The sequence below is a fragment of the Cydia splendana genome, chromosome Z (assembly GCF_910591565.1).
Source record: "Cydia splendana chromosome Z, ilCydSple1.2, whole genome shotgun sequence".
In the NCBI taxonomy this organism is placed as follows: Eukaryota; Metazoa; Arthropoda; class Insecta; order Lepidoptera; family Tortricidae; genus Cydia; species Cydia splendana.
The window spans coordinates 22,031,804-22,085,384 of NC_085987.1; the positions used below are offsets into that span (position 1 = coordinate 22,031,804).

At 37.4% G+C, this 53,581-nt stretch overlaps 1 protein-coding gene across 1 annotated transcript; it reads left to right on the forward strand.

The window, feature by feature from the left end:
* Positions 1-1,778: 1,778 nt before the first annotated feature.
* LOC134804917 (beta-alanine transporter-like) lies at positions 1,779-53,079 on the forward strand. The gene is made up of 12 exons (XM_063778238.1): positions 1,779-1,992; positions 32,333-32,565; positions 35,785-35,971; positions 41,186-41,315; positions 41,418-41,546; positions 41,650-41,842; positions 41,921-42,026; positions 42,384-42,616; positions 44,083-44,162; positions 44,951-45,126; positions 45,886-46,040; positions 47,628-53,079. The coding sequence occupies exons 1-12, from the start codon at positions 1,978-1,980 to the stop codon at positions 47,692-47,694; spliced, it is 1,704 nt and encodes a 567-aa protein (XP_063634308.1). The 5' UTR covers positions 1,779-1,977; the 3' UTR covers positions 47,695-53,079.
* Positions 53,080-53,581: the final 502 nt, after the last annotated feature.

The window sequence follows — 53,581 nt, forward strand, 5'->3', positions numbered from 1 at the left end:
TATATACTTGAACGATCACTTTCAACTTTCTTCCATCGTGTGGCTGAATGCTGGATGGGTAGTCTGTGCCTTCGATGCCTAACCTGTCTTAAAAATGACTTCATAACTATACATATAAATTTATAAATACGCAAAATTTTATATTAAACCTTTATAGTATGGGACTATGGGATGTGTATGGGATTCACAAGTCAATTGTATTAGTACTTCAAAACAACCTAGGTATAAGAACTGTCAATAATGTAGAGTCCGTTCGGAAAAAGAAGAGTCGTGGAATGTATTGGGCCCCATACATTCCACGACTATTCTCTTTCCAAACAGACTCTATTAGGTAGTACATAATCTGTGCTGTTCTCAACTAAAAGGGGCGGGTTCGCCCACACATGGAATACTGCTCTAGTCTATGGGCAGGGGCACCCCAATACCAGCTTCTCCCTCTGGACCGCATCCAACGAAAGAGCGACTCGAATTGTCGACTGCCAGCGTCTTTCGGAACGCTTGACTTCTTGGCGCTGCGTAGAGATGTGGCCTCGCTCTGCATTTTCTATCGCATGTATATAACGGGGAGTGCTCCGAGGAATTGTTCGGATTAATCCCTGCCGCTTCTTTTCGCCATCGCCCTACGCGACAACATTACCATCTTCACCACTTGGCTGGTTGGCAGTCCTCAACTGTGCGTTTCTCCAGAAACTTCCTGCCTCGCACAGCCAAACTGTGGAATGAACTGCCGCCTGCGGTATTTCCGGACCGATACGACCTTCAAACCATCAAGAAAAGAGCGTACTCCCATCTTAAAGGCCGGCAACGCGCTTGCAACCCTTCTGGTGTTGCGGGTGTCCATGGGCGGCGGTAATCGCTTACCATCAGATGATCCGTCTGCTCGTTAGCCCATCATAAAAAAAAAATTATTGTCGGTTGTCAATAAGGCGCTATTTCCATATACATACCTTGTATTTGAAATCAACCTTATTGACAACCGACAAAATGGTACCTTTTGGTTAAAATCGTCACAATTTTAGTGTTAACTTGCCAAATTTGTAAGGAAAGGTTTTATTTACCGTTATGATTTTTTCTGTGTTATTCTTACTGCAAATGCTTTTTTCTAACAAGATTTTAATTGCTATTGCTATATATTGAAAACTTTGACTTTACAATTAGAACAACTACTATGTTTAGGTAAATATGTACTGTAAGTAACAAGCTAGTTACTATTAACTATAGGTATTTATTTTAGGGGTGAAGCTGCGTTTTACTCTAGACGCGTCATTATTTTTTTGTGCATTAATTGTATAATAAACCGAGTAAGGAACAAACTTCTTTACTACACCCTACTTATTATGCTGATATAATCTTTTTATTTATATACCTTCATGAATACTTTGTATTGTGTTAATTGCAAATTGCGTTTTATTGCAAAAAAATAAATTGAACAAAGTTGCATAAAGCAATTTTGTCCTTGAATGTGGCGATTGGTCGATAACTTGGCGAGCTCAACTCCCATTGGCTGATTTGCCGCCGTTTTGCCGCACTGCGCTGTGTTCAGGAGCTGGGCACGGCAAACTGAAACTGTAACCCGACCGGCTACGCAAACTACTAGGTAGTACTGCAACCCCACTAGTGTTATAACACTACTCGGTATAAGTACCTTGATAAATGATTTGTGACAGACTATCTTGAAATAGAAACTTAAAATAGTTATTTTTAAAGTATTGTTTAAGTAATGTAACAACCAGAAGCATGGTAGGTAGAAGCATAAGTATGAACATTTGTCGCAACGTCCGGCAGTAGACTCGGCCGATAGCATCGGGCGGTCGCGTCGTCCACACTGAAGTTTTAATTTTGGGATGTGCTCTACACATGTGCATACATTTGAAATATCAAACGAAGTGTTTACATAGAGTTATTTTGTGTGTTTTTACGCCCGTTTAATAAATAGTGTATCAGTAAGTTTTTTTATGAACTGGACGAGACATAACGATGACGATGAATATGGTAAGTCGTTTGTACCTACATTTTGTGAAGTTACTTGACACCGTGCCAAATGCCAAACGCATTCGTATTATGTACCTGCCACGTGAATAAAAATTATTTCGAATACAAAAAAATAAACTATCTACTTACCTACGCTATCTACTAAAATTGTTGAAAACCTTTTTTGCATTCTTAGCCAAAGTGTGCTAAGAAATGTTCTATAAATAAAACCGGCCAAATTCGTACCAGACCACGAGGGTTGCGTGTGTACCTTTACCTTCATACGATGCGATAAAGAAATAAAGCGTACAAGCAGAAGGGCGTAATATCTTCTCGTAACTTACGTCCTTTTTTTAAGAAGGGGTGTTTTTGGAAGTAAACTCAAAAACTGCCTATTTTTACTATAGTCTTCATGATATATAAAAGCAAAAGGTATATTGTAATAGAGAGGTAGTTCATGAAATAATTTTGCAGCTGAACCAGATGGCGCTGTTCTGTGGTCACTGATTTGCCAAACGTCTTTTGTTGACCAGAGTTACAGAGCCGTACAGCGCCATCTATCAAATTTGAGGCACGAATTTGTTTTAGATCGCCACACAGACCAACGGCGGTATTCTGTGGATCACCAACACTAGCACAACTAAGTCAAGTAGAGTCCGTCTAAGTCTAAAAATTGCCGGTGAAAGTTAATTTGAACAGAACAAAGTGAGGGAGTGTCATTATAAACGTCATATTTTCATAAAATTAATGATGACATAGTTACACTTTGTCATTGCAAATGCCATGATGCAGAGGTAGCTTGGTCCAAATTATTGAATCTTTGCAAACTTGATATTTTCAGTTTAGGGGACATTTTACCTTTATATTAGAGATAGGTATATATGTCTTTGGTTTTTCGATATTCGAAGTGGTTATAATTAATTCCCTAAAAACTCACTTAAGTTCTTAAATAAAAGTATTTTCGAACGAGCGAGCGAAGCGAACGAAGTTCTTACATTCGACTTGGGACACGCGGCTGGCTATAGACGCTATAGTTCGTTTTTTTAAGCATTAGAAATAAGGTAAACAATCTTGATGTGTCTTTTAATTGAAAAACACATTTTAAAAATAAGTTACGGCAAATATGTAACAATTATGAATCTAATAAGATCATTTATATTCTTCTACTTTCATAAGTAATAGTTACTGATTTTTAAAAAGCGTTTTTCAATTAAATGACTTGTCAAAATCGCTTACCTTCTTCCAAGTTCTTTCTAATGCTAAAAAAAACGAACTATAGGGGCACGTCCCGGCATTTCGATGTTTTTAAGCTGAACTATCAGAGGATAGTTTGATACTCAAGAACTTAAGTAAATTGGTTCTAATTTAAATTAAATTGGGTACTGTAGTTGAGGGCATTATATCATTAAATTATAAGGAGGCTCGATCAAGGGGTTATTGAGATAGAAGAGCTTAGAAGGCCAAAAATCTATTTGCGATGAGGGGTCTTGCTATTCTGGTCATCTTTTTGCATAAAAGTATGGTCGAGTTTGGTATCAAATGAAAGTGCTCGGCTTGCACTTTTATAATATCGTTTATAAATTTACCATTTTGAAATAATTAGCAAGATAAAAATAAACATAATATAGGTATTTCACATTTGACAGGAAATATTTCTGCTTACCACAGATACAGTATCAGTTAAGGGCTCCACAGACCTTGTAATATATCCACGCGATTTTTGATCCCATTGCCGCCTATATAGTAGGAGATCCCACATATGGTCGACCTTCACCAGTCTGTCTGACGGATGAAACTATGAAATTATGAAAGAAAATATGTTCCAGAACATAAATAAATAGGGTTGCCTAAATAAATATGGTCAAGGCTATTATTATTAGAAAAAAAAATTTTTTCGCGAAATTTCACCGATTTGTCTGACGAACGAAATAAGTTTCAATGGAAAGTATACAACTTGTACAACATAAATCAACTAGGTTGCCTATCTTTTTCCGGTCACTATTATGTGGTTGCCGTGTTAAAAAAGGGGATATTTTATCGCGATAATTGCACTCATCTGTCTGACGCTTAAATTATACATCAAAATGATGGTAATTTGATTGCAAATGCAATGGCATAGGGTTGCCTGCGATAATCCGGTCACAAATAAGGGTTGCCAGGCTTTTAATTAAAATAAGAAGGGAAGACTTTTAGCGTTAACTCATAAACGGCTTAACCGATCAAGTTTGTTTTAATTTTATTTGATTGAGTTTTTTAAGCACTATTTTTATGATTTTTTCCATATGTTTTGGACAGATGGTTCAAAAGTTAGAAGGAAATACCTTTTTTTTTTCTTTCTAAGCGATTATTTCCGAAATGATTCACTTTATCAAGAAAAATTGTTTAAAGACCCCTATTAATTTTGAAAGGCCTATCCAACGACACCCCACACCATAGGAACAAAAAAAAAACCTCACGTACATTTTGTTTCTTTCGAGGCGATTATTTCCTAAAATATTCACTTTGTCAAAAAATGTTTTTTTGAAGAACCCTATTTATTTTAAAACTCATATCAAATGACATCTTACAACATAGGTATCAAACGAAAAAAAAGAAAAAAAAATGTATGTGACCATTGTTTTCGCTTCAACCCTAGAGTTTGACATGTCTTTTCAAATAAATATGGTTTTTTAGAAAATATTTTTTGATAAAGTGAATATTTTAGGAAATAATCGCATCGAAAGAAACAAAATGTACGTGAGGATTTTTTTTTTCGTGCAACCCTATGGTGTGGGATGTTGTTGGAAAGGTCTTTCAAAATGAATAGGGGTTTTAAAAGAACATTTTTTGATAAAGTGAATATTTTCGGAAATAATCGCTTTGAAAGAAACAAAATGTGTGTGACAATTTTTTTATCGTTTCAACCTTATAGTGTGGGGTGTCGTTAGATAGGCCTTTCAAAATAAATAGGGGTCTTCAAACAAGATTTCTTGATACAGTGAATCATTTCGGAAATAATCGTTTAGAAAAATAAAGGTTTTTCCTTCTAACTTTTGAACCATCTATCCAAAACATATGGAAAAAATCATAAAAATAGTGCTTAAAAAACTCAATTAAATAAAATTAAAACAAACTTGATCAGTTAAGCTGTTTATGAGTTATCGCTAAAAGTCTTCCCTTCTTATTTTAATTAAAAGCCTGGCAACCCTTACTTGTGACCGGATTTTCGCAGGCAACCCTATGCCATTGTATTTGCAATAAAATTACCATCATTTTGATGTATAATTCAAGCGTCAGACAGATGGGTGCAATTATCGATATAAAATCACCTCTTTAAACACCGCATACACATAATAGTGACCGGAAAAAGATAGGCAACCTAGTTGATTTATGTTGTACAAGTTGTATACTTTCCATTGAAACTTATTTCGTTCGTCAGACAAATCGGTGAAATTTGCCGATAATTTTTTTTTTCAAAAATTTATTAAAAATAGCCTTGACCATATTTCTTTAGGCAACCCTATTTATTTATGTTCTGGAACATATTTTCTTTCATATTTTCATAGTTTCAGCCGTCACACAGATTGGTGAAGGTGGACCATATATGTGGGATCTCCTACTAATAGTGGGACATAAAATAGTAGAAATTAAATAAAATGGAACTCTAAAATTTCCATACTATAGTCGGTCAAACAAGTTTGTCAGTAGAAAAAGGCGCGATATTTAAATTTTCTATGGGACGATAACCCTTCGCGCCTACATTTTTTAGCCGCTTTTTTCTACTGACGGAAATGGCTTGACAGACTATAAATTGTTGCCATGTGTAAGCATTTTACGTCAAAAATGTGACAGCTACGTAGAAAGTGGCGCCCTCAATTATTAACCGACTTCCAAATCTCAAAAGGAGGAGATTCGATTGTGATTTTTTTTTTATATTTGTTACTCCATATCTCTAAAGTATAATGATGCCCAACTTACTAGCCCCTCTCGCTCACCGCACCGCTCGCGCCGTTAAGTGGGTTAGGTTAGGTTTGAACTGCGATCCTCACAGAACCGAAAAAAAGTGGGCTAGGTTAGGTCAGAACTGCGAGCCTTACAGAAATGAAATGCTACTAGAAAAGTGGTTTTGGTTAGGTTCGAACTGCAATCCTCACAGAACCGAACTGCTATCAGAGAAGTGGGTTCGTGAGGCTAAAACTGCGACCCTTACAGAAACGAAATGCTACCTACTAGAAAAGTGGGTGGTTTAACCTCCTTTTCTACATAGTGCACCATCTATGTACAATAGTCTTTCACAGGCCCCCATAGGGGCTGTCCATAAATTACGTCATCGATTTTTGACGATTTTTGACCCCCCCCCCCCCCCCCACCCCTATAATCATCCAAAATCATGCTACAAATGACCCCATTTCCTCCTACTTCATGCTACCGTCATCCGATGTCCAGACCCCCCGCCCCCCAAATTTGAAATGACGTAATTTATGAATAGCCCCATAGACGTCGGTTTTTTTTTCGTGAAAATTATTTTCTACTATTTTATGACGAACTATACGAGTAAGTAGGTGCAACAAAGTCAATCGCTCTATATAATTTTTGGCAAACCGCGAGTTCTCAGTTCGGGGCGAACTACTAGTTTTACAAAGATTTTTTATAGACTATCGAATGCACGCGACACATTCATATTTTGTATAAAAAACTTTTAGTTTTTAGCTGCATGCTATAAATATCATAATCGACTTTGTTAGAAGTAGAAAAAGTCCAGCTTTGCGATGCTTCTGCATCTAAAATTAATCTTGACGATAAGATACGTCATCCATTAAGTAGGTACTCAACGTGCATAATGTTTCTGATGATCTTAAATTGCATGAGCACACTGTGATTGTGCTGAATTACAACAGGACATTGACAGTGTTAGTGCATGGAGTAAGTACTAATAATAATTGATCTCTTAATGAAGACTCTCTCAGTCATGTCATACGCCCGCTCACGCCAAGCTCTACACTATGGCTCTTTATGGCCTACATTCAGAAAAAAACCCGTGCTGCAAGTTAAAAGTTATTATTGATTATCTTTAGCTTAATCTAAAATAGGCCTTCGAGGCCTCGTATCGCAGTGCTGATACGTTGTGCGAGGAAGCCGTCAGCTCTTATTGAATTAAAATATTGAAGTAAAAAGTGGCCATCGTACTGAGATTTCATTATTATATAGAGTTCTTTATAATGCTAAAAAACGAAATCAATTTAGTCAAGTCGGATACATCACAAAAACCTATTCGTTTATCCACAGCCCAGCTATTATACGGGTCCAGCCAGACTATTGGTATCGGCTCTGCGTTGATGAGTCAGTCAGTCATTCAAATGATGAATACAATTTACATTCAAATGAATTATTATAATGTCGAATTTTGAATACAATAATACAATGGTACGAACAATGCGCCTTTATATAAAATAACTATATTACGAGTAAATTACCTAGTATATAACCATGCATTACGAGTACCTGCAATACCTACCTTTTAAAATATTGCTACGAGTAACAACATAATAAGCTTGATTTACTGAGTATTTCAGGTAGTATTTAACACCAAGTTGTTTGCTTGTTTAAATATTAGCTGTCTATTTAATTACCAGCACAACATCTTGTATAAGTATAATTACCAATTTCACACCTCACAACATGTTTCGTATTGGAAATGGTTAAGGCAGGTCGAGTGCTTCTACGAGGATCGTCACAGTAAGAATGACCCCACACTAGCGTCTGCCGAGCATCGGCGTCTAGTCTAGTCAACTCTATGGCTGCTTCTCGACGCAACGTTGGCGCAACTGCTTAAAAGACGCTAGTGTGGGGTGGTATAGGTGGACCGGATTGTGAGTAGGAGCTGCTATCGAACGGGTGTTTCACCTCGACGGCTGTAGGTAATTGCGTGGAGAAACTTGCACATGCGATGGCTTGACCCGGAGTTGAGGTCACACCAAATACTTAGCATAAACGATTTGTGGTTTATGCTTAACATTAACAATACGAGTTCGTTAAGAAAATCACATTCGACGGAGCAGCAGATAGAAAAAAGTGTTTGCCCGTAACGTCGTTTTGTTTTCAATGCAATTTATAAACTTTTTTAACTCAAGGTAGGCGCAGGCTGATTTGTAAAAATTGGTTTAGCCCATAAATGGATTTTGTCCGTTGTAGGACATCGTATATAACTTGATTTTGTAAAAAAGTTCGCATCAATCGCGCCTTTGACTGCCGCGCAGCCCACATATGACCGATTTTTGTATGCAAAATTACGGCGCGGCGTTCAACGGTTTATAAGCGTGGCTTATACTTAAACGTGCTTTAGTCGCGAGTTAAACGAATAATTTTCGAACAAAAAATCGGTTCTAGAACAACTATTATCGGTGGTTATGGTAATTCTTCAAAATTGAATACCTATCATACCCTTGGCGATTTCCATTTGTAATAATTTTGGTTTCAGTCCATTGTGATATTTTTTAACTAATTGTTTACAACATTAAACAAAAAAGGAATCATGCCCCAGAATACGTGGTGGAGTAATTTTATTTATAGAAAAAACTAAAAGTAAACTACACCCAAAATATAACCAACACGTACCTATATCATTATCACGCGTATTAGGCCGGGAACAAACTTTGAATTGTTCGAGAACATCACATTATGTCCTTCAGTATATTTGTGTTTGGAATATTATAGAACACTATTGTGTGAATGTATGTGTAAAGTTATCTCAAAAAAATATATTGAAATTTTTCGAAAAAATTTTTTTAAAAATTTAGTTTTTAATAAGATGCAAACATTAAATTGTACAGTAGTGATTTTTTATTCAAAGAGCAAAACTAAATATTTTACTCTGTAAGTAAAATATCCCCTACTTTTTTAGTGGTGCATACGTCACGAGCAATAAAAATGTTTAAAATAAATAATTACTATACAACATTAATTAAACACTTGGTGATTTTCCACTATATTGTTACGCCAATTATTCTACTTAATATAAAAAAAAGAAAATCCAGGGGATTTTGTTTTTACTATTTTTTAAACAATTATAACGTATTTTAGCCCACGCGCACTAATTCTACAGTATTTTTTTTAATGCACCATAAAGCCTGTACTGAATGTTATCACAGCGTCAAAGTATCTCCTATTAATACACTGAGCGTTCGACACAATTGTAAAAATGGTTATCCTTAAATTATTTAAATAATCGGCGCGGGGCGGGAGGGGAGGGGAGGCAATGGCGATAACTCAAAACATGCGACTGCAGAGCAACGCGTCGACTCAGGATGTAGGTATCTTAGGAGTTAGCAAACGCTCGTTATATACAGGATGGAGAAAAATATGGGCTCCGTTTATTTTGTAGAATTAGTATTGCATTTAACCTTTACCTACTCGATACTGCCGGTGCATTATGGATGGCTTTATCCATCTTTATTCAAGTGATAAAATATCTGTCACTTTTCACACACAAAGTGACGGACACCGCTTTATCACGCTGTAAGAACGACCATCTTTGACGATCTGGTTTCGACCGTAATGCAAGCTAGATAACCTTTTTGTAAATATTGACTTAGAATCCAAGACCTTTAACAAAATGGCTGTTATGATAGTCGTTGTCTGGATGTTCTTGGGTGCAGATTTTTAAAACGAGAACTATTTAAAAAAAATATCGGGTGCGGATTTCAAAACTTGTTTCCGAAATTGTCGGAGATGCAGATTTCAAAAACATTGTGCGTTTTGGAATCCAAGATGGTGGTCTTGCAATTTTTCGTAAAAGTCGTTATGATATTCATTCCATACTTTTTAGTATTTGATGTTATAGCGGTAACAGAAATACATAATTTGTGAAAATTTCAACTGTCTAGCTATTACGGTTCATGAGATACAGCCTGGTGACAGACAGATGGACAGACGGACAGTTGAGTCTTAGTAATAGGGTCCCGTTTTTACCCTTTGAGTACGAAACCCTAAAAAAATGTTCGTTTTGGATCCAAGATGGCGGCCACGCACTTTTTTGTAAAAGTCGTCATGGTACTCATTTCCGAATTTTTTGGGGGTGCAACTTTCAAAAATAATGTCCGTTTTGGAATCCAAGATGGCGGTCATGCACTTTTTCATTTAAGTCGTGTTGATACTCTTTACAAATACATATTTAGGGGATGCAGCTTTTAAAAACAATGTCCGTTTTGGAATCCAAGATACGCAATTTTTCGTAAAAAATCATCATGATCAGACAAAAGTTCTAGTGGCAAAAACGATTGTTTGAGTCTATATAAGAGTATGAGTTTTTTTAGTATTCCGTTATGTTCCTATTAATATTATCTAACATTTTATTACAAAACATTTCGCGTTGTTTTACAATATACCCGTTTTTTGTATCATGAAAAAATACTGTTGCGGAATTGATATTAATACACATAATCATTTTTAGGGTTCCGTAGCCAAATGGCAAAAAACGGAACCCTTATATGTAGATTCGTCATGTCTGTCTGTCGGTCCGTCCCCTGTCACAGCCAGTTTTTTCCGAAACTATAAGAACTATACTGTTGAACCTTGGTACGTAGATGTATTCTGTGAACCGCATTAAGATTTTCACACAAAAATAGAAAAAAAACAATAATTTTTGGGGGTCCCCATACTTAGAACTGAAACTCAAGAAATTTTATTCGGCTTATTATTAACCGGGCAACTAAAATATTAAACAGGAACTTTCATTGGGCATATAATAATATAATTTGGCTGTGCATTAATATTTTAGCGCCAAAAAATATATATTAGCCTCAAATATAAGCATCATATTATTAAAATAACTGGCAGCAAAATCAAGCCACCCATAAAAATTATAGGGAACTTAAAGTGATAGGTTGGCGACTAAAATAATAAATTGGCAACTAATATTGTAAAGCGATCATATAATTTAATTGTCATCTAGTTGTTCACACCTAAGTAATCAACTATAGTCATAACTGACCATGTCGTTTCAGCTAGGTAGTATTTTAACACGAAAGCCGCTAAATTTAATGAACTCTTTACACAAAACACCTCAAATTAATTTTCCAAAACGTAATGGTCAGTATACTTAATAGTTGAAATTTCTAATCATGATACGCCTAATGGCCATTATACCATTAGATCTTTAAATATTAAATTACTAATTTTAATAGTTACCACTGTGTTCTACTAGAGTCAACAGATAGGTGCGACGACGAGCAAAGCGAGGAGGAGCGTGTTAGGTTGACAGTGTAATGACCAACAAAATATTTTAAAAGAACTTCATTTTTGAATTAATAGATAGCCGTTTTCTTTTTAAAATATGCTTCATAAATGGTCTCCAATATAATAATTCAGTTGCCAAATAAATACTTGGTACATGCCTAAAAATAATCAAAAGCTGTAACGGCATTAAAACACAACTCATATTGATATATTTTAAGGCTCCGTTTTTGTTGCCAAACTATTAATTTTAGTACCCATTTCTATTTTTTCAAACTACCCAATTTCGATTAATTAGTTGACCCGTTAAATACGTGCCATTTTTTTCCATCAAACCCATACGTGTGGGGTATATATGGATAGGTCTTCAATAATGATATTGAGGTTTCTAATATATTTTTTTTCTAAACTGAATAGTTTGCGCGACAGACACTTCCAAAGTGGTAAAATGTGTCCCCCCCCCCCCCCCTGTAACTAATAAAATAAGGGAATGATAAAATTAAAAAAAATATATGATGTACATTGCCATGCAAACTTCCACCGAAAATTGGTTTGAACGAGATCTAGTAAGTAGTTTTTTTTAATACAACACATATCGTAACACGCAATTTTATTATGTTATTTGCTGCTACGGAACCCTTCATGGGCGAGTGCGACTCGCACTTAGCCGCTTTTTATGGATAAGTATCATCAATAAAACATACCGATTTGTTGTTTGCATGTAACGGTTTATGAATTTCTTGCGACAAGTTCAAATTTCTGATAAGCAGATAGGCCTACCCATTTTGATAACACGAAACTCGCGGCGTCAGTCGGTCGAGTACTGTTGGAGAGTGATGGTGGCTTTATTGTAAATCCATTGAATCACTGGCACAAATACATAAATACTTAACATATTACAATAAATTGTATTGTACCAGATACTATTTTACATATATTTTACCGTAAGGGTGAAATAAACACAAAAAATCTTTAGTATTTATTATACGCCTCAAAGTCATAGATAAGTCCCTCAGACAACTAGTCACTTGGACAACGGAAGTGGTACTCCATAGCAGGGATGTTGCGAATATTCGCATCCGCATCCGCATCCGCGGAACATCCGCATTATTTCAACATCCGCATCTGCATCCGCATCCGCATAAAATCGATGCGGAGCATCCGCATGATGCGGATGTCGGCCAAGTCGGTAACAGGAACGTATTAGCGGCGGCGCCGGCGGCGTAAGTGCTAGGTAATTTCGTCATTATATATAACAAAATCGTCTAGATCCCGAAAAGTCGGCCAAGTTACTGTTTATTAAATAAAACGCGCCTATTCTTGCTCAAATACTAAACGTTTCGTTTTTTTTAAATAAAAAATGCTAAAAATGTAATATTTGACGTTTTTTAAGTACCAAATCTTGACATCCGCATCCGCATCCGCGGATGTGAGGCTTTAAATATCCGCATCCGCATCCGCGGATGTCAAAAAATCTGCATCCGCAACATCCCTGCTCCATAGGACATTTTGGTTGTCCCTTGGACAAAAACGATGTGATAAGATTTTTTACAGGGTCTGAAACAAATTCAATAAAGTATCAGAAAGCACTAACGTACCTATATTGTTAGTGCTTTCTGATATTTTATTAAATTTGTGTCATTTAGTACCCTCTTTAAGGTTTTATTATTAATATTTCCATTGGACAACCAGATATGTCTATGGGACAACTTAGTTGCCCCTAAATTGAAAAACATATATCTTTATTTTTTTCGTTTTAAATATTAGCGCAGTTCATATTTTTTGTAGATACAATAACACAATATAAAACAAAGTAGCAGGAGCAATTTTCTTTCATTACTGTAACTATTTCGCGTTTAGATAAAAAGTTCCGATTATGTAAAATAAGAGTTGTCCAGAGGACTATTCTTATAAAGATAAAAAATTATACTGCATTGTTTAATTAATGTAAGTAAAATAATTGATAAACAATAATTGATGTCTAATTTGACTAAAAATACTTTTGGATAGTCCAGGGGACAGGGCAGATTTGGGCTGGTGAATTTTTTTCGTCAATATCACTAAATTCTTAAAGAAACAGCTCTGCTTTATACATAATCATAAACAAGAGATAGATAAATATGGACAATAAGAAAAAATACATAATTTCCTCATGTGGACATTTAAAAGTTGATTCACCCATAAATATGGACAATAACAAAAAAAAAAATAAGAATCCATAATTTCATCACGTGGACATTTAAAAGTTGATTCACCCACCCGTAAAAATTCGAAAATGAGTACCATGACGACTTTTACGAAAATTGCATAACCGCCATCTTGGTTCCAAAACGAACATTGTTTTTAAGTCTGCATCCCGAAAAAAAATGAAAACATATATTATCACGACTTGTATGAAAAAGTGCAGATGCGCCGTCTTGGTTCCAAAATGAACATTGTTTTTAAAATCTGCATCCTCAAAAAAATTGGAAACTAGTATCATCACGACTTGTATGAAAAAGTACAAGACCGCCATCTTAGATTCCTTAACGGACATTATTTTTGAAATCTGTATCCCCAACAATTTCGGAAATGAGATAAATGACTTTTACGAATAAGTGCATACGGCAGCGGCAGGTATAAAATTTGCAATAGGTAGATTGCGTAGCAGTGGATTGCGATTTCCAATATGGCAGATATTGGATTCCAAAATTGTCATCAATTTTGAAATCTGCACCCTCAAAATTTTCGTAAACGACATTTACGAATATTTACAGAAAAATCCATGAACCTATATATCGCAAATGTTTGTAATATACCGGGTGTTTCGTATACCAGGAGCAATATTGAAATTAAACTGTAGGCTTTACTCATCAAACTGATTGACATTTGTTCAGGAACTTAAAAATAACTTATCTTTTGGTTTTTATTACACATCAGTTTATTCTCAGATGCAATATATTGCAAATTTTGTTATTTTTAAGGCGTCAGACAAGCAATGTCAAACACTCTGATAGTGATGACAGCGTATATTGAATATATTATTTAATTTGTATGAAAAAAGAGAAAATCTAAAGTTTTCATAATTTTTAAAAGTAGTTAGTCAAAAGGTATATCGTTTGAGGAGTACAATATATGGTTTAATTATTTGCTCGTGTCGTGTTACAGGAAACACCCGGTACCATAGATTTATAAGGCATAGATCGAGTGTTCGTACATCCCTAGTGAAGCCATTTCAAGTGCGACGTCACGTCGCACTCGTGTCACCGTATTCGATCGGCCCTGGCAGTACTCAAGGTCACGTCGGTTTGTGTACACCTCCCGTTTAAAAATCAAAAACACAGGAAAAATGGTTGTTTGTGCATTGAATGGGTGTCACAACGCATCATATCATAAAAACAAACCTACTTACATTACATTTCACGCGTAAGTATAGAGTTTAATGTGATATTTTTACGTAAACGTAACTACAAAAATACAATGTTTCGCCAGCCGCCATTTCTTATAAATGTTGACAGTGTAGTGAATATTTTTTCCTCAAAATGGGACATGACGTTTACATTCTAAAATGAACACGCTTAATTGAAGTTCCTTGTATAATTATATAAAAATTACATATTTTTAAATATTTCATTATTTTATTTCAAATTATGTAGTAATTTTATGCACATTATAAATAAAAAATTGTAAAAATGTATCAATTTTTTTATTTAAACCTTATTTCACAAAGGCGGGAAATGCAAAATTCCTTAAATAAACATAAAAAGCTTTTGCTATTAAATCTACACACAAATTATTAATAACCAAGTGTTAAGGATGTTGTTAAATCCCCCATTTTGAGGGAAATATCTATATACTGGCAACACGTTTTTGTATATGTGTGTGTGTTGCTGAGCGTAAAACACGAGCCTCCCACGCACACATCGATCGTGTTTCGGCTTCACTTTTGGCAGGTTAGCCGTATGGGGACTATCTGTCTATGCGTTATTAGTTTAAGCCCGGTACATTAAAATAAACGCATATTAATCGGCCGGTCAAGAATGTCATGATCATACAAACGGTATCCAAACAACGAAAATATACCCCTCCCTTTTATTTACACACTCACAGCATCGTAACGCGTCGGAACGTGCGCCACTGCCGCGTCACGCACAAAGCCCGGGTTATATAGACTACCACATATAGACCTCGCATTGTTTACTTGCATAACATATACTCTTTCATGTGACATGCCATGTTGAGGAAGAAAGAGACGCATTTAGCACAACCTTACAAAAACCTCGAAGTGAATTGTCGAAATTAAATATGTATATTATGTATTAAGGTGACAGTCCATTTCCAACGACAGCTGCATTACTGTTCATTTTACTATGTAAATTGACAATAACAGCGACGCGTTCAGTACTAGTAGTGCAGCTGCAGTCAGAAATGGAATGTTACCATTAGCCTGCTAACCGCACCATACTGTTGTGCCCTACATCAACCTATGTTTGTCCCATGATTTAGATTATTATTGATTTTTTCATTACTTAAATACAATAACCGAATTATGCAAGTGCGTAGTCAGGCGATATAGTTTAAGGAGTACCAATATATAATATGTATAAAACCTGAATCGCTTCATATGCTCTATCTAACATGTACGTTATCTGTTCTACGCATGTCCGCGCAAAAGTGGCGGCGTTTTTAAAATAGCAGTCTCTAATTTATTTGTTATTTATTTTAATTTCTCACAAAGCACTTGTTTTATTTCCAATATTTTTTTGGTAAAGTGTGTTAAATAAACGGACGATTGTAGAAATATTTTGATCTGGAGTGTACGTTTAAGTAAACTAGTTTTTCACGCAACATAAAACAAAAAATACGTCATAATAAATAGATCTCATTGTATCCCGTTGGTGATAGTTTCCATATAAGTAAAGATTTATATTTTGACCAAATCATCGAATTTTCGAGTTGTGTAGGATTTTCTAAGTTACATTTATATCGATTGTTTTAAAAAAAACTATAGATTGAGCTTAGTTTACACAGCTCACAGGAAATTCTCGGGATTTCTTTGTTCTTAATCATGAACTAACTAACGAAATGTAATTTATACATCCTCCCGACTGTACGACTTTGTCGGTATTCAAATTAAGGATTTTCATTAATTTTGACCGTTTTTAACATTGTTAGTGCCAGTGTGCACTCGGAAAGGTCTCGAAGTTAGTTTTCAACCTACCCTTTCAAACTTCAACCTGTATTTTTTTTTAACCTTTATCAACTCCATGATACCCTTAAAAGGGGAGATAAGCATTTTCCATCTCTTTCTTTTAGGCATTTGGCAAATGCTGAATAGCGTTTTTTTATCTGTATCCAGAATGAGATATTTTAACATAAATCGTTATTAAGTAAGTAGCAACGGATTGCAAATTTCCGAGTTTTAACTTATTTATTATGAGGCTTTCGAAAGATGATAATAATTCCTATTTAATTGCAGGAAGTTACATGTGTCATACCATTTTTGAATCTGCATAACATGCTCAATAGCTTGACGTTATTTGCTCATTACTTTTCTAGTAATTTTTTTCACGACAGGTGGTCAAAGTCGAAATTAATGTTTCGTTGTGAATTTAATTCAAGATTAAACCAGTAAATTTTTGCATTTTACATTGTTTATCAACAAAATACCTATTCTGTTATCTTAATTCACTATTCATGATGCCGTACATATAAACAAAACTAACTTCGAGACCTTTCCGAGTGCACACTGGCACTAACAATGTTAAAAACGGTCAAAATTCATGAAAATCCTTAATTTGGCAATAACTCGAAAACCGTGCCATTTTTACTGGGGTCATGTTAAGTTGGTTTGGGTCCTCTTGGCCTGGTCTACCTCCAGTGTCACTGTGACGTGTCACTTATGGGACAACCTGTATATTATATACATATTACTTTCCTATGCAAAAATATATTTCGATAACCTATGAAATCAAATCAACTAATAAAAAATGGGTACTTACGTAAAAATAAATAGATAACGTATTTACCTATAGATAATAAAAACGGTCAGATAAGAGGAAATCATATCTTTGATAAGTACCTAGTTATCTTGACATCAGTAGGTATATTACCCGTATAGGTCGGACTCGCTAAGCATACATCCAAAATACTTTTAAAAATGATTTTTTCTCAAACATACAATGAAATATTGATGTTATGTTCCTTATAATAGGCTGCGAAGTATGACGTTTCAGGTGAGGCTAGGACAAAAGGTCGTTAATGGAATTTCATACACATCTTGCAGGCTTAGGCCGGCAAAGTCCTCTTTTTTAATTCTCATTTCACAGATATTTGTGACACAGCATCGTGGCATTCATCCATTAAAAAAAACTAGAGGCAGTATTTGCTTTATGGTTCGTAATGACACTGCCACTACGCCTATAAAAAAAAACAAAAAACAATGTTTGCTATAATTTGCAGTTTTATTTATATAAAATCAACATGAACTTAATAATACATTCTATAATTTTATAATTTTAAATTATAAATTTAACTACACAAATAAAAACATTTAAAATATTTCATCTAAACGTTAGCGGTAAAAAGGTCTACTCAAACACGCGTAAGTTAGTTACTTAGTTATATTTTTTAAATTGTTATGTAGGTAAAGTTGAAAAATATTCATTCTGTTTTATTGGATTTATGGTGCGTTGTTGATTTTTTGACTTTGATTTTGATATGAGTTCCGACGAAATAATGAAATTAATATTAATTGTAATCGTAGGTGTTGGAATTGGCAGCGTAAGCAGAATTGATTTTAATAACTTGCTGCCTCTGCCGCCAAGTCAAAGACGAAGTATGTATATGGTTGCTTATGGCAATTTTATTATTTGATAAACTAAGAAAAATGGCTTACAGTTTATTAGAAACAGTTTTGTGGCATATTTTAAATGAATGTAACTACAAATTCGTCAACACTGTGGAAATTATACTTATTTACTCCATGCATAAAGCAACGATGTATGTGAAACATGATATCAACATGAAAGACTATGTAAACTTATAGTGACGAAAACGACAGTCAGACGGATACAAGGCGAAAAAATCAAAGATACATGAAAATATACGGGTAGTAAAAATATGTACAAGACTCGTGTAAAACATACGCGTGATAATGATATAGGTACGTGTTGGTTATATTTTGGGTGTAGTTTACTTTTAGTTTTTTCTATAAATAAAACTTGGGTTTCGTGGATTTTTTATTTTATTCATTTCATTGCATGTTTGAGAAAAGCACTATACATACCTCGGCGGGAAATGGGGTTGCCCGCGCTAAGACCTATTCGGCCTCGCTTCGCTCGGCCGTCTATATGTCTTCGGCCGGCAACCCCTTTCGTCCCGGCCTCTGTAGTAATGTACTATTAATGTAATGACTTAGAATACAACAGTGACAATACAAAGGTTAGTTATATATATATGTCGTAGGCATTATGTAAGAATCCGCCGTTTACAAACGGCGTCGGCATTTTACAAACGTTTCGCCGTTTACAAATTGCCGAAGGCAAATTGTTAGTGCGCTTGATATTAGCGTCTACAACGTCAAACGTTGTGGGGTTCGTTAGGGTGACCATGGTTTAAAAAAAAACTTAAAGGTATTCAATCATTTATTACATAAATTAATTTAACTGAAACTTATACTTGGTCAAGCAGATCTTGTCAGTAGAAAAAGGCGGCAAATTTGAAAAATGTAGGCGCGAAGTGATAACGTCCCATAGAAAATTTGAATTTCGCGCCTTTTTTTACTGACAAGATTTGCTTGACCAGCTATACATTTCAAACTTCTGCACATCAAAACCATGAAAAACGCTGGGATGTCCATCAAATCGGGAGTTCTTGGATGGTCCCATCGCACTGTTTCTTTTCAAAAAATATTTGCTTCACAACTTAACTAGATGGAGCCCACCTTCGCCCCATACAACCATTTCCAGTCGCCGTTACGACGCGGTGTTGACACATCTTGTGTCGACACCGTCTGTTTCGGTCACAATTCCAGTCGCAGAGTCGTCGCCGTGTCGACACAGTTACCAGAAATGGGGAAGGGTCGACACATGACACAAAGTGACATAAAGTGTGGTCGCCGTGTGCACACATTGTTTCGGGTTTGCGACTACTTTATGCCAAAATCATTCGTTCATTCGTTCATTTTGTTCCTGTCAAATGGAAACTGTCAGATGGAAAAATACTTAAATAAAAATAAGTGACATTAATACGCCATCTCTAAAACGGATTACAAGACGTAATTATATATTATTTGCATTTATATTACAATATGACTTAAATTATTATGGGGAATTAAACTGCTCGAGTGATTTGATAAACTAAGTGTAATATAATCAACGCGCCACCACATTGTTTTAGTTTAGCCGGAAATGAAATTGTTTACTTCTCAGTGCCTGTGTTCATAACTATATTATTTGAAGCATTTTTAGTACTTCGATGCGTATACTATACTTAAATAACAGAAATAACGCTTTACATACTACGAAACTTGTTAATTATGATGTATAAATATGGTTCAAGGCTGAGAAATATTGCAGTCACAAAGTAGTTGCAATGTTTCGACTTTGTGTCGACTCTGTGTTGACACATGACACGCGCTGTCAAAAGTAATAACAAAGTTACTGGTATGTTACTGGATTTGCAAAATGGCTCCTTGTGTTGATTTGTTTTCAGATATTCTCAAAGTGTAAAAATGCCGTGGTCAGAGATGGGCATTAATCGATTAACTGTTTATTCGACTAATTAATGGAATAAAAAAAGTTAATTCTCAAATTTTAATCGCGATTAGTTTAGTCAACCTAACATAGATTGAAATTGAATTAATCTGAATATTAATCGAATAAATTATCGATTAAATCTCGATTGAAAGTTGACAGGGGGCCATTTTTGTACGTAAAAATAATAGAAATGTCTTGCATGCAGATGGTAGCAAAACACTTTGTCATAAAAGTCGAGATGGGTGTCGATATATAGGTTTTAGGGAGTGCCGATTTCGAAAATAATGACCATTTTGGAATCCGAAATGGCGGCCATGCACTGTGTCGTAAAAGTCGTCATGGATGTCGTTTTATACGTTTTAGGGGGCCCCAATTTTGAAAATGATGACCATTTTGGAATCCAAAATGGCGGCCATGCACTATGCCATAAAAGTCGTCATGGGTGTCGTTTTATAGGTTTTAGGGGGCGCAGATTTCGAAAATGATAACCATTTTGGATTCCAAGATGGCGGCCATGCACTATGTCATAAAAGTCGTCATGGATGTCGTTTTATAGGTTTTAGGGGGCCCCGATTTAGAAAATGATGACCATTTTGAAATCCAAAATGGCGGCCATGCACTATGTCATAAAAGTCGTCATGGGTGTCGTTTTATAGGTTTTGGGGGGCGCAGATTTAGAAAATGATAACCATTTTGGATTCCAAAATGGCGGCCATGCACTATGTCATAAAAGTCGTCATGGGTGTCGTTTTATAGGTTTTAGGGGGCGCAGATTTCGAAAATGATGACCATTTTGGATTCCAAGATGGCGGCCATGCACTATGTCATAAAAGTCGTCATGGGTGTCGTTTTATAGGTTTTGGGGGGCGCAGATTTCGAAAATGATAACATTTTCAATTTAAAAATGGCGGCAATGCACTATGTCATAAAAGTCGTCATGGATATCGTTTTATAGGTTTTAGGGGGCGCAGATTTCGAAAATGATGACTATTTTGGATTCCAAGATGGCGGCCATGCACTATGTCATAAAAGTCGTCATGGATGTCGTTTTATAGGTTTTAGGGGGCGCAGATTTCGAAAATGATGACTATTTTGGATTCCACTTTTATGACAAAATACGTAGCCGCCATCTTGAATTATAAAATGATCATCGTTTTTGAATTCTGCACTCCCTAAAACCTATAAATCGACATCCGTGACGACGCAAGTTATCTTTATTTTCAGATCTAACAAATTGCTACAGAATACAAAGGACAAAAAAGAAGCGAGGAGGTAATGAAACAAGCAAAAATACAGATGATTCCTCGACGCAATTGGGTGATTCTTAAATTGTGTCCAGATTTTTTTTGTCATAAAAGTTTATATTTTTCACATATTACTAAATCTATGGCAAAAGTTATAATATTGCAATGGATTCCATCGCATGTAGGTATAAGTGGCAATGAGACAGCTGATGCATTAGGGGTCATCCATTAATTACGTCACACGAATTTCTAGGTTTTTTGACCCCTCCCCCCCTCCTTGTCACACTTGGTCACATTTTGCAAACCCCTCCCCCCTAGTGTGACGTCACATTTTTTCTACGAAATCGCCAAATCGAATTAAGTAAGTACCTAAGTATTATTAATATTTTATCAAAATATTTTTGACGATATAAATATTAGTAATTTTATAACCCAAAACTGCTTAGGAAAGAAAACTATACGAATAAAAACGATTATCGTTTTAAAAACTTGTTATTTAAATGTACAGCGAATAAAATAATTTAAATAAATTTTCGGTTACTGATGAATTTAAAGTGACGTCACAAAGTTTGTGTCTCCCCCCCTCCCCCATGTCACAATATGTCACATTTTCTTGACCCCCTCCCTCCCCCTAAACGTGTGATGTAATTAATGGATGACCCCTTAGCAAAACAGGCATGCAGCGATGGCATTGAATTTCACTTGAAACATTATATGGGGGCAATAATGACTGTTTACATTTAGTCAAATTAAAGTGTCGCGAATTGTGGAAGGAATATTTCGACGAGAGATCTAGGGACAAAGGTATTTGGTATAAGACAATACAGCCACAACCCTTTAATTCTCCTTGGATTGATAATAGTGTGTTGTGTAGGCAGGATCTAGTTTTATTATTGAGATTGCGCTCTGGACACATTCCATTGAATAAGTTCGCCTACCTCATGCGTAAAGTGAATTCGGAATTATGCACCTTATGTAATCGCGTCGAGGATGTGTATCATATTTTTCATATCTCATGCTCTGAAAGTGGGTCGTTGTTGTTCTAAAAGGTGCGCAGAAAGTGATACGTTTATGCTCTAGCGCAGAAAAGTGGTGTACTCCTCTGCGTCCCCGTCCCACGAACAACTGGGTGGAAACAAAATAGAAAAATAGTGTCTTTATTTCCTCGCTTGGAACAATTGGTAATTGTTTAGTTTTACTAATCCCACGTTGATCCTTTTTTTATAAAAAATGATGTAAGTAAATTGTTAAAAATAAATTATTCTTGATTTCTTTCGTTGAATTCTATTTACTCGATTTCATAAGGCGGGAACCAAAAGGAATACACCAAAAATATTTTTTTAAACCTTACACTTGCGTATATGAGCTAGACGTGCGCGCCGGTAGAAAAAAATCGGGCGGCGGCGCGCCACGAAAAAATCCACGGCGGCGGCGTAACGCCGGCGGCGTGGGATTTTCAACTTTTCAATATACGTATAATGAAAAACCAAGATTAACTATAAATCATCAAGAGAAAAAATCTCAAAAAAAACTGTGTTACATCGTTTTTTTGGTTTATTGTAGAAAAATCATGAAAAAAAATCTAATTATAATGTTGAAAAAAACATATGTCAAGTATGTTGGACGTTGCTATGATCGGTGTAAATAAAAAGATACGCCACGTAATGAAAAGACGTCCAGTATTTTGGACACGCCGAGTATAGAGTACCTACCTACTGTATGTGTATAAGGGTTTTTTAGTCCAGTTCATGTTTTTTAAATAAATATAGAATAATTGCATTTTTTAATTAGAAATACACTTACTGATAATGTCAACTTATGTAATGAATTTAAGTAGGTGAAACCTATTATTTTTATATTTTTGCAATAACTTTATATCTCGTAGGTGGTAAAATTTTACCAGTCATTGACGTAATTTATTTCACATTTAAATCTAACTTAGCGGGGTATTCTAGGAAGCAGTCACATCTGAGCAATGGTTTTTACAATAATGCATGCACTTTTATCTAAATTTTCGTAATAAATTTCTCAAATGAAATCGGGTCGGTCTCTTGATGAAAACAAATCCACACACACATACACCACATCCACAGGGAAAAAATACCATAAAAATATATTTTTTTAAATCTATTTGGTTCATTACGTTGTATTACCGCAAGTAATGACTTTTTAGAACCTTTTGAAACACCTCCTCCTCCTCCTTAGTCGTACACTCTTGTCAGAGTGGTCGTGGTTATGGGTTGTCCTTTTCTATGTTTATTGCGGCTGTTGCGATACTCCTCCATCCCCTCCATCTCCTCTCTGTTGAAACACCTAACATCCCTCTATTCAATTTATTAACCACAAAAACTACCAGAAAATTTTATAATTTTACTCTTCGCATACTTGGCAACGTCCAACATATTGGACTTAGCAAAAGTGCCGTTTAATCGACAACGGGCAAAATAATGGACATTACTCCTTTTACACTTGTTTTTACCCATAAACACAAAACATTTTTATGTAAATCATATTGCCAATTTGCCACGTAAAAAACAGACCAGTTAGTAACCTATTACACGTTTTGACGCTGCCTAATACTGTCATATAAAAAAAATGAAATAAGGGAAAATGTCAGTCTGTCGGATGCTTCCTTGCAAGTTCTGCGTTCTGTAGGGCTTTGACAAAAAGATTATGTTCACACTGGTTCCCAAATATTTTCTTACTTACTTAAAAATAACATATCATTCAAGTGGTAGTAGTCGTGTGTAAGTACGCTACCAGGGGAAAGTAACGCTATGCTTTAATATTTGGTGCAGAATTTTTTTCTTGGGATGTCCAGTATAGGTGACGTTATCGATTTAAGGGTTAAAATAAATCAAGCAATGAATTAAAAAAAACGGAACAGTCGGAACGCTAAAGCTAGGCACGTTGCACGTGCTTTATATCCATTGATTTTAAATTTGTACCCTCTTGCGGGTTTTGTCTCGGCGCGAATTTTAGACTACCGGCGGCGGCGGCGGCGCGCTGTCTCCTTATGGCGGCGGCGCGCCGCGGCGGCGCGCACCTCTAATATGAGCAAAGGCAGAATCTTATACAGCCACAGTTAAACGTTTGTACGATATTAAATTCGTTTTTAAAGTTATTTAGCACAATAATCATGAATATAAAATAAAATACAAGATAAAAAATTCTTATATTATTAATTAAATTGTTATTTAATATTTAAAATACTTTTATTATGTTATTACGTGGTGCGGCGCACCAAGGTCGCGGTGCGGTCCGGTAGTCTGTTGCGGCTTTTAGAACGAAAAAGTATAAAATTAAAAAGTAAGAGGCAATCCCGCTGATTTTCATACTATGTTGAACAAATAATTTTAAAATTACTGCAGTTTGTTAATAAATGTGTGTTTTCGTAAATATTGCAATCTAAATGATTTTCGCTAGGGGTTAATATTAATCTTCACACATGTAAAGTCTCCGATTGCAAGTAAGTCTCAAGGAAAAAATTCATGGCCGTAGGTCTATTAGGTACTTCAATAACTGATTTTGCGAAATTGCCTTGTCTTGTTTGGTTTCCTCGCATTCGATATTTTTTATTTTTTTATTTTATTTTATATTTATTGGTTCACCAACAATTGTTTACACTTTGTAAAGTATAACTACAATCGTTTTAACTATTATCGCTTAGCGTAACAATTACTTAAAGGTAAACACCACATGCATTGCATAAAGTAAGATAATTGCATTTACGTTACATACCTAATACCGTTTACAATAATAATGCGGGCATTAACTATTTACTATTGATTATTAACTATACATATAATATAACAATGATACAAACCGTTACAGTAACATTGCGTTGCGTTATTTATATTCGATATGAAAAGTAGAGTGTTTAACTCGGGTGAAAGGCACCATTTCTGTCTCGGACTATTGGCGCTCTCACTGCGTTCGAGCGCCAAACTACCTCGTCAGAAATGGATGCCTTTCAACCCTTGGTTAACAATCTACTATTAATGGAGTGTGTCCGAAATGAGCGACTTAGAAGACAGATATTTCATGACAATGACAGTTCCATTGGGTTATGTAATACCTACCTTTCGAACCCCATGTCTGAGGTTGTTGAAAAGGTACTAAATATTGTTAAGTGCGGTCTGAGGGACAGAAATGTGTGATGTAATTAAACTAGATGTAGCTACTTATTTACTTTCTTTTAACTTTGTTAATTAAGTCTGTTTTTTATGGGGTAACATATTCGTTCAATCGAAAAAGCCCCTTAATAAAGGAAAAAAAAAAAAGTTCCGTGACATTTCGACCTTGTAATTTTTTAAGTAAATGTTTTTGTTTATCTATGAGGATCTCACTAGAATAGTATAATCAAGGTATGTTTATATTTGATGAATGAAATAGTAACGCAAAAAAAAAATATATTTGTGTCTTATATTCCTGCCGAAGACTTTTATTTTACCTTTTCCTTCTACACAAGTTTGGCCAAGTAATAAGAATTTAGGGCACTCAATTTTATTTTGACTTCTACAACAGTAAAGCTACGAGGCCATGTTTTGGTATCGTTTTCGTATAAATTCGCAGTACCAAATTTAGTTAAGGTAAGTATCACATTGACACCATTCCGAAGTAAAAACATATAAACTTATTAAAATACTTTCTTTTAAACTCCTCTTCACGCTTAAACTGCTGAACAGTTTTAATTTCAATTTGGTACACATATATTTTGAGTCCCGAGACAGGATATAATAAAGTTATCTCAAAAATCACCCTTTAAAGGTGTGAAATGAGGTGTAGGGGGGAATTCAGAATTGACTTCTTGAAGTTAATACTGTTTAAGTTTAGGTTTGAAGTCATGTTTTTTCATCATTTTTAACTAAATCAAAGATGTAGACCATCCCAAATTTCATATAAATCGGTTCTGCGGTTATTGATTTCCCGTACAAATTTCCATGCCACTTTTCACACCTTCAAAAGATGATTTTGGTTATAAGATCTATCCTATGTCCTGTTCCGGGACGCAAACTATTTCTATACCAAATTTCAACGAAATCGGTTCAGCGGTTAAGCGTCAAGAAGAGTTTCAAAAAAACCGGCCAAGTGCGAGTCGGACTCGCGTATTAAGGGTTCCGTACATTAAGTCCGACTCGCGCTTGACTGCACATTTCTAATAGGTTTTCCTGTCATCTATAGTTAAAGAACTATTTTGTGTATTCAGACGGACATACATACAGACGCACGAGTGATCCTATAAGGGTTCCGTTTTTTCCTTTTGAGGTACGGAACCCTAAAAAGATTTATTTTTATTTTGTGGAATGGTGTCAATGTGATATCTTAAATGGATTCAGCACCCAAGATTTATACGAAAACGATACCAAACACGGCCTAATAGCACCTTCACTGATATAGATATATCAAGATAAAATTGAGAGCCCTAAATAAACTTTCAAGAGCGGATATCTCAAAAACTATTCAACATATCGAAAAAGTTGACGGAATAAACTTGTAACAAATTAAATTAACTTTCATTTTGTATAAGTGGCCATGTCGCTGAGATGCATAGTTTCCGAGATATAATCGAAAAACGGGAAAATGGGACCTTCAAAGCCCCCTCTCTCCCCCCCGCTCAAGGGCTACGGCCGGGGACTTTTGATATGTTCACCTCCTAACTTGTCAAACCGAGTTACGGAGTCAAAAATTGTGTTCCGAGCATTTCCCTCTACAACTTTTGGAGCATTCGTTGCCTGACCTAAGTAGCTTATTGAATTTCTTTAAAAACTTTTCTGTAAAAGGTTGACGGGTGTTGGGTGTTTATATGGTTTCGGTCGATTATTATCATTTGCATTGCCCATGATGACTTACTAGAATTACGAGCACACGAGACACTAATAGTAGTTTGACAAACCTTGGTTTTCAAGAGGTATTTTATATTGACATTTGCTGTCACAAATTTGCTGTCAGATTTAGTCGCAAACCGCACGCAAAGTGCACACAAATGTGTCGACACCTTGTTACGGAAAAGTGTAGACACGGCGACGACACTTTGTTTCGAAACAATTCTAGACACATTGTGTGGACTCTGTTACGACACATCTGACATTTAGTTACCACTTTGTAATTCTGCGACTGGAATGGTTATATGGGGCGGTGCTCCTAATTCTGGGCGGTTTGCCCTTCGGGCATCTGAAGCTACCTAACGAACCTAACCTATCTATAGAATTTGGCTAACAAAAGGTCGCACATCAGCTCGTAAAGGCTGTCTAGGTACCTATATTCTTCAAAAACTGATGAGATATAAGTCGCATTTTATTCACAAAGAGGAAAAATTTAAATTTGAGATGTTTCCTCTTATCGGCATTTTAAATTTTAAGTAATGATTTTGAAAGATACATTTTTAATTAAGTAATAAAGTCTGTTCGGAAAGACAAGAGTCGTGGATTATATGGGAATCAAAACATTCTACGACTCTTCTCTTTCCGCACAGACTCTATCATTCATTGGGACTTGATTTGTAATGTTTTACAGTTAGTATTTTTTATTTTCCTCCCGTCGGTGACATGTGCGCCGATGGCGAAAACATCGGCGGCGGCGTCCGATGAATTTTTAAACGGCGGCTGCGGCGTTATCGGCGGGAAATCAGCGTGGCATAATTTTTAATAACTTCTCGGGTTCGTGGCTATAGCAAGTATAGCAACTCTAAATTAAACCCTTCTGAGAATTTACTAGACAATCCAAAACATATTATGTGGGTTCTCTAAATTCTTACCTAAAATATTACCTTATGCTCTTGGCAACCGATTCTTACCAATCTAACTGTTGGGCTTACCTCGCTACTTACACGGACGACTATTACGTAAGAGATCAGCATCCCCTGTTGCACAGACTGTGGGGCGGCACCAACAGTATTAAAACATAACACCTTCCAACAACACAACACTCAAACAAAATAAGTTTATGGCAAATATTTATTTTTTTGTACAAGCTTTTATTGCTGACTGTGCTTTTCTTTCCGCAGGCAACTACAACTACTTAATAATACTCATTAAGACAATACTAAAAAACCCAAACACAATTAGGTTGATAAAATTTTAGCAATGTATGATGATTCTAGTTTTTCGTACTGACCCGTACCTACCTATTAGTAGTCCGTGAGTGTAGGTAGATATTAATATTAAGGTTATACTTACTAAACCTCGTGTGACATGGATAACACGTTAGTATTGATAGTGTACCTACATTATGTTGTCCCTGTCACACAATGTTATATAACTGCCAGTATAGGAGCACCGTAAAATAAATTAAGCTAACACAAAACACAACTAAACAATATAAGCTAAATGCACCTTACCTTTATTCTTTAGTTTAGTAGAAAGATAAGATATTTGCCATTTTCAAAATAACCCCGCTTTCGAAGTTACCCTAATGCACTTTAAATTTAACAAGTTTATCATAATGGGGTTGGCAACTGTCAAAGGTTTGCCTAGATGGCGCCATCATAGCTTGCCCCTTTTTCTATGAGATTTGGCTTAATAGTGATAGAGCTTAGCGAAAAGAAACTGCATTTTTGGCAGAAAGCAAGCCGCTTTGCCCAGTGATACTAGGGACCAATCTGAATGATTTCATCCGAGGAAACACAAATTTCATTCACTAGAATTCAAGATGGCGGACCTTTTCCAAAATGGCGGCTGCAATATTTAAAAAAATTATAGACACAAAACGGCTGCACCGATTTTAATGATTGATATATCGATCAATTCGTATTGACACTTGTAATCGAATAAAAAATATGGCATTTAAGAAATTAAAGATGGCGGCCGAATATTAAGAAAATTGTGTTTTTTTTCTTTAATTTTTTCCCTTCTAATGAAAATAACAACTAAATATTCTATATTATGATCACATATTCTTTCATTTAAATGAAACCTGATAAACTTATCTGCAAAATAAAAAAATAATCTTAACAATCCGTTGAGTAGTTTTTGAACTATACGCATTTCAAAAAGCGCGTAACTGCCGTCCGAAACGACCCGCTCGCGCGGCTCGCGTCAAAACTGAGAATGTTGATGATTTAAAGGTAAAAAAAAGAACTGAAATCATATTTACTTTATTTATTGAGCTATAAATAAATTGTATTTCTGCTTATTATTTGTGACCATCACGGGAAAAGTTATGGCGGCTGGCGCTTACGTCGCTTAGCACCGCAATAGTATTGGAGCGGCGTAAATAATAGCGTAAGCGCCATCCGCCCTAAGGTACCTATACCCGTGGGTTCAAACTTATTCCTCTTTATCATCTTCGTCCGATGTGGATGAACTGAAAGAAAAGAAAATTCATATGAAATCGGAACAAAATATACCTAATATAATTAAATTAAATATATAGAGATGAACTACGCCAAACTGTCCCGCCCCTCCAATACTATTTCAATGTGTGTAGTATTGAAATAGTAATGGAGGGCGCGACAGTTTGGCGTGTTTTATCTATAAGTACCTTTCGTTTTTGCAATTGCCTTTGCAAGTGCTGCATTGCACTGTACAGGGTAGACCCACTCTCCGACACGTGCAGCGCATTGTTTCGCAGCCTTTTTTACAGCCGCAATGGTCCAGGTATGATAATTCACGCCACATCGCCCTAGCATCAGACCATTGCAGTTCCCAACTGCCATTAGATGACTTCCAACCCCAAGAGGATGGCAATGGCACAGAGGCATCATCAAGAATAAGGGCATATCACCCCATAAGTGGCCTGCTTGATATGTGAGACGGAGCGCGTGTTTATGTAATGCTGCCGATGTTGGTGGGATGCTGGTTACCAATTTATTTTTAGTAGTAAATAGCTCCTTGCGTACCAAGTTGTACGACGAATGTGCTATTTGTGGGTCATATAGGTAGCAGGTGAACTTTTCCGGCATAGCCATGATTTCTTCAGGAAGGCTTTGTAATGGCTGCGATATTTGTTTTAAAGCTGGTGTAACTTCAGGGTGTGACAGCCACGTTTTGAAGCAAGACTTATTTCCTTTTGTATGGAAGTAAGAAGTAGTGTCACACCCTGTAGAGGCGTGAAAGTCACGAAGAGCGGTTGATCTGTCAGAACCCAAAGTATTTGCTATTTTATGAACATCGCCATAACGGCGTTATTTGCAGTCCCAGTTAATAACCATAACTCTTGCAGGCCACTCTCAATTTAAGCTTGATGATATGATATCAATAACACCAAAACATCTGTATCGAAAGATCTAATCAAAATACGCCTAATTTCCTGTTCTGTCTGATCTTATGAATAGGAACACATGCAGAAGAAGCTGATGGCCGCATCGTACTTCACGCAAAAGATCAGGCAGAACAGGGAATTAGGCGTATTTTAATTAGAACTTCCGATACAGATGTTTTGGTGTTATTGATATCATATCATCAATCTTCAATTGATAGTGGCCTGCGAGAGTTATGGCTAATAACTGGGACTGCAAATAAATGCCGTTATATCGATGTTCATAAATAGCAAATACCCAAAGGGTCCTGACAGATCAATCGCTTCTTACTTCCATACAAAAGGAAATAAGTCTTGCTTCAAAACGTGGTTGTTACACCCTGAAGTTACACCAACTTTGAAAGAAATATCGCAGCCATTACAAAGCCTTCCTGAAGAAATCATGGCTGTGCTGGAAAAGTTCACCTGCTACTTATATGACCCACAAATATCACATTCGTCGGACAACTTGGTACGCAAGGAGCTATTTACTACTAAAAATAAATTGGTAACCAGCATCCCACCAACATCGGCAGCATTACATAAACAGTCTCACATATCAAGCAGGCCACTTATGGGGTGATATGCCCTTATTCTTGATGATGCCTCTGTGCCATTGCCATCCTCTTGGGGTTGGAAGTCATCTAATGGCAGTTGGGAATCGCAATGGTCTGATGCTAGGGCGATGTGGCGTGAATTATCATACCTGGACCATTGCGGCTGTAAAAAAGGCTGCGAAACAATGCGCTGCACGTGTTCCGACACGTCTACCCTGCACAGTGCAATGCAAAAACAAAAGGTACTTATAGATAAACCACGCCAAACTGTCCCGCCCTCCATTACTATTTCAATACTACACACATTGAAATAGTATTGGAGGGACGGGACAGTTTGGCGTAGTTCATCTCTATATATTTAATTTAATTATATTAGGTATATTTTATCTGATTTCATATGAATTTTCTTTCAGTTCAACCACATCGGGCAAAGATGATAGAGAGGAATAAATTTGAACCCACTGGTATAGGTACCTTAGGGCGGATGGCGCTTACGCTATTATTAACGCCGCTCCAATACTATTGCGGTGCTAAGCGACGTAAGCGCCAGCCGCTATACCTTTTCCCGTGATGGTCACAAATAATAAGCAGAAATACAATTTATTTATAGCTCAATAAATAAAGTAAATATGTTTTCAGTTCTTTTTTTACCTTTAAATCATCAAAGTTCTCAGTTTTGACGCGAGCCGCGCGAGCGGGCCGTTTCGAACGGCAGTTACGCGCTTTTTGAAATGCGTATAGTTCAAAAACTACTCAACGGATTGTTAAGATTATTTTTTTATTTTGCAGATAATATTATCAGGTTTCATTTAAATGAAAGAATATGTGATCATAATATAGAATATTTAGTTGTTATTTTCATTAGAAGGAAAAAAATTAAAAAAAAAAAAACACAATTTTCTTAATATTCGGCCGCCATCTTTAATTTCTTAAATGCCATATTTTTTATTCGATTACAAGTGTCAATACGAATTGATCGATATATCAATCATTAAAATCGATGCAGCCGTTTTGTGTCTATATTTTTTTTTAATATTGCAGCCGCCATTTTGGAAAAGGTCCGCCATCTTGAATTCTAGTGAATGAAATTTGTGTTTCCTCGGATGAAATCATTCAGATTGGTCCCTAGTATCACTGGGCAAAGCGGCTTGCTTTCTGCCAAAAATGCAGCTTTTGATGTAAATATCGCCGTAAGCCCTACTACTATAAAGAGCTGGCATCCAGGGTATTAAAAAAACAAAAATTTGACACAATTCTAGGGATTGACGGGGCAAGCTATGATGGCGCCATCTGCTAAAAACTTCCACCGGCCAACCCCATTGTAAGTAGTCAATAACCTGAAGGCCAACATTAAGGTTTCTTATATTTTTTTAAGGAAACAAAGGAAGAATTAAACAAAAAGTCAACGAACACCGATCAAGATGTTTTGGAGACAATGCTCACATACATCGGTGAGATTGGGCGCTACCAGAAATTCCTGTTCTGCGCCATGCTGCCCTTCGGGCTGTTTTTCGCCTACGTGTACTTCGTGCAGATGTTCGTCGCCGCCACTCCGCAGCGCTACTGGTGCCATGTGCCAGAGCTCGCGCACTTGGATCTAGACCTGAGGTTGGTACGAGTACCTACCTACTGGATGACATCCTCCATTTTACATACATGACTAAATTGACTAAAGTTGCCAAAGTTGGTTCAGAACTTTAAAACCGAATGTCGCTGCTGGTTCGAACCCAGCTCGTATATCAATGAGTTTCATAGAACTTAAATGTAGGTACGAATTTACGAAATATCATTTGATATTTACCAATCGCTTTTTGCACATCGCGATAAAACCGGAATGCGAGGAAGATGATAATGACCCAACATATTTTTAACTCGTATTTTAGAAATGTTTTACTTATAGGCTTATATTTTTCTAAAAACCCTTAACTAGGGAGTGCAATCTCGCATCAAGATTGACGATTCGAGATCTCGCACGAAAAATTTGAATCGAGATAGGGTATTTCGAGATCTCGGCGGTCACACTTTCGAGATCGAGATTAATCTCGACGAGATCGAGATTTGACAAAGTAATAAAAAATGTGTTATTTTGAGCCACAGACCAACCCCTATAGACCGAGCTTATAGGACGACTCGCGGTCACCGCCCGTATGGTGTATAGGTCAAATATAAGATTGTTCGCGCGCCGCTCCGATCAGTTGCGCCCAAGGTTACGACCTGTTAGCAGTGTGCACGAGTCTAAGAAAATAAATCGTAAACTATTTAATTCATTGGGAAATCATGGGATATTGCAGCGTAAAATGGTGTGGCAAGTCATCTAAGACATCTACTTACGAAACAGATGGAAAATCCCACAGGAAAGTCAAAATTCATTATTTCATTGAATAATGTTTCTTGTCCGCGGGGTTCATTTTATACTGGTCAGTAAGCAGAGGCGAAGTATGTTCGTCCCTTTTCGTCAACTTGAAAATGCAATGCGCTATCCCTTTCCCTTTCGACTAGTGATGTGACGATGATGGTTTTTCAGTTGCGGAAACTTCGTGCTTCGTCATACCGTATGGTACCATTTTAGACATAATATATAGGTAATATGTTGTGTAAGTTTTTTAGAATCCTCTAGGCCAGCGGAGCAGTTAGGCCGCATGTCACGAGATGGACCTGATGATGAACTTCAAAGAAGTGCGAGGGAACTCGGTGTTGGTTTATGATAGACATATGTTGTATGGGTTTTTTAGAATCCTCTAGGTGAGCAGTTAGGTCTCATGTCACGAGATGGACCTGATGATGAACTTCAAAGAAGTACGAGGGAACTCGGTGTTGGTTTGTGATAGACATATGTTGTATGGGTTTTTTAGAATCCTCTAGGTGAGCAGTTAGGTCTCATGTCACGAGATGGACCTGATGATGAACTTCAAAGAAGTGCGAGGGAACTCGGTGTTGGTTTGTGATAGACATATGTTGTATGGGTTTTTTAGAATCCTCTAGGTGAGCAGTTAGGTCTCATGTCACGAGATGGACCTGATGATGAACTCCAAAGAAGTGCGAGGGAACTCGGTGTTGGTTTGTGATAGACATATGTTGTATGGGTTTTTTAGAATCCTCTAGGTGAGCAGTTAGGTCTCATGTCACGAGATGGACCTGATGATGAACTTCAAAGAAGTGCGAGGGAACTCGGTGTTGGTTTGTGATAGACATATGTTGTATGGGTTTTTTAGAATCCTCTAGGTGAGTAGTTAGGTCTCATGTCACGAGATGGACCTGATGATGAACTCCAAAGAAGTGCGAGGGAACTCGGTGTTGGTTTGTGATAGACATATGTTGTATGGGTTTTTTAGAATCCTCTAGGTGAGCAGTTAGGTCTCATGTCACGAGATGGACCTGATGATGAACTTCAAAGAAGTGCGAGGGAACTCGGTGTTGGTTTGTGATAGACATATGTTGTATGGGTTTTTTAGAATCCTCTAGGTGAGTAGTTAGGTCTCATGTCACGAGATGGACCTGATGATGAACTTCAAAGAAGTGCGAGGGAACTCGGTGTTGGTTTGTGATAGACATATGTTGTATGGGTTTTTTAGAATCCTCTAGGTGAGCAGTTAGGTCTCATGTCACGAGATGGACCTGATGATGAACTTCAAAGGAGTGCGAGAGAACTCGGAGTTGATTTGTAAATAGGCATATGTTATTGGTCCATTTGAATATGTTTTCAAAACAACCTTCTATGACCTTAATAAAATGGACAAAAGAAAATAATTGTATGAGATTTTGGCGACACTTTTTTCTCGTATCGAAAGAGATTGCGATTCCGAGTGGAAATAATATAAAAATTCTAAACTTTAAAATTCATGTTCTGGGTACTTTAAACAGAAATGCCCTAATATGTTAAGTAAAAATTTCAGGTACATTATTAAATTACTTAATGAAATATTAAATTAATCAATATAATTATTAAGTAAGTACTCTAAGTATACTAAATTAGTAACAATTTTACCTCAATCAATTTCGGTATCACTGGTAGCAGTACCCACTACCTGTAATGAACATGTCCCATCCCTACGCTTACACGTGTCATCGCGCCATGTTTGAAACGACCAATCGCAACGCCGTGAGCACTCCTCCCGCACCTCACAGTTTGGTGATTTGCGTCGGGAACAAAATGGCCAATATTAGGTTTCTAGAGGCGGTGTTCTGTGTTTTGAGCAAATATTTCTAAGAATTCCGTATATACTACTTATTTAGAGTACCTACGTCATGTTTTATTTTGAAGATAAAAACAACAAATTAATCAAAATTTAATAAGAAAAATACATTTGTAAAAAAAAGAAAAAATATATACGTACTTAGCTCTAATTTGCATCTAATTATGAATAAGTGGTAATAATTATTTTTTATTATACAAAAATGTAAGCAGAGTAACATGCTCAGTTGATATTTTTGACAAGCACTCAGCAACTTACAAAAAAATGTAGGGTAAGTGAGCAAAAATCATAAATAATCGTGACTAGATACGATAAGTTCGTCCGATTTTTCCGCACAGAGCGCTGAACAGTGCTTTTATCGTCAGCTAAAGCCGGCCGCACACGATAGCACCGCCTGAACAACATAAATCTAAGGTCAAAAAGATTACTCAAAACAATGTAATTCACATGGATCAATCTTTCAATCTCGTTCGAGATCTCGAAAATATTAATCGAGATCTCGACCGAGATTGCTAAAATCGAGATTTCCTGTCAACGAGATTGAATCTCGAAAATTCGTGCGAGATCTCGAAATTGCGAGATCGAGATTGCATTCCCTACCCTTAACGTTAATAGTTTTATGGGCATATTGTAGACGGAATCTTTCGGCACCTGGAGCCATCGAGGGCGACAATTGGGAGCGCTGTTCGACGTTCCAAGCCAACTGGAGCCTGGTGCTGGAGACCATGGCACCGCCCGGCAACGACACGCCCACCGCGCCGTGCCAGCATGGCTACGATTTCGAGCTTACTGACATTCCTTATCACACGGTAGTAAGCGAGGTAAGTATCTTACAAACCTTATTAAATTGCTACTCGTCATTTAAACAAATACAGTAATGTAGGTAAAAATGGGTTGTTAACTACCAGGCGGTCTAGCATAAGTTGCACTCTCGCGCGCGAGAAGTCGCGCTTGAACTCATGCTAGCAGGTCAGCTTGTTACCGGTGGTATCATCTGGAATTTTTTCCTCAGTAGTTAGAAACCAAAATTTTATTAAGGCCCAGGAAGTTCGTGTACTACTCTCACTCTTACTGAGCGTAAGTGTGAGCGAGACTTTAATTGTGTTTAGGGTCGTTAGAATTGTCTCGATGAGTACCTATTAGTTGCCTGTGGAAAGAAAAGTGCCGTCAGCGATAAAAACTTGTATCAAAAATGAAATGTTTGACAAAAACTATTATTCTATTAAATATGCAAGCAACACGGGAACAAATAAGTTATTTACAACTTGTATTTTTTTAGGTCTTCAAATAAGAATCTTTCGCTTGTTTCGGATTCAAAATTAGCACTCGAAAAAATTTCAAACTTTGCTCTCTTCTTGGGGTCGTTTCTCAAAAAGTTGGCACCGCCATGTTAAAATTCATGTTTTACAAAAATATTGCATTTTCGCATTTTTTTAAATTGGGATTGTTAAAAGGCAACTTAATCTATTAGAAAATGTGGAAGGGAAGCAATTCCTTCAATTAGTTTAGAAGATATAGGCGTTTGAAATTCAGGTGAATGATATCAAGGACAGGTGAAAGATATTTTGTCTCCAGGTTATCGATAGTAGAAGCAGGTTATTGAGAAATAAGTACAAATTCCAATGAAAATATTGACAGGTTATCGAGAGGCGTCATTAACCTGTGTCCGTTGCCGTTAACCTGGTTTCTTGTCATCATTCACCTGAAATGAGTGTCATCCACCTGTCCACCACATCATTTTCAATGCCCTCTAAAAATAATCGAAAAATGTGTCATTTTCTCTAAAAAGGGACCTTATTGTCCACTACGATGATTAAAATTTTGGATTCTGACCCACCTAACCTTCGATACGATTCCCAATTTAACAACTAGTTTCTGTGAATAAGTAAACATTCAATCTTGCTGTCTATTAACCCTGGCAGTACCTAGTGGAACTCAGGTTTGGTGCAACATAGGCACCTGCAGTTTTGGTCATCCAACTCGTCTTGGTGAGCACTTGGGAGAACAGAACTAAAGATAGAGCCGATGCTGGCTGGACCATCGCAGTACCTAGTGGAACTCAGGTTTGGTGCAACATAGGCACACGCTGTTTTGGTCATCCAACATGTCTTGATGATCACTTGGAAGAGCAGTACCCAAGATAGAGCTGATGCTGAATCCTCGCAGTACCTAGTGGAACTCAGGTTTGGGGCAACACAGACACACGCTGTTTTGGTCATCCAACACGTCTTGATGAGCACTTGGAAGAGCAGTACCCACGATAGAGCTGATGCTGAACCCTCGCAGTACCTACTGGAACTCAGGTTTGATGCAACATAGACACACACTGTTTTGGTCATTCGACACGTCTTGATGAGGACTTGGGAGGGCAGTGCCCAAGATAGAGCTGATTCTGAACCCTCGCAGCACCTAGTGGAACTCAGGTTTGGTGCAACATAGGCACACGCTGTTTTGGTCATCCAACACGTCTTGATGATCACTTGGAAGAGCAGTACCCAAGATAGAGCTGATGCTGAATCCTCGCAGTACCTAGTGGAACTCAGGTTTGGGGCAACACAGACACACGCTGTTTTGGTCATCCAACACGTCTTGATGAGCACTTGGAAGAGCAGTACCCAAGATAGAGCTGATGCTGAACCCTCGCAGTACCTACTGGAACTCAGGTTTGATGCAACATAGACACACACTGTTTTGGTCATTCGACACGTCTTGATGAGGACTTGGGAGGGCAGTGCCCAAGATAGAGCTGATTCTGAACCCTCGCAGCACCTAGTGGAACTCAGGTTTGGTGCAACATAGACACACGCTGTTTTGGTCATCCAACACGTCTTAATGAGCACTTGGAAAAGTGGTACCCAAGATAGAGCTGATGCTGAACCCTCGCAGTACCTAGTGGAACTCAGGCTTGGTGCAACATAGACACACGCTGTTTTGGTCATTCGACACGTCTTGATGAGCACTTGGGAGAGCAGTACCCAAGATAGAGCTGATGATGAACCCTCGCAGTACCTACTGGAACTCGGGTTTGATGCAATATAGACACATGCTGTTTTGGTTATTCGACACGTCTTGATGAGCACTTGGGAGAGCAATACCCAAGATAGAGCTGATGATGAACCCTCGCAGTACCTACTGGAACTCAGGTTTGATGCAACATAGACACATGCTGTTTTGGTCATTCGACACGTCTTGATGAGGACTTGGGAGGGCAGTACCCAAGATAGAGCTGATGCTGAACCCTCGCAGCACCTAGTGGAACTCAGGTTTGGTGCAACATAGACACACGCTGTTTTGGTCATCCAACACGTCTTGATGAGCACTTGGAAAAGTGGTTCCCAAGATAGAGCTGATGCTGAACCTTACCTTATGGAAATAAATTTAATAATAACTAACTACAAAACATCAATTACATTGGAGTTTATTTTTTTATGAATTGAAAATATTAATTTACATTAAACGCCACAAATATAATAAGTTCCTCGCCTCGTCATAATAATCTTAAAAAATAACAATAATTTGCATGTAAAGAAAAGTAAGTAAAGTGGTTAAGTTATGATGTATCAGGATGATCAGTAGGTATGCTATACAATTCTCTACCAAACTTTAGCTATTTTTGGGAATTTTCCATCACTCCGCCACCTTTTCTGCTAAACTTTGAGATGACATTACTAGGCTTATGTAACTTATAAGGGGTCATCCATTAATTACGTCACACGAATTTCTGGGTTTTTTTACCCCTCCCCCCCTCCTTGTCACACTTGGTCACATTTGGCAAACCCCTCCCCCCCCCTGGTGTGACGTCACATTTCTTCAACGAAATCGGCAAATATTTATTTAATATTTTATCAAAATATTTTTGACAAAAGAAATATTAGTAATTTTATAACCCAAAACTGATTAAGAAATAAAATTAAACGAACGAAAACGATTATCGTTTCAAAACCTTGTTATTTAAATGATAATTAGCATGTAAAATAATTTAAATACATTTTCAGTTACTGATGAAGTTACAGTGACGTCACAAAGTTTATGACTCCCCCCTCCCCCTTGTCACAACATGTCACATTTTCTTGACCCCCTCCCTCCCCCTAAACGTGTGATGTAATTAATGGATGACCCCTAACAATACTCTTTAATAGAAAAAAACCGATTTCTCAACCGAACCGGGTCAAGGTCCCGGTCCGGGTCTGAGTCCGGGTCCGAGTCCGAGTCCGGGTCCGGGTCCAACACCAGGTCCAGGATCAGGTCCAGGTCTAGGTCCTGGTCCAAGTCCAGGTCCGGGTTCAGGTTCAGATAAGAGCCGGGATCCAGGTCCAGGTCCGAGTCCGGGTTTGAGTCGAGGTCCAGGTCCGACTCCGGGTCCGAGTCACAGTTCGGGTGCAAGTCCGGGCCCGAGTCTGGGTCCGGGTCCCAGCCCCAGTCCCAATCCAAGTCGAAATCTAAATCACCAAACGTGTACTATGCGTCGTTAAAGAGTTCTGTTCTGATCATCATCAGCAGTTCCACTTCATCGAATACGACAGTTTTTAATGAAAATGCTTGAATTTCTGATGAAAATCCAAAAGTCACTATACGCATGCCTTTAAGATTTGAGGAGTTCCCTTGATTCCTCATGGATCCCATCATCAGAACTCGAGTTTGAGAAAAAGGTGGGTTAAAAACTTATCATGCTTAACAAACATAACGAAGAAGACAAATTGCCAAACGTGAACTATGCGTCGTTGAAGAGTTCCGTTCTGATCTTCATCAGCAGTTCCACTTCATCAAATGTCAATTTTGTGAATGTATATGCTTGATTTGTAAATAAAAACACAAAAATCACTATATGTATGCCTTTAAGATTTGAGGAGTTCCCTCGATTCTTCATGGACCCCATTATTAGAACTGGGTTTTGACAAAAACGGGACCAATCTGTATGCATATACATACAATCAAAAAAAGAATTTCCAAAATCGGTCAGGTAAACAAACGTTAAGCATTGAGGTTTCAGATTATCATCATCATTCGCTTGCCCTTGCCCCATTCATTTGGGGTCGACGCAGCATGTCTTTTTCGTTTCATCCATACCTCTCTCTCTCGCCCGTCATCTCATCACACAATAAACAAAATGAGCATGTTTTCACCTTTTTACAAAACATTTTAATAAATGTCTAAAACTAAAAACCCTCATAAGGTACCTTTTCCCGTGGGACGTCACAAATCTACTTACGACATTAGTGTAACAAAATTTTTTTTTTCATAAAAACCCCAGGGAGGAAAATGGGGTCTACGTTTGTATGGAGAAACAGTTGTCCACTAACGACTTAATAAACATAATCACTGTTTGAGTATATACGTGGATTTTAAATAGTTATCGTTCACCTGTCATATGGCAGGTGAATGACGCTTCATTCACCTGCCATTACATCATTCACCTGACTTTTTTGGACAGGTTAACGAGACTTAAGACAAAAGTACACAAATTTGAATAATATGCAACTTTAACCGACAGGATAGTTTTCAGGATAGCACACAAAAATATCAAAAGTTATAAGCAAAAAAAGGGGGAAATAAGTAGATATTTTTAATTTCCCCAATATCTCAAAAAGTATTCATATTTAAGAAACGAAAATTAATATTATTAAAGAGGAGGATATTTCCAATAATACATTCCATAGGTACTTGCAGAACTGTATCTCCATTATTTTATTTATACTTTTTATTCCACGCTGAACACAGCCCTCCGCGCCTCATTTTCGGGAAACATTATAGGAGGTCCCGGGTTCAAATCCTGGTACGGGCATTTATTTGTGTGTTCTTCAAAGATATTTTTATTCCTGAGTTATATTTATGTATGTAGATATTTTATATGTAAATTGTAAGTATTATCTGTTATATAATATCGACCCACAACACAAGCCTTATTGAGCTGATTTGGACTAGGTCGATCTGTGTAAGATTCTCCCCAATTATTGATTTAAGCATTTATTTATTTATTTTGCAATTTGAATACGATTGCATATCACAGTATACTTATCAGGTCATCTAACTTTCAGCGAGGTTGGGTGTGCGATAAATCAAGCTATGCTCCAATGGCACAGTCGATATTTTTTGCGGGTTCATTTGTGGGGGGGCTGCTGTTTGGGTGGTTAGCAGATCGATTTGGAAGAATACCCGCTTTAGTTGGCAAGTATTACGAAAATATATAATAACTAATTTGGGAAACAAGAAACTTTACTCAAGGAACTTTACTTAGCTTTACTAAAAACGACCTAAATATTGTTTTAGGATCCACTATGATCGGGTTTGTAGGCGGAGTCGCAACTATATACACCACTGGAATAGTAGACTTCACCATCGCGAGGTTTCTGGTCGGCATGGCATACGACAGTTGTTTTATGATGATATATATTTTAGGTAAGTAGATAGATATAGGTATGTATATTGAATTGCAATTAACGTATAACTAAGCAGATCTGAGCAAAATAATGTATATATACTTGATAATTTTGTATGGCAGTTCTTGAATACATCGGTCCTCGGTACCGCACGCTGGCGGCGAACCTGTCGATCGCGCTGTTCTTCGGCGCGGGCTGCGTGTCGCTGCCGTGGCTGGCCCTCTGGCTGGCCGACTGGCGCACGCTGCTGTGGGCCACCTCCGCACCCATGCTCATCGTCCTCGCCATTCCTTTCACGGTTCCAGAAAGTGTCCGGTATTTATCTCCATTCGAATATCACTAACGACCGTTTGACGACGCCACACTTATCAATACTTTTCTTTATTCATACAGATGGCTCGTCTCTAGAGGACGCACCAATCAAGCAGTCCGGGTGTTCAAAACCTTTGAAAAAATTAACCGCACCCAGATTCCGCAGGAAGTGGTGGACGATTTTGTTGTAAGTGGAAACAAAAAGAATGATACCTACTCGTATGTACATGGCTCGAACTTATATGTTGCCGTAACATACCGGATTTATGCGAATTTATATATAATAGTTTGATAATGATTTATTTTACTTACTTAATTCATTAACGATTGATCTGAGTTTTGTCGAATAAATAATTCTGTTTAGGTACTTGTAAATTTCTGAAGACTGAATAGAAACAGTAAAGTAAAGTAAATTGGACTAAATTATACTTATATCTACTACATTTCGATTTAGTACCTAAGTGCTGAAAAATGTTACGGCAACATACGAGGTAATTCTTATCTGGACTTGATCTTAACCTAGGAACCAATATATGCGTTTTAGATAGCATCCCGTCAAACCCAAAATCAGAAGCATTCAGTGAGTGCCTTGTTTAGAAGTGCGCCGCTGCGGGCGATGCTCGCGTACATGGTGGCAGTGTACATGTGCTGCGCGCTCGTGTTCGACGGGCTGGTGCGGCTCTCCGAGTCGCTGGGGCTGGACTTCTTCCTCACCTTCACGCTGGCATCCGCCACCGAAATCCCCTCCGTCACGTTGCTGGCTCTTGTCATGGACAGGTATTACTTGCATCCAGTGCCGTATTAAGATATTTTGATGCCCTAAGCATTTCTAGACCATGGGGCCCCCTCTCAGTAGGGTCATCGAGATTAATTGAATTTTTTGGTAAGTCGAGTGACGTTCATTGCCGCATTACAGCTGAGAATGGAAATCAGTCACATCATTTTATCACGAAAATTGACAGTGCTGCAGCAGTAACGTTGCAACAAAGTAATGTTGCTGCAGTCGCCACCCGAATGTCGCCTTTATCATATCTCAGAATGTTATTGAAAACGCGAGCGAAGCGAGCGCGAAAATTTTTCGATATAAAAACGCAATTTGATAGACAGTTGTACATTTTTACTTTTATTATGGACATCAGTCACATCATTTTATTACGAAAATTGACAGTGATGCAGCAGTAACCTTACAACAGAGTAATGCACTGCAGTCGCCACCCGAATGTCACCTTTATCATATCTTATAATGTTATTGTAAACGCGAGCGAAGCGAGCGCGAAAATTTTTCGATATAAAAAACGCAATTTGATAGACAGTTGTACATTTTTACTTTTAGTTCCAACCAGGCGCGAATCCAGGATTTCATACAGAGATGGGATGGGACAGTTTTCTATCGGCCTAGCTTCGCATAGGGCTCGATATTTAAGGGTTTCAGCGAGGTTGTTTTCATACAGAAAAGATGCAAGAAAGCAGAGCTTGGAATTGACCAAGTGAATGTGCCCATGTGAAGGCCCAGCTGCGAAACAGGAAAGCTTAGATTTGGATCCACGCCCAAGTGTAATTACCTAAGGCAGTTGATCAACTTTGCCATAAGGCAGAAGACCTCGCATAAGACCTTACGCCACACTGCAAAAGAGTGGCTTGAAATCGAATTTATGCATGTAATCACGACTCTTCTATTGCTCGCTCTTTGGCTTCACTCGAAAGCGCTACTTGATAGGATGCTTTTAGTTTTCGGCTTTCACGGGGCCCCTTATAACACTTTGACAGTTAGGTCTCAGGATCGCGGCTAAGGAGCAACTCGGCTTGGCCGACAAATCTGGCGTGCAAGAGAGCAAAATTCGCTATAAAATCGGTAACCTATGTCGAAAAACTCGGCTGGCCGCAAGCCCTAAAGCAAGATTTTATTCCATGACTTTAAGGGCCTCCGCGTAAGGTCAAATCGAGACGGGTTGTTAGTAAGCGTTGTGAATTAAGTACCTATTGTTTCCCAAAGAATTACGCGCCATTAGTTTAGCAAATTAGCTTTTGTACAGCTAAAAAAATCATGTGGTAAAAACGATGTGTCCGTCCCTAATTTTAAAATTTGTTCACCTTTTTCAACCTGGCATTTTGGTGCCCCCCCTGAACGTGGTGCCCTAAGCACGTGCTTGTTTTGCTTATTGGTTAATCCGTCACTGCTTGCATCCATGCCATCGCATCTTTTACATATTTTTTTTTATTTACGTAGAAAGTCTATGTTTCAGATGGGGTCGGCGAAAGCTTACAGTGGTGCCCATGGGGTTATCGGGCATATTGATAGGCATTGCAGCATTTTTACCTAAAGGTAATTAATTCCTTATAATAACTTAATAAATAGGTACTGAATCCAAATTTGAATAATAACAATTGGTAGGTATGCTTGGTAAAGGTTTATATTATATTGTTGCCTGTGATTGACTACATTCTCGTTCTAGTTGCGGTACCTTTTTGAACTAACAAGAATGGGCCGAAATAGTACATTATTACAAGACCGTTAATAACAAAAGCAGAGAATATATATTGTTGCTACATAAATAAATTTCCTAACTACTCCTATATTAAAATGTATTTATGTATTATTTACCTTTAACTAGCTATTATAAGTAGGTAAATTGAAAATTGATAATTCAGATAAATGCGGACTCGTAATGAAAATTCAGAAGCACCACATATATGTATTTAGATAGATAGATATCTTTAATCATTGTTGAATTATGACTAATAGTATACGTGCTTGATTGTGTTAGATCTGTCTGATTAAAACGGTGTTAATCCGGTAGGTAAATCTAATAAGTATTCCATTCAGGTGCAGTGTATTATGATGTACCTACCTAATCATCATACGATGATGACATTTCGTCACCATATGTAGTAGGTAATCATCATAAAACAATCAGTTAAACATTTTTCAATTTTTTTTGGAATGCAGGATAATTAACCACGTATTCATATACATGTGTACAATGTTTTTTGTTTGTGTAATGGATATTTACATATATATGATATAAGGAACAACAAGTTCAAATCATTGAGTAGGTAGTTAGCAGTAGTCCGAGTGTAGTGTAGGTATTGAGTATGAGTGTGTGTGTGCAGGAGTTCCGCAGACGACAGCCGCGGTGATGGCGCGGTTCTTCATCAACATGTCGTACACGGCCGCTATCCAGTGGGCCACCGAAACGCTGCCCACGGGCGTGCGCGCCTCCGGCTCCTCGCTAGTACACGTCAGCGGCTATGTGGCCACCGTCTTGTCGCCTTTCATCGTCTACTCGGTAACTAAACGTGCACAACTTACATTATATCCTCTCAAGTCCCAGTCATTCATAATCATAATAGTTTTTAATTTGGAACCTACTTTAATTCTATAAGAATAAGAGATTAAAAATCGTTTAAAATTTGTCAATTTAAAAGGACATTTAGGGATTTAGTACGACCAATTAACGATGACTTGTTACACTGATGATGACTAACTGCATGATGCATAAATATAAAGCACTCTAGTGGTAGATTTTAAAAAGTAGGTTTTAAAGGCAGGTAGGTAGATTTTAAAGAAAAATGTAGCCCAAAGGCAATAAGTTACAAAGGGAAATTTAACTATTAAATTCTGACCAAGATATGGTGAATGGTCGGACTAAACCGTCTGTCACCATTAACACGTGCGCTAAATTTTATTGTAAGTATGAGAAGTTTCATAGTTCACTGCTGGTTGACGTTGATTAGTCAATCAATTGTGGTTGGTGCAACTGGCTCTAAATGCCTACTCAAGTAGTTTACTAGCCACTAAGCTAGCAATCAATTGCACTGCGGACAGAACAGAACACAGTAACTATAGGGACTGTCTGAATATCTGTGTTGTAGGTAGGTACTCTAGAACCGAATTAGTGCATTTAGGTACCCGATTATAACTAATTTGGAGCGCTTAGTTCGTGACCAGACCAGCACACAAAACAACATACGAATACAATAGGCGCAGGGGCCAAGGCACTTGACAAGTAGGTATTTACCTGCCTACTTATATGGTGAAAATGCAGGAACGTTACTGGAGCTCGCTGCCACTGCTGATCATGAGCGGACTGACCGTGCTGGCCGTGGGCTGCGGGCTGATGCTGCCCGAGACCATGGGCCGCCCCATGCCGCAGACCATCGCCGACGGCGAGGCGCTCGTCAGGAACTACACCTTGTGCGGGTAACATACTAAACAGCATCTATTCTTATGAGCTTCATTCATTGTGTGTCCTCATTGCATCCTCTTGGAATAATAAAGCCTGCCATCGAAACTGTCTGTCACAGTATCAGTGATGTTACTGACACGGAACGGGTTCTTATGTTTTTAACCGATTTCAAAAAAGGAGGAGGTTATCAATTCGACCGTTTTTTGTATGTTTGTTAATGTTAGTTAACTCAGAATTTCAATAATAATATAATTCCAAATTCCAAGTGGTGCCATTTTTGTCAAATCTATAGTTCTGATCATTAACGTATTTATCTAATGTCAATGGTTCTGATACTTCTGATGATGGGATCAATGAGGAATAAATTGAGGTAAGTCTTCAAATTTTGTTGAATTCAGATCCAGGCCTTGAAACCGAAACCTTAAAAAACGGATTTAATAAAAGATAAAATAAAATATTAAGTATCTCTTTTACCTATGTGCAACTGAAAAACTCTGAATATTGAATATTGAATATATAATAGATGGGCTGGATAATTTGGTCAACGTAAAACGAAATTTGCAATAAGAAATAAGTACACAAAGCCGGTTTAGCATAGGGAAATCCCAAGCGAAATCGAGCGAAGTTTGTTGACCCTGTATTGCCTCCGTCGATGTGGAGAATACAAATCCCCAACGCAGTAGGTCAACACGAAGTTTTCTACTCGGCGACAAACATTTCACTCCGTACTACATGATATTAAATGGCGGATGAAATGCTATTAGAACAGTATTATAAATGGGATACTTAATATTTTATTTTATCTTTTTTAAAGTTGTGTTTTTTTAAGGTACATTTTTAATGTCATTTTCTACAAACTATTTTGACACTATTTTTACACACAGTGCAAAAGTCCATCAAGTTATGGTCTAAGAGCTATACAGAAATAGGTTTGCAATTTATAAGCAACGAAATCCCTGTAGTAAGTGTGCCATACTATCATTATTAATTAATCCGGGCGCCTGGCAGCTGTTCAGCGGTGGGTGTGACAGTGGTTGGGCAACAAAGGGATTGTAAAAACAATTGAAGGTGTGCAATTTATAGAGGGGACCGCAAACGGGACCTTATAGTAATAAGGTCCCGTTTTCACCCTTTGGGTAACGAAACACGATAAAATTTGATCCAGCAAATGAGATGACTCGGCACTTTTTCGCGCATCTTGGACGTCTCCTGGCACTACTTTTCCCCCAATTAAAACGCCTGGCAATGTTATATTCGAATTAAATACATAATTAGCAAATCACAGCAAACTCATAGCTCTATAAATTGTACACCTTCAATTTATTTGACACCTCTCACACCCACCGCTGAACAGCTGCCAGGCGCCTGAATTAATGGATAATGATAGTATGGCACACTAACTACAGGGATTTAGTTGCTCTATACATTGCAAACCTATTTCCGTAGCTAGCTCTCCGTCTATTATATGTTATATGTCTATCATAGCTACGCGCTACTGTACCTACGTGTGCTATCAAAATCGTTGCAGACTTATCTTGGAATAACTTCTATTCTATCTATTTATTGATGTTTTTTTATAACATTTATTACTTGTTTTACAGAAAAATAGAAGAAATCGAAGAAGACGAATTAAAGGAGATGAACAAAACGAAGGAGCCCATTATGTAGCGACTTTATGTAATATATAGGTACTTATCTACAAAATACGTAAAAGGATGGGTACAGGTATAGGTACTCCGCGGAAGAGTTACGCTAAATATAGATGGTCAAGCAAATCTTGTCAGTAGAAAAAGGCGCGAATTTCAAATTTTATATGGGACGATATCCTTTCGCGCCTACATTTTTCAAATTTGCCGCCTTTTTCTACTGACAAGATCTGCTTGACCCAGTATATATCATGTAGTACGGAGTGAAATGTTTGTCGCGGAAATGTAAAGCTATCTACACAAACCTAGGTACTTATACAAAAAAAAACCTGAATAACACTAATGTGTTGTCGGGCATAAGAATTGTTATGTTTTGTGCTGGGTTCGCATTATGTATCTATTTACTATTTAATATGTGCGCATTTGCGCAATAAATACTTTTAACTTAGCCCGATGTTAAAAAAAATGAACACAGCTAAAGTATGACAAGGTACGATAGGTACATATATATATATCCAACATCAGCGGGCGCTATATGTATACTACGCCTATGCCGGCTTAACTAGGCGTCGCTTAAAAGTAGGTAGTGTTAATTAATATTTAGGTACCTATATACGAGGGCTGATCCGAAAGTTGTTAGTTGCTCCGGCTCTACTCATGCGATTGCAATATGATTTATACCATTGTGAGGGATATTTCAATGCTAATTATGGCCATTTTTTTTTTATATGTTTATTTTTTATATAATATATTTTTTACTGAAAGCTGTTTTGTATGGAGTTATAAATTACTAAGAAAAAAACGATATTATTCTTAGTAATTTATTGAATTTCGTATTGAAATCTTTAAGATTCAACTTATATTTACCCGGGTTTAATTATTCGGTTCCTTCTGCTATTTTCGATGTATAATGGATAAATCATTTTATATGATAAAGCACATTTTTGAATAAGTATCTGAAATTACTTCTTTTGATGAAATGACTCATTATTGACACCTATTAAGTCATAATTAGGTTTACTCAATCAAAATTATTTATACGTAAAAAGACGATCGAGATTCGCAATTAGCAGCACCTAAAAAAATTATATGTTTTTAAACTAAAAATGTTTATAAAATGATACCACATAATGGAGTCTCAATTACTTATCATCCTGGCTGCTGGCCATAGGCTTCGGCACGTCACAGTAAAAAAATATTGAATAAAAAACTATGCGTTTTCTAAAAACGAATTGACGTCATCTCTTTACATACTGAAATATCCCTCACAATAGTATAAATCATATTGCAATCGCATGAGTAGAGCTACTTTAAAATATATCAATTAAATCATCTAAGAACAAATTATATTAATTTCGGTGAATATATTTTAATTTGTGTTATTTCAAGTGTCTACCAACTTGAATTGTGTCTACACTACTATATTGACACTGGAGGCCTTCGTAATTTTTTCCTTCGATATCGGTCCATTCATGTCATGACATAGTGGCAACGGCGACTAAAATGTTCGACTTAAGTACCTACATATATTTAAGTATATTGTCTTCTTAGTGAATTCGTTCTCTGGCTTTAAGTGATCGTCAATTGTCAACCAACATTGATTCTGGTTTCAAGACCAAGCCAATATGATTAGGCCTTAGGTACCTGTGTGTTGTAGGAGTAGGTATGCGATCGTGAGCGTACTCGGTGTTTGTTGCACTGGTAGGTACATACATGTAATGTACTACATAGGTACTTATTTGCCTCTAGTAATTTTATGTAATTTATAAATTACTTTATGTAAGTAGGTAAACAGACAACGGGTTAATATTATGTAACTAACTGAGGAAATGTCACGATAGGTTCCTACAGCTTATGTATTCGAGACAGACAATAATTTAATATAAACTTTATTTATTTTCTTTTTGGAACGCGCTGAAATCGCGCTCGCGTTGCTCAAATTTGCACAATACGTATTTTATAATGTAATATTCGATAGGTAGGTACCTGTATCCATCATTGTGTAATTGCAAGGGTATTTTTTTATGTAGGTACTACGTTAGAAATAAGTACCTAATATAAATAAAACTCGAGGACTGAATAAATAATGAATAAATGATACTGCGGTACGTTAAGTCAATTGTTACAGTCGAGTTCATAAATATGAAATATGCATACCTTTACCTACATTGCTTCACCTTAATCCATCGATATACGTTGAAAAAATGTATACATAAATATGTACTCGACTGTACCTACTTAAATTAGGTACATAATGTAATGTTCCTAATTGAATACCTTACTTACTTAAGTACCTTAATTATTAAGCTTAGAATAAATTTAAAAGTGGAAAAAATACTGTCTTGGGTGAGACTTCAACTCACGGCCTCTGGATCCACCCAAGACAGTAATTTTTCCACTTTTAAATTTATTCTAAGCTTAATAGCATCGTTCGCAGACGTTTCTGCTTGTTAAAAATTAAAATTACCTTAATTATTTTATAAAAAGAAAATGGGGTCATAGACGGACTTTATTGCGTAAAAAAATGAATAAGATCCGACTTCACAAAATAGTTAAGAATGCCCTCATTTCGCCATTTTCATCAGCAGTTCCATTCCACCAATGTAGCTTTCCGAGAGCTAACGCAGAAGTACTATAATAAATACCTAATAGGTAGTGATAATTAAATCGTAATGTATTGTTTTACAGAGGCGGTTAGTAAAAAGAGGCTGTGGTAAAGTGCCTTGTCGAAGGACGGATAATGGTAGAGGTTGTTTGGTTGCCAGGAGCGGGCTACATTGGGCAGTGCGATTCATCTTCTGGGCATATATTGTATAGAGAGGAAGATTTTAGTTCAATTTTAATTCTATTCGATTTTGGCGGTAAGGCCTCAGACGCTGATGCAGTTGCACGTCCTGCGCATTCTGTAAAGAAGTCCATTTATACCAAGGTGTCACAAAAGCGGTAACTCTAACTTTCATCAATATGACGTTAATGTCTAACTTGGTTGAGTCTAAAGGGGCCCACTGATTACCAGTCCGCCGGACGATATCGGCCTGTCAGTTAAAAGCAAAGTTTGACAGCTCCGAACAACTGACATGCTGATATCGTCCGGCGAACTGGTAATCTGTGGGCCCCTTAAGTAGTCACCTTGGCGTGGAGAGATATGAAAGCCATGCAGCCTGTGCCTGGCAGACCATCAAATAATTCACACGACAGCTGTTTAACACCATCCTGCCCAAATGTTCATTGCAGACAAAATTGAAGCTGCATTCAATTTTTAATTTCTATTGCATATTTTTCACATATTTTTAGATAGATAGGCGTACTAATTAGAGTAATTATTAAAATAATAATTAGGTATTGTTCTTCCATTTATTTAAAAAATGTACCTACTCGTGCAAATCCAAGCGACGTATAATAATAATGTTAAGTTTGAATAAAACCATATTTTTGTCAAAAAGCAAACAACAAGTTTATTTACAAAAATAAACGTCATAAGATCAGAATAACCTCTTTTATTTCATACCATTCTAAGAAATCCCTCAGGGCCACTTGCACCATTCGCTAACCCAGGGTTAACCGGTTAAACCTGGAGTTACCATGGTTACCAATACATTTTGACACTTGGTTAACGGTTTAACCGGTTAACCCCCGGTTAGTGGGATGGTGCAAGTGGCGCTTAACTCCGTTAAAGTATGATATACTTACAATACCTACCTAGTTATTTTTGTAACAAAAGAGCAGTTGTTTTTGGTTCGAGGACTACTAATACAGTAATTTTATACATTTCGCGTTTGCGTTAAATCCGGTAGTTCTGATTTTTTGTAGAAGTGTTTATGATGTTGGCCTAATGAATAATACAAGTTTGTGACTTCAAGCGCCGAACGCAACTTTGTCAAATATCGAAAAACCCGCGTAAATTTCGGTTTTCTTTTAGATTTGGGCGATTATAGCCCTAAAGGACTAGTTTTTGATAGTGCCTACGCAGGACGTTTTTAAAGTGGACTAAATTTGCTACAATACGAGACTAGAATAGGGTATTTTCCTACTAGTCAAATCAGTTACTTTTTTAGAACTGTCAAAACGATTTGCTAATATGGAATTTATATGAAACATTACATCGTGACGTCACGGTCAACTCACCTAATACTTTTTATATTTCTATCCGATTTATTAAAAAGAACTTGTGTTTAAAAATAACTTCTGTCTGTGTTTTTCTAATAATTATCTGGTGCTTTATTTCATGCATGGTGTAAAATAATTTATTTTAAATACAGTATAATACCCTATTGTCTCTGTACATCTAGTTAGTTTCCGAAATAAAACTTTACAAAATTTATAATTTTTTGAAATTGTATAAGTAGGGTAAGTAAGTGCAGTGAGTATGCACTTTTGTCTCAGGCGATGCAGCTTGGCACGATTGTGCCTAAGGTCAAACAAAGCTGATTTGGCCAGGTAGCTTGAAATCGTACCGTGCCTACCCCCCAAAAAGGGAGGCGCAAGGGTCGGATCACCAGGTCCAATCTATGCTATATTTCGTCCTGCTCTTAGCAACTAGGGCAAGTAATATATCATTTTTATATAATTTAGGGATTCCTTATTCTAATTAAAACCAAAATATTACTTTGCTAATCCGCGAAAAGATAACGTGCTAGTCAATCAGTGCTAACCCGTTATACTTACTTGCGTATTTTTACATGCAATTAATATTCCCACCCTCCCACCGCAAAAATAAATACGCAAAAAAATATAACAAACCACCACCAAAAAAATAATATAATAATAATAATAATAACCCCGCGGGGGCAGCTTGTGGCGAGCTGACGGTGAGTGGCGACACCGCGGACCCCTATTCCAGAGGGCACTTTCATCTGGCCCTCGCCTCTGTGCTTGCCTTGACTGGCCGGCCAGAGTGGAGTCGCAAGAGCGGGACCTATGCTCCAGGTTGGAAGTGTAAAATGTCATAACGCCGGCGGCCTGCTGAACGGATTACCGGGATCTGGCTACCGCAGACTCACCTCTCGACAACCTTACAGCCACTCCAAAGTGTTGCCCTGTTGTCGCACTGTGCGTGCGGCCATTGCGGGGCCCACTCAATGAGTTGGCAAGTCACCACCTGTCTCATACAATTTTGAGACTGATTGTCACGGCAGGTGTCCGCTAGTCTCCTCCCATAGCCCGATATCCAGTCCATCCAACATTCAAATCTATAGCCTATGACCTTAGTTCCCATCGCAGCACAAAAGTGCTGCACTGCAATAGTCTTTGCACCTGGCGGGGACCATCTCCGGATGTATCATATTGTGCGTTCGGGGATGGTATCCGCCACGTGTATCCCTTGCCTTTAGATTAATTTGTCTTAAAGGGCCTCTGCGCTGTTGGCTTCGGCCCCACGCACGCCTCCCAAAGGTCCGGGACCCCATGGTCCCGAGATATGGAAAGACAGACAAATAATAATAATAATTGCCTTCATTGGCCGTCCAGAGAGGAGTCGCTAGAGCTATATGCTCCAGGGGTGGAAGTGTTAAAGGGCATAACGCCGCGAGTAACTTCGGAGAAAGCGCAGCACCACCTCTCGACACCCCTGAGCCGCTCACGCCGGTGTTGCGCCTGGCCGTCTTTACGATGGCGCATCAGGTGCCCATCTAACGAGTGGCGAGTCATCGCCTGCCTCGATAACTTGTGTATGCAGTGTTATGACAGGTGTCCGGACTTCTTTGCAATAGCCCAGCCTTTTTTCCACCCAAACTTAAACCATAGACCAGTACTCTGTCCATATTCTTTACAATAGCTTCCAATGCCTGCTGAAACCGGTTCACGGGTATCTATTGATGTACCCGTGAATGGGTTCCAGCAGGCGCTCTACATGACATCAAATCTCTCCAAACGGCCTCTACGTGTTGGATCCATATCCCCACGCACGCCTT

What these genes read in the sequence shown, in the direction of transcription:
- LOC134804917 (XM_063778238.1), top strand. An exon ending in TATGATGATATATATTTTAG is followed by an intron (nt 41,547 to 41,649) that starts GTAAGTAGATAG and finishes TTTGTATGGCAG; the next exon opens with TTCTTGAATACATCGGTCCT. An exon ending in CGCCTTTCATCGTCTACTCG is followed by an intron (nt 45,127 to 45,885) that starts GTAACTAAACGT and finishes GTGAAAATGCAG; the next exon opens with GAACGTTACTGGAGCTCGCT.